At 42.4% G+C, this 72,089-nt stretch overlaps 1 protein-coding gene and 1 non-coding gene across 2 annotated transcripts; both read right to left on the reverse strand.

The window, feature by feature from the left end:
• Window positions 1-27,749: 27,749 nt before the first annotated feature.
• On the reverse strand, window positions 27,750-58,322 carry LOC141129166 (uncharacterized). Its single transcript, XM_073617004.1, has 6 exons — window positions 58,077-58,322; window positions 44,921-45,093; window positions 40,213-40,365; window positions 38,781-38,915; window positions 30,330-30,461; window positions 27,750-28,159 (listed from the first exon to the last, which is right to left on the reverse strand). The coding sequence occupies exons 1-6, from the start codon at window positions 58,198-58,200 to the stop codon at window positions 28,103-28,105; spliced, it is 774 nt and encodes a 257-aa protein (XP_073473105.1). The 5' UTR covers window positions 58,201-58,322; the 3' UTR covers window positions 27,750-28,102.
• Window positions 29,129-29,235, reverse strand: LOC141130715 (U6 spliceosomal RNA). The gene has a single exon (XR_012242480.1). It is a non-coding gene; the product is annotated as a U6 spliceosomal RNA (small nuclear RNA).
• Window positions 58,323-72,089: the final 13,767 nt, after the last annotated feature.

Genomic DNA, 72,089 nt, shown 5'->3' on the forward strand with positions numbered 1-72,089 from the left:
CCGGAACCTCCACCAATGAATGTATGTAATGGCAAGGAGTGCTGGGTTGTGCTACAGTGTCTATTGATGCTGCCTGCTGATGGATCTATTGTTGCTGGAGGGGATCTTTTTCTGCAGAAGTGTTGATTGCTGCTGGGGAGGTCTATTGTTGCTGGTGGGGGATCTATTGTTGCAGGGGTGGGTCTTTTGTTGCTGGGGGGTCAGTTGTCGCTGGGAGGGATCTACTGTTGAGGGAGCAGTCTATTATAGCTGGCTGCTAGAGGGTCTATTGTTGCTGGGTGGTATTTTGTTGTAGGTGGTCCATTGTTTCAAAAGGGGGATCTATTGTTGCTGGTGGGTCTATTGTTGTTGGCTGTGGGGGTCTATTTTACTGCTTTTATTGTTATCAATAACAAATTCCATACAAATTACTTAGTACCACAAATGTTACTTTGTTCTGTATTCTCTAAAAGGGGCAGTGCTGGGAGGTGGGTAGGGGGTGGAACCAAGGACTGGTGCTCAGAGGTAGGTAGGGGCAAAGACAAAGGGTAACTCCCAAAAGGGGGAGTTCCTGCTCCTATTTTCTGAGAAAAAAAGCCCTGATCAAGATCAAGTTTATAAATATATGATTTTAAACTGTAACACAATATTAAAGTATATATGTTGAGTGGATACAAAAATATGTTATCCTGACACAATATCCCATTGTCGGAAAAAAAGATTTCTGAATATTAGTATAGATTGTTTATTTGTAATCCCTATTGTTAAAAACATATGTGTGTTATAGGGTAGCTATAATCAATAAGTACAAGGAAAAAGCACAGGCGCCTTCTAAGTGTAGCTGTTAGGAATTTTTTTATTTTGCAAAGAGAAACAAAGAATTACTCACAAGTGTAGTCTTTAAACAGACATATAGCTCATGGCACTGCATGGAACAGTCCTCAGCAACGTAATTGGGGGGGTCCACATGGGACGTTGTCCTCTGTCAGGCCGCGGTAGATACCAGACTCCTGATCCATGTAATGCACTGGCAGGGCGGAGGTGACGTCACTTCCCGGATGGGGACGCAGGCAATGACGCGTTTGCAGAGAATTTACTCCTTCTTCAGGCCGTAATAGTGTCATGTTGGAAAAGGACTATATATGGGCACGGCTGCGGTGGTAGTTAGTGGCCCCCAGAAAACGTAAACCCATACCGACATCTGGACCCCACACACTGTGTTTTATTCCCTTAATTGGCATGTACCAATGCTGGAAAGCTTTCTGCTTCACCTGTAAACACGTTACCCATGGACAGAAAAATGTCACTGTCAAGGGTAAAACATACCCCATAAATCAATTCTACAACTGCACCGAATTTGTTGTTTACTCTTTTACCTGTCCTTGTGGTCTCTTCTATGATGGAAGAACAATCAGAACATTGTGTGACCCCCACAATAGGAATAAAACTTTTTCGCGGTAGGGAGTTTAATAAGACATGTGGCCACTCACTAAAATTAGAAGAAAAGATGTTTAACCTTAAACTGTGTAGAGGGTTCTTTACCATAAGAGCTGCAAGGATGTGGAATTCCCTTCCACAGGCGGTGGTTTCAGTGGGGAGCATCGATAGTTTCAAAAATCTATTAGATAAGCACCTGAACGACCGCAATGTACAGGGATATACAATGTAATACTAACATATAATCGCACACATACATACATGTAACATTGAGAAGAAGATTCGGGGAACACTGTCACTTTGTGGAGGGTGGTGACGACAAGCAACACTTTCTAGAGCATCATGGAAAATCCTCCGAGGGTTAGAGAGTGTGGGTCATTGAGTCCATACCAGGGTCTCTCTCAGAGGCCTGGAGGCCTGAATGAGGAGATACATTTGAACACCTTACTTTAGTTCTGGGTTTTATCTCCATCATACAATTGGTTACAATTGCCCTTACCCAGCTCCTGCCACACCGATTTATCTACCACTCAACCTAGGGGTGAACATTCCCCCACAACTCCAACATGTACACATAAGGATCAGGAAGGTTATCACATATAAATAGAAGTTCAGTGCCGTCTTGTTGTATTCAGATATCTCGTGACATAATAGTAACATGTATCATTTCTCATTCAGGGGTCATGGACCCTTAGCCCGGGTTCACACCACAACGGGCTGCGGATCGCACAGGAGCGCTGTGCGTCCCTGTTCACCGTTTCAGGGACGAATCAGGGCCGATTCTATGCCTGAATTCGGCCCTGAAACGCAGCCAAAGACGCACAGTGTGCAGTGCGCACCGCAGCCACCCCGGAGATATGTGAACCGGCTCCATAGGGAGCCAGTCACATTCTCCTGCTATGTGAATTAGAGGTGCGGAAACGCACCTCTAATTCGCATAGGTGTGAACCCGGGCTCAAGGTCTGTACAGACATTTATAGCAAGTACTACTAGAATGAATTGCCTCATGTTTAAAAGACCGCATGGAAGCTAATATCAATATTATCTTCCCTTTTTTGGGTTCTTTGGATTATCATTACCTCACAGCAACATGACAACATGGGGAGAAAAACCATAGCATCAACCCCCCCCCCCCAGTAGGACATGACCACATATTTTTTACATATATGGTCTGTACATAGGTTTTTCAACACTATTTCTCAGATGGCCCTCCATATATATGGATATATGTAATATACATTTTTTTTCACTACACTCTAATCATTCAAAGCATTGGGATGTTGGGATGCGTGTCCAACACCTTTGATGTGTGCATATACCACATATGCATGTGTGTGTGTGTATATATATATATATATATATATATATATATATATATATATATATATATATATATATATATATATATATATATATATATATATATATATATATATATATATATATATATACACATATATATATATATATATATACACACACACACAGTTGTGCTCATAAGTTTACATACCCTGGCAGAATTTATGATTTTGTGGCCATTGTTTAATTCCCTCTCGTCTAATGAATAAGTCGTTTACTATACAAATGATTTATTTTCTTCTTTGATCTGTATGTGTACAACTATTATTTTAATTGTTATGTATGAAATTCCACCCTTTTATAGTTACATTTTTTACTTTTTTATTGCTGTTATCATAAAATAAGAAACCACAAGACTCTCCAAGGCATTCTACATATTTTAGAGAAACTGACATAGTTGTAGCTGTGTATGAATTTATTATATCAAGGTTAATCACCAGGAAATGTCGAATAAACTCAGGCTAGACATTCCTTTTCCTAGGATGCCATCTGGTGGCCAAGTAAGCAAACACAGGTTTGATCATTTATAAACAAATCCACCAATAAGAATAAGGTTCTACCTTGTGGGCCACCCTCTGATGTGTTTTATAACTCTATTGTCTTTACAATATAAATACACAAGTCAAGTACACAGACAGGAACACCAATCATCTTGCACACGCCCATTATATAGAGATCGCATCATCTGGGAGACTTCATCATCTAGTGACGCCAAGAAACACAGCTTTGACCAAGCTAGACGCCATTTTGGGAAGGCAAACTTCACCCAGTAATCGCGGCCATCCTAGGAGAGTCTGGCAGTGACCATTTTAAAGCAAATGGCCATTTTAAAGGGTAACTATATTTTCCAAATTCATTATTGATTTTTCTGTATGCAAGTATTTTTATGATAATTGATTTGCTACCCCATTAGGTCTCCTAACACCCCTAAATTTGGTCATTGACATGTCAACCCGCCGGGAGAGCGCTTCTCCTAGGGGGTTATCTGATGTGGAGAGGAGCCGTGAGAGCCGCAGAGGGACCCCAGAAGAGCAGATTCGGGGCCACTCTGTGCAAAACGAGCTGCATAGTGGAGGTAAGTATGTTATGTTTGTTTTTTGTTTTGTTTTGTTAAAAACCTGAACCTTTGGTGTCACTTTAAGTCAGTTAATTTATTTTTATAAAATAGATTTTGTATTGGAGCATTGTGATTCGAACTAAATGAACCATTCAGGCATTTCCTGACAAGTCCTGCCCCGCCCCTTTTTTACTTCTCCAAGTTTCTTGCCCTTTTTCTTTTTCCTTTTTTTTTTAACCACTTACCCACTGGGCACTTAATCCCCCTTCCTAACCAGACCAATTTTCAGCTTTTTGGTGCTCTCACATTTTGAATTACTCAGTCATGCAATGCTGTACCTATATGAAATTTTTGTCCTTTTTTTCACACAAATAGAGTTTTCTTTTGGTGGTATTTAATAGAGGTCGACTGATATATCGGCTGATATTTGGCCTTATTAAGAAATCGGCATTGGCTGATTTTTGTGCAGAAACTTGACAGTTTCACACACTGAGCGGCTCTGTGCTCAGTGTGTGAAACTGATTTGCAACTGAATGCAGAGAGAGGAGCTGTCAGAATTCAGCGTGATGTCGGGGTGGGCGGGACCCAGATATCAAACACCAGCCAATGGGATGAAATCTGGACAGGCTGCTACGTGTATGCTGCCCCGCCCACTTTCTTAAGCAGCCCAATCATTGGCTGGTGTTTGATAGCTGCAGGGCCCCGCCCACCCCCAACATCACGCTGAATTCTGACAGCTGGTCTCTGCATTCAGTTACATATAGTGTACCTGAAACTGACAAATCGGCTCAGTGTGAAACCTGCCAGTTCCAACCAGTGCCACCTGTTAGTGCAAACCAGTGCCACCTATCAGTGCCACCTACCAGTGTCAATCATTGCCACCTGCCAGTGCCAACCAGTGCCAATCAATGCCAACAACCAGTGCCACCTGCCAGTGCCAATCAGTGCCAATCGCCAGTGCCAATCAGTAGCAACCAGTGCCACCTGCCAAAAAAAGAAAAATCGGCTTAAAATATCGGCCGCAAAAATCGGCATCATATATCGGCCATCGGCCGGCCTGATTTCCAAATATCGGCATCGGCCAGAGAAAAACCCATATCGGTTGACTTCTAGTATTTAATCACCACTGTTTTTTTAAATTTTTGCGCTATAAATGAAAAAAAAACGAAAATTCTGTAAAAAATTGCATTTTTCTTAGTTTCTGTTTAAAAAATTTTGCAAATTAGTAATTTTTCTTCATATATGTTGGCCAAAATTTATCCTGCTACATATCTTTGGTAAAAATAACCCAAATCGGTGTATATTATTTGGTCTTTGTGAAAGTTATAGAGTCCGCAAGCTATGGTGCCAATCTCTGAAAATTGATCACACCTGATGTACTGACCGATCTCATTTCTTGAGACCCCAAGAGCCAGTTCACACTGGGGCAACACAACTTGCAGGCCGACTCTGTGAGGCGACCTGCACACGACTTCAGCGGCGACTTTCAAAACGACTTCTGTATAGAAGTCAATGCAAGTCGCTTGAAGTCGCCCCAAAAGTAGTTAAGGAACCTTTTTCTAAGTCGGAGCGACTTGAGTAACTCCTATTAGAACGGTTCCATAGTACAGAACGGGACGCGACTTATCAGGCGCCTAAGTCGCCTGACATGTCGCCCCGTGTGAACCGGGTCTAACAAGCCAGGAAAGTACAAATACCCCCCAAATGACCCCTTTTAGGAAGGTAGACATTCCAAGGTATTTAGTAAGTGACATGATGAGCTTTTTGAAGTTGTAATTTTTTTCCCCACAATTCTTTGCAAAATCAAGATTTTTTTCTTTTTTTTTTTCACAGAGTTGTTATATTAGCAGGTTATTTCTCACACACAGCATATGCATACCACAAATTACACCCCAAAACACATTCTACTATTCCTCCTGAGTATGGCGATACCACATGTGTGAGACCTTTACACAGCATGGCCACATACAGAGGCCCAACATGCAGGGAGCGCCATCAGGCGTTCTTGGAGCATAAATGACACATATCATTTCTTGACTACCTCTTACACTTTTGAAGGCCCTGGAGCACCAGGACAATGGAAACGCCCCAAAAATGACCCCATTTTGGAGAGAAAACACCCCAACGTATAATCTATGAGGCATAATGAGTCTTTTGAACATGTCATTACTATACTTTTGTGAGGCACTGTAGTGGCATGGATGTGGCATGGATGAGCCGTGGATGGGTATGGCTGAGCATGAATAAGTATGGTTGAGTACGGCTGAGTATGGATGGGATGGCTGGGTCCCGCTGAGTATTGCTGGGTATGGCTGGGTATGGATGAGTATGGATGGATGAGTATTGCTGAGGATGGATGGATGGCTGAGCATAGATGGATGGATGAGTATGCTGAGCATGGATAGATGGATGAGTATGCTGAGTATGAATGGGTATGCTGAGTATGGATGGCTGAGCATGGATGGATGAGTATGGATGGATGGATGAGTATGCTGAGTATGGATGAGTATGCTGATGGATGGCTGAGCATGGATGGATGAATGGATGAGTATGCTGAGTATGGATGAGTATGCTGATGGATGGCTGAGCATGGATGGATGAATGGATGAGTATGCTGAGTATGGATGAGTATGCTGATGGATGGCTGAGCATGGATGGATGGATGAGTATGCTGAGTATGGATGGCTGAGTATGGGTGGATGAGTATGCTAAGCATGAAAGGATGGATGAGTATGCTGAGCATGGATGGATGGATGAGTATGCTGAGTATGGATGGGTATGCTGAGTATGGATGGCTGAGCATGGATGGATGAGTATGGATGGATGGATGAGTATGCTGAGTATGGATGAGTATGCTGATGGATGGCTGAGCATGGATGGATGAATGGATGAGTATGCTGAGTATGGATGAGTATGCTGATGGATGGCTGAGCATGGATAGATGGATGAGTATGCTGAGTATGAATGGGTATGCTGAGTATGGATGGCTGAGCATGGATGGATGAGTATGGATGGATGGATGAGTATGCTGAGTATGGATGAGTATGCTGATGGATGGCTGAGCATGGATGGATGAATGGATGAGTATGCTGAGTATGGATGAGTATGCTGATGGATGGCTGAGCATGGATGGATGGATGAGTATGCTGAGTATGGATGGCTGAGTATGGGTGGATGAGTATGCTAAGCATGAAAGGATGGATGAGTATGCTGAGCATGGATGGATGGATGAGTATGCTGAGTATGGATGGCTGAGCATGGATGGATGAGTGCTGCAGTGGGCACATATCAGCGCTGTGGGCACTACACATCCAGCCCACAGCGCTGCAGCAGCATCTGATCTCTCCCCTCTCCCCTCTCTGTACCGATTTGTACAGAGAGGGGAGAGAGGAACCGGACATGACGCTGGTTTATTTACAAGTGATCGCTCATCACCCTTCATTTGACAGAGCGATCACGTGGTAAACGTCGGCCATTTACCGCGATCCGGCGGTGATCCATTTACCGTGATCCAGCGGTCACGGATGTTTCCGGGTGCGCTCCCCAGGGGGCGCGCGGGAGCAAGATTCTGGGAGGACGTCAATGTACGTCCTCCCAGAGTTATTGAGCTGCGCTGTAGCCGTCATTCGGCTATGGCGCGGTCGGCAAGCGGTTAATCTTAAAGGGTACTTAAAGGGTAACTCCAGTTTTGTGGGGGAAAAATTGCAAATAAAATAAATTAATATATCATATAAAATAAAAATACTTCTGTGCTACTATATATGTATAAACCGTGTAAATGGTTGCTGCTTAACACAAAAATGTGTTCCCACAAAAATATAAAACAAAATGAATAGTGAAGCGCAACCACACCCAAAATGAAGGATAGAGTGAAATGGGTGACGTTAATCGAAATTGTGAACAATCCAAGAGCACCTAACAATGAGCAAAGAAATAGTCCATGAAGACCAATGTCTGTTGCTAGTAGGTTCAGAAGATGAATGATCAATAAAATACAAAGAGATACTCTTGATACAGTCACGAATATAGCATATACAATTGTTAGAAAAGCCATATTGTTATTCAGTGTTATTAAAAAATACTTTTCCTTGTAATTTTCTGTAAACTTCAATGCATAATGGAAACTAGACATGTGCAGGGCAAAAAAAAATGTGTTTTTGTTTTGATTCGTTATTTAACCACTTGAGCCCCGGACCATTATGCTGCCTAAGGACCAGAGGTCTTTTTCCAATTTGGCACTGCGTTGCTTTAACTGCTAATTGCGCGGTCATGCAATGCTGTACCCAAACGAAATTTGCGTCCTTTTCTTCCCACAAATAGAGCTTTCTTTTGATGGTATTTGATCACCTCTGCAGTTTTTATTTTTTGCGCTATAAACGGAAAAAGACCGAAAATTTTGAAAAAAAATGATATTTTCTACTTTTTGTTATAAAAAAAATCCAATAAACTAAATTTTAGTCATACATTTAGGCCAAAATGTATTCGGCCACATGTCTTTGGTAAAAAAATGTCAATAAGCATATATTTATTGGTTTGCGCAAAAGTTATAGCGTCTACAAACTAGGGTACATTTTCTGTAATTTACACAGCTTTTAGTTTATGACTGCCTATGTCATTTCTTGAGGTGCTAAAATGGCAGGGCGGTACAAAACCCCCCCAAATGACCCCATTTTGGAAAGTAGACACCCCAAAGAAATTGCTGAGAGGCATGTTGAACCCATTGAATATTTATTTTTTTTGTCCCAAGTGATTGAATAATGACAAAAAAAAAAAAAAATATTTACAAAAAGTTGTCACTAAATGATATATTGCTCACACAGGCCATGGGCCTATGTGGAATTGCACCCCAAAATACATTCAGCTGCTTCTCCTGAGTACGGGGATACCACATGTGTGGGACTTTTTGGGAGCTTAGCCGCGTACGGGGCCCCAAAAACCAATCACCGCCTTCAGGATTTCTAAGGGTGTAAATTTTTGATTTCACTCTTCACTGCCTATCACAGTTTCGGAGGCCATGGAATGCCCAGGTGGCACAAAACCCCCCCAAATGACCCCATTTTGGAAAGTAGATACCCCAAGCTATTTGCTGAGAGGCATATTGAGTCCATGGAATATTTTATATTTTGACACAAGTTGCGGGAAAGTGACACTTTTTTTTTTGCACAAAGTTGTCACTAAATGATACTGCCCTCGATCTGACCTTCGCGGCGATACCTCACATGCATGGTGCAATTGCTGTTTACGTTTGACGACAGACCGCCGCTTGCGTTCGCCTTAGCGCGAGAGCAGGGGGCGACAGGGGTGCTTTTTTTTTTTTTTTTTTTTTTTTTTTCTTTATTATTTTTTTGCTTTTTTATCTTATTTTTAAACTGTTCCTTTCATTTTTTTTTTTTTTTAATAATTTTTATTGTTATCTCGGGGAATGTAAATATCCCCTATGATAGCAATAGGTAGTGACAGGTACTCTTTTTTGAAAAAATTGGGGTCTATTAGACCCTAGATCTCTCCTCTGCCCTCAAAGCATCTGACGACACCAAGATCGGTGTGATAAAATGCTTCCCCAATTTCCCAATGGCGCTGTTTACATCCGGGGGGGGGGCATTCCCTCCCACGGCTTGTAAAAGCAGTCTAGAGGCTAATTAGCCCCTAGGATTGCTTTTACATGAAAGCCGACCGCTGGCTGAAAAGAATGATACCAAGATGATACCTAAACCTGCAGGCATCATTCTGGTATAACCATTCAAAGTCGTGAATGGCGTACCTGAAGACAAAAAAATGGTTAACAATAAAGCACAGTAAACGGTAAAGTATAAAAAATTGCATACCTGAAAAGCAAACATGATAAAACATAATAACAATAAAACATTGCAGAATAGAATACAGTAAAAAAGAGCAGAACAATAGAGAGAGAGAATAGAGAGAGAGAGAACAATGAAACGACAACTATTTTTTTTAATTTTATATATTTTTTTTTTTTTTACACTTTTTTTGTAACTAACTTTTATTACGGTAACCGGTTCCAGGTTCGGGTCTCTCAAAATGCGATGGCATCTTGGGAGACCCTGTGAAAGTGTGCCTAGTCTGTGCAATGCTGTACCCTACGCTAATACTCAACTAGTGAATGGTAGCGTTCAAAACATTCACCAATGCAAAGACCAGGATTGTCAGGACAGGAGGGACAATAATAGTGGGTGTCACGCCTATATCCGCGCTTGCTGCAGACACGACATCTTTTTTGGGGGGGTTCGTTGGGTAGGGGTACTCTGGAGGACATAAAGAAAATGCCTCTCATGCAGCCGACTGCATTTGGTTGGGGATGTGAATGGGGGAAGTACGGGCACTGCAGAAGCGGTGGGTTCCCAATTAGGATTGGCGAATGCAGCAGGAAGGGCATTATGGGCACGACGGGCCTGTGTTTGTCTTCTTGGTGGCAGCGAGACACTACTTGTGTTTGCCACCTCACCAGCTTGAACTGCACTTATGGGACTCGCCACGTCACCAAGTGTTACTGCAGTGCTGGTTTGACTACGACCGGGGTGTACTAGGCCGCTGGTGCTTGCCAGTTCAATAAAAAGCTACCAAAAAAACTGTTAGCGATCGCAGGGATCAGGCCTGACTCTGCGAACGCTGCAGTTATGCGTTAAGTGTTTTGTAAGTGACAGTGATCGATCGATACTGCACTTGGGTGGGCTGGGCTGGGCCGGGCGGAGGGGCAAAATGCAGGTGCTAGCAGGTATCTGGGCTGATCCCGCTAACACTGCGTTTTTGGGAACCTTAAACTGCTGGGGACGCTAGTATAGATCTGATCGGACCAGATATTGATCCGTTCAGATACTATACCACTAAGGGAGGTGTACGGTGCGTGCGTGGGTGTTAGCGCTCCTGGCGCTAACCTGACGCTGCCTGGGGCTGGTGCTTGCCAGTTCACCAAAATGCTACCAAAAAAAAACTGTTAGCGATCGCAGGGATCAGGCCTGACTCTGCGAACGCTGCAGTTATGCGTTTAGTGTTTTGTAAGTGACAGTGATCGATCGATACTGCACTTGGGTGGGCTGGGCGGAGGGGCAAAACGCAGGTGCTAGCAGGTATCTGGGCTGATCCAGCTAACACTGCGTTTTTGGGAACCCTAAACTGCTGGGGACGCTAGTATAGATCTGATCGGATCAGATATTGATCCGATCAGATACTATACCACTAAGGGAGGCGTATGCTGCGTGCGTGTTAGCGGTACTGGCGCTAATCTGACGCTGCCTGAGGCGACGCATATCACCGCCGGCGATCAGGGGGCTAAACCTTTATTCGGTAATAAACGGCGGGTGCCCTGACACTATAAAAAATAAACGAACTAACCAGCGTCACCCATAACAGTTATACGGTGATCAGTGGTGAAAGGGTTAACTAGGGGGCCATCAAGGGGTTAAACATTTATTCGGTAGTATATGGGGGTCCCTGTCGCTATAAAACGCTGACGGCGAACCTAAATATTTAGGTCCCTAACTAGCGTCACCAGCGACACTAATACAGCGATCAGAAAAATGATCGCTTAGCGACACTGGTGACAGGGGGTGATCAAGGGGTTAAAACTTTATTAGGGGGGGTTAGGGGGGTATCCTAGACCTACAGGGGGCTAATACTAACGGTCCCAACACTGTAACGGTCACAAACTGACACCAATGCAGTAATCAGAAAAAAAAAACAAAAAAAACTGCTGGTGTCAGTTTGTGACGGGGGGGGGGGGGTGATTGGGGGGGGATCGGGGGGCGGATCGGGGTGTTTTGTGTGCCTGGCATGTTCTACTGTGTGTGTGTAGTGTTGTGCACTCACATACCTGTCTTCTTTCCTCGGGCCGGAACGGAAATTACCGAGCCGAGGAGAGATGACATCATTTCCTTTGCTGCTGTTTAGCATACAGCAGCAAAGGAATGATTCGATTGGCCGGCGGCGATCGCGAGGGGGGTGCCACGAACGGATGGCCTCCCCCTCACCTCCGATCGCCGTGGGACAAAAGACGACCGCCTCGGGCACCGGGGGTGCGTGATTTTGCCTGTCCGTGCCACCTTGCCGACGTACATCGGCGTGAGGCGGTCGTCAAGTGGTTAAATAAATTAGTCTAGTTACTTTCATTACATTAGTTTCATTAGTTTTCGGAATTTGTTTAGTTAGTTTTGAATTAGAAAAATTCAACCAAATTTGAAAAAATCTGACCGCATACGAAAAAAAATTATCAAAATCGGTATTCTAATTCAAAAACGCATTTGAATTAGATTTTTTTTCCATTTAAATGCAGCTGTTACATTAGGCTATTGATACTGATTTTCTGACAATTGGAAAATTAGAACAAAATAGAGTAAAATAGAAAAAATATATAACCATCTTCCGAAATTTGAATTTCGATTTTGAATAGAAAAGATTACAATAGAATAAAAAATAATAGAATCGAATAGAAACTTAATAGTATAGAATACTATAAAAAGAATATTATGGTTATATTCTATTTTATTCTATTCTATATTAATTGTTTTTCAATTATTTTCTATTCTAGTCTCTTATTTTCTATTTTCTATTCTAATCCTATTCAAATTCATTCTATTCAAAATTCGAATTTCTGAGGATGGTTATATTCTTTATATTTTATTCTATTGTTTTTCTATTCTATTCTCTTATTTTCTATTATTTTGGATTCCATTGTTTTAAATTCTATTCTAATTGATTCTATTCAAATTCGAATGTGTTCTATTCAAATTTAGAAAGACGGTCATTCTATTTCATTCTATTCTATTAAATTCTATTCTTTACTATTCTTTCATTTTTATACTATTCTATTTTATTGTATTCTTTTTTCAGAAAATAGATTTCTAATATTTTCAAATTTGATTTGAATTTGTTTTCAAATTCGACTTAAATTTGTTTTATTTCTGATTCCTTTAAAATTTGTTACTATTGTAATTCTACTATTGTAATTCGGTAATTTCGGATACATCCGAATAACAAAAAATTAAACGAACCGCACATGTCTAATAAAGACTTGGAGGCATTCCATACACCATTGAATACATCAGAAATGTAATTTCCTGCTTCTGTGATTGGCTCACTGATTTTCCCAGAAGTCTGCATCAAGATACAAGTCAGATGTTTGGCATCTTCTGCAACAAAAATAACATTTTTGGTGAGATACTCCCAAGGGGTTAATGATGTAGACACTGCAGCTTTCTTCATTAGAACACAGAAAGTGCACAAGGAGATATTTAATGAACCTGCCCCTCCAATTCAGATTCACTCTGCTGACAACAAACTTTTTTCTTCAGAGCAGAAACAGGTGGGACTCTCCAAAAAAGACGAACTATAAAAAGCAAGAAAGGAATCCTACATTAATGGTTAATGAACCGTAAAGGTAAAAAAAACCCCACCGATTCGCCCTTAGGGCGGTATATCTCCCAGAACGCAAACAGCCTAGGACAGAAAAATTTGGAAGGATTAAGAGGTAACCCTGGGAAACAATCAAGGGAGATCAACCACGGTATATTTAATTAATTAATAGAAGCTTTATTGGTGAAGTACAAAATAATTTCCAATATTCTAATCCAGGCAGAACAACCCAACCCTGGTTAGATAGATGTTCATGTAATTTGCAAAAAAATCATGAATAGTTTAATAAAAAAACACACTGTAATAAGACAATATTGTCACAATATAAAAAGCGCTAATTCATGAGCCCCACTATATCAAGACGAAATACCAGAGGTGAAGAGGAATAAATGGACCTTAAAGAAAAGGGGGGGTTCCCCGGGGAATGACACCCTAAGTGAATGGAACAAAAGGTATCTCCAGCTGTCAGTTTGCTGCAAAGTTCTGCTAGTATATTTCCAATAGTTGACCGATATTTATCATGGAATTATATCTTGATTGAAGATGATTGACATCCAGTTAGCCGGTAAAAGGGTGGTCATTGGGATACGTATCCAGTTTTTTAATCATGATAAAAAAGATATTGATTTGAGTAATCTAAACAATATATATAAGTACATGAATCGGTCAAGTTGAAAGCTGGATCAAGGGGAACAATATAAACACCGAACAATAGAAGTAAGTCATTCCGGTTTGTATTGAATCAATACCAGTAGTATAGGTGTTTATCAAGATGTATGCGGTCTCATATAGCTGATATCACTACAGCAAGGAGATCATCAATGACAGAGTGTGTAGCACTTGGCTCATCTGTTAGCTCCAAGATAGGGATTATATCCACCAATAGACAAAGTCTCAACCTTGGCTGCATAAAACAAAAAGGGAATTAAATTAAGTGATATTGGCCCGTGTATGGGCGTCTTACCCCTATTGTATCGCAGCTTCGATTCTTTGTATGTCAGAGGTGGATTTCCAGTTTAAGTCTGCTGAGATATCCTTTAAATCAATTGATAATGCTGAGCTGTAACATTGATTCTGCTGATGTCCGCAGTTATAGCCATTATGCCAGTAGAAGATGGTGCGTAAACTGCTGATTTTTAGAAGAGAAATCCAGTCATCCCAGGCATACTGCAGGACACATACAGAGGTAGTGTCTGTGAGCTGCGGCTTAAATAGCCTCCAGGTGGATATCAGGTGAGCCGTTTATGCAGTCCAAACCTCCGGCGTGAATGGTAGGCAAATCTACCTTATCGCTTGGACTTGGGGATCATCAAGATATATATGGGGGCATATCTTGATGATCCCCAAGATCATAAGGACACAGGCAGCATGTAAAAAAACATTCTTTAGTATAGTCAGCTTATGCCTCGTACACACGATAGGACTTTCCAACAACAAAACTGTGGATTTTTGTTTGAAGGATGTTGGCTCCAACTTGTCTTACATACACACGGTCATACAAATGTTGGCCAACAATTACGAACGTTGTGACGTACAATACGTACAAAGAGCCGAGAAAAAGGAGGTTCAATAGCCAATGCAGCTCCCTCTCTGACTTTCAGCCAAAAGGCTCACATCCAACATTTGTTGTCGGAAAATCCGATCATGTGTATAGGGCATAAGAACCTTTTGTCAAGATTTTTTTTTTGCTGTCTTTTCTTCCTGTCTAGGAGAGTAGAACGGAAAGAAAGGAAAAATATTTTATATTATAAGTGGGGAGTTAGGTGATATGAACACCGCAGGGTTGCAAGGGAATTTGCACTATGCATGGAAATTTGCCCGGGTGCTTAAAGGATAAGTTCACCTTTGGGAACATATAACATGTTCCCAGTGCTGCAACCGCCACCAGCTGTCCCCCTCCCTGTGACAGCAGTATGGGGAGAAGTTCCCCGTACTAGCTGTCACTTTTTGAAAGCAGCACAGCTGTGCGAGGCTCCTCCCACGCGGCCATGTCATTCAGACACATACCTCCGTTTGTCTGAATGACTACAAGCCCCGACATCTTTAGCGGCTCTCGGCTTGTAGTTCTCAATGAACTACCACAGCACTGTGGAGCGTTGTGATAGTTCATTGAGTCTTCCTGTCAGGGAGTATCGGCTTACCCGTGCGGGATGTATGGCTGATCGCTGGTGCAATGCTTTCCAGGCTCCTGCAACAAAAAATAATTAATGCACATTTTTTTGTTTGCAAAAAAAGTGCCTTTATTGTTTTTTTTTTTTTAAAAGTGAACTTATCCTTTAATGAATGTAGTGTAGTTTCACTTTGCAAAGAATACCCAATCACATACCAAAACACGCCATAAAAGCCATAAAACTAGAAAGGATGACGTGGAATAAGACATATTAGTCCAACATAGCCTCCCAGCACACAGACATATACGGGATGGGATGTTGGCAGTTGATTTTGGTCACAGATGGCTGTGGTTGACCTATTTATGATGCATAATGTACCATGGCTTTCAAATGACAAATATCGGGGACTGAATGATTTTGGTAAAGTTTTTTTTTTCAGCGTAAGACAGTTTGATTACACGATGTACCTTATCTGTTGTACTGAATTCTCTAAAAAAGGACAACCCCCCCTTCCCCCCCGGTAGAGGGTCTATGTGGTGAACAAAGTTCAGGTCACTGGCCCAGCCTACAGACATAAAAGCCCATTCTGGTGATGGACTCCAGGTACTTTAACTATATCTAAACCCAAAAATTAAAAATGTAATATATTACACCCTACCGGTCCTTAGATGTGGTGGCTGCATTAGTTCTGTCATATAGTGCTTTCACTCTAGGACAGAAAGTGTTAGAGAAGTGGTATTGTATCTTTGGGACACCTTAAAGACTCGCCCATAGTTCATGCAGGGTGCAGCACGAAATTGGTGGATGGCACCACCATAGAAAAATAAGACTTTGCTTTTAAAAAAGTCATCCTGTGAGATCTGAATCTTTGGCCTCTGATGTCTGTTGCTTTATGTGAATAAAGGACTAGATGACCACTATACCAAGGTGTTCTGGTGAAGGGGCTAGCGCTTCTGCCTAGTAGCACTAGGGTCATTGGTTTGAATCCCAACCACAACACTATCTGCTTGGAGTTTGCATCTTCTCTCTGTGCCTGCATTGGTTTCCTCCCACACTCCAAAGACACGCTGTTAGGTGAACTGGCTTTTTTCTAAATTGGCCCTAGTATATGTACTGTATGTATAAATATAAGTTAGGGACCTTAGATTGTAAGCTCCTTGAGGGCAGGGACTGATGTGAATATACAATATATTTGTGTAAAGCACTGTGTAAATTTACAGCGCTTTATAAGTACCTGTATAAAGAATCCTGATTTTCTTATGAAGTGTGTTAAGACTACAGAACAACTCTAACATAGAAGTGAGGTGTACTTTAGTCCACAGGTGAGATCTGGGAAGAATTATAATACTGAGATTTCAGCCCAGTGTATAGGAAGTTACAAACACACTTGAGTTATGGCAGGATTAACAGGTAATTTTCTGTACTTGCAGAAAATGTACTGAAATGTAGAAAACTAGGCACTACATCTAAAGAATGGTAAACAGTTATAAAAAACACAGTGCGTCTGACAGCTTTCACTCCACAGAGACCCTACATCTTCCTGTAGCCAAACTGTTCCCAATAACATAGACCCATGATGGCTTTATTAAGACTAATGCCTCTGTCCGGAGATAAACAATGCACTGGGGCTGACCGTAAAGAGAAATGAAACTATAACAGCTTATAACTTCTATGAAACAGAAACTGGCAGATATCCAGTTCTTGAGAAAACTCTGCTTCTGTAACATCCTCTTCAGATTTCATTTTTGGATCTTTTTCCTGTTATGGATTTATTTTTTGTTTTAATTTTTCTTATATACCTGTAACTTTTTTTGGAAGCGGGGTCATGTGAGATTAGCCTCACCTTGCAGCAGTTGCATCCAATGCTACAACAAAGCAAGCATGTTTTGCACAGTTTTGTGCAATTCCACGCATCATGTTTAGGGCATTTATTTCAATGGGCAGCCCTACGTGCAAAAAATGCAAAAAAGAAGTGCTTGACCCTTTTTAAAAAATGCACAGCACCAGAATGCATGGTATTTTGTTGGGGTTAAATAGAACGTGTCCTTAGATGATGTTGTCAATCCTTTTGATGTTGTGGGTTGTTGAACGCCCAAGAAAATCCAAGGTGCTTTTTTGATACTGAATTTTGATTGTTGAATATTATAAATATTAATAAAGAATTTTTGTACACACCGTCTGGAACTATTAGCACTCTCTATTGTTGGAACTTTTATTCCTAGGTATTACTTTGTGGGGGTGCAATTCATATTTAATGACACCACTATGCACCTCCAAAAAGAACGCACGTTTTTATGCTTTGCAGAAATATGCACGATTTTGCATGAGTTCCTGTAATGCACAAATGTGAGCCTCCTCTTATGAAGATAAGAGAGACTCCTTCCTAAGGTCACCTTGTACATCACACTAAGGCCTGGTTCACACTGATGCGACAAGTGTTCCAACTCAGTGCAATGGAACCATTCTATTTCTATTTAGAAAAAGGTTCCAGCACTACTTTTGGTCCGACTTGTACTGACTTCTGTTAAAGAAGTCACGTGCAGGTCGCGGCAAAGCCATGGCAGCGTGAACCCGGGCTTACACTTTGTGTATTTTTTTACATTTTTGTTATTGAGCTTTGATATAATTTATTAGTTCTAAAGATAGTTCTGCAGATATAAGAAAAGGTGCTTGACATTCAAAATATGATGAGAAGGGTGGATAGCTCCACTAGTGAAGTGCAAAAGTATGAGTCAGTATGAGTCACAAGAAACTTATATATATCAACCTTGGTGGGAGGATTTTCAAGTAACTATGCTGTTGTAGATGTTGTTCTTTATACCTGTATGTGTATCACTGTGACCTGCTGAGAAGGTTGCTCAACTGTGCTACTGGTGCGCAGGCTTGTGCCAGACCTGTGTGTTGATTATATGTAAAGGAGTTCCTTCTTCCCATCTCCAGGTACATACAAGAGGTCCAGGATGTCCCTAGACTGTCCCTTTTCCACAGGAACCTCCCTCTAGGTTCAGCCTATCTCTTCCCCACAAGCAGGTCTCTATCCCTACCTATTTACCCCACATTTCTGCAGCAAGAACCATATGTAGCAATATGGACTACAATTGCAAAGTGTGGCAATTCCCCGTAATTTCTATGTACTGTATTGTCTCTCTAGTGCCCAGCGTCACTGACTCACATAATCTCTGTGAGCCAAACCAAAGGGATTGTGGGATTGGTAGTTCCTCAGAATAGCAATTGCCCCACATGTCTATACACCCGGACTACATATCCCAGGGATCTTTGCTACCATCGGAAAGATTGCTGGGAAGAACTATAAAAGAGGCCAGAGACCCTCTCCACGCTCTCTTTATCCTGGGCCTCTTGAGTAACGGACCTCTCTGTGCAGGGAGAGTGAGGTCACGGCCTACTACACGGTGTACAACATTCTAACCCGGCCGAGAAGGGCCTAGCACTGCTTGCTGTTCATCGGAAATCTATTCAGCACCACCTCGACAGTCTGACAACCCGCTCTTTTTGCTTCGCATCAGATGATTGTCGCAAAAGAATCCGCTGCAAGGACGCCTCTCCAGGAGTCGCTGTTTTGAAGGCATTGAATCGGCCTGGTCATTGGTGATAGGGCAATTGACCACTGTTGCAAACCTTTCTTTGTTGCTTCACTGAGACACTGTGTACAGACAGCTTTACCTTTGGAAGACACTTTACTACACTTCTGTTTGAACACTGTACATAGACACCTGTTGCATTAACCATTCCAAGAAATATCATTGCCTTGTTACTGCACCTTATTGGATATAGTTAATGAGCTCCAACTGCCGGCAAAGACCATCAGGCCTGCAACTTGGACTTTGCTGTCATTACTACTTAAAGGACCCTCACACAATTCTTGTTTGATTGATATCTCATTAGGATTAAAAGCTAAATAGGCCGGCCTGGGTTCCCCCCTAGAAGTCTTGCAAGAATTAATGCCCAACTCTTGCTTATCCTCTCAGGTCATGTTCAAGTGGTACTCCATTATACATACGTGTATATAATATACTGAGTATTGCCAAATTGTCTTAACTTGTATTATTGTAGGGGAATTCTTCTGCTGCATCAGGACTGTTATCCAGAGCTCAATGGATCTATTACCTCCTCTTTGCAACAAGATCTTCTTTGAGTTATTCCAGTAAACGTTAATAGGATACAAACTCACTGATTTGTTTGACTTATTGCTTTAAGGTGGTGCAAAGATGTCTGAACCCAGAGTGTCAGGTGGGTTGGAATGTTCACAGGGTCATGGTGGTGCAGATGAGCAGGTAAATCCAAGCAGTTTTCAAGGGTGTCCTGCTACATATATATAACCCCTCTGTCTGGGATGGCTGCCCAAATCTCCAGAGAACTCTATGTCCAGTCAGACACAGATTCCCCTCAAATGGAGTCCATACCTCCCAGCTTTCTGAAATGTTAAAGAGGGGCACCGTTTGGCACACAATAGCACACATGTAGGTAAAAGACACATCCCTGCCCCAGTTACACACACCACAAAGATCTAATACGCAGAAAATGACTGGTTAAACCACACAAGTCCTTTTTTTGACCTCCTATTTTGGCTTTTCAAAATAACAAATGCAATAATACAGAGGTTGGATATCTCCTCTTCTCTGGTCCCCTACTGGCCCTCCTGGCTCCCCCCCCTTCTGAGTGCCCCCATAGCAAGCCCCTTGCTATGGGGGCACTCATGTAGGCTTGCTCACTCTGTGTGTCTATTGTGTTCGTTCCAATCCATATTCACTGGCTGTGATTGATAACAGCAGGAGGTAATGTCTCCCACTGCTGCCTCTGAGCAAGTGAGGAGACAGAGAGCAGCACTGAATCAACATTGAAGTATAAGAAGGTTTTTTTTTTTTTTTTAACCTTAATGCATAGTATGCATAAGGCCCCTTTCACACGGGCTTTCCGATCAGCTCCACCTGTCAGTTTTTGAGGTAGACCTGATTGGACCCTCCATTCACTCCTATGGTGCGGCAGATGTCAGCGGTGATATGTCTGCTGACACCCGCTGCTATCCGATCTGATCCCGTCTGTGAAATCCAGATGCACACATAATAATCCTTTCAGAGTGTATATTGACTGGTACTGTTGCTACATAGATGACCTGGTCTTGGTGTGGATTGGCCTGGTCTCTATGATAGATTATTTTATTCAGTATCTTAATAACAACCATTTGAATTTGGAGTTCAGTCATCACTTTCACTCTGTCAGAATTGATTATTTGGATATAACACTTACTGCACACATCGACAGTGGCAGGGTAACTACAAAAACCTTCAGAAAGCAATGTACTTGCAATTCACTTTTACTTGCTACGAGTTGTCACCCCTTTCATACCATACATGCGCTACCAATGGGGGAGTTTGTGTGAGCAAAAAGGAACTGCTCTGATCATGAAGATTATGAAAAAGAGTGTACTGTAGTCTCAGAAAGACTAATGAGGCGAGGATACAAAAAACATTTGATTGATAATGGCAGGATCAAAAAAGGCGGAGAAAAAGGATAGAGGTAGCATACTAAAAATACAGAAAACCCTAGTATGAAAAGACAGTCCCATTGTAATAGAAATGAAATATATTGTGTTACTACTTACTCTAAACAATATAATCAAATTGTAGCAATTGTCAAAAAGTGCCTTCCCATTCTACATGTGGATAAGACATTGTATGACATTTTACAACAGGGATATCGTTTTCCCAGTAGAAGGGCTCCCATACTGGGATCTATCCTATCTCCTAGCCTTTTTCATCCTCATCATCCTCCACAGACATGGCTAAGTACCACTGGATCTTTTCCTTTTGGCACCAGCACATGTAGACAATGTAGAAGACACAGAAAAACCAAAACTGTCACCTCTTTCTCCACAGGCAAAACCTACACTCTTAAACATTTTATTAATTGCAGCTCTAAATCAGTGGTTTATGTAGTGCTTGTCAGATACAGTATGTGGGTTGCACCATTCGCCACCTACGAATCAGGGTCTCTGAACACTATAACGACACTGTCAATCCAAATGCCAAAAATATTTCTAATGTATCTAAACATTTCAAGACAGTGTATGGAGGTAACCTTGATACTTTTTCTTTCGTTGGTTTAGAACATGTTAAATAGTCTACAAGAGGGGGGGATACCCATCGCACCCTGCTCCAATGGGAGGTGTGGTGGATACACATGTTAAATACCAGAATGCCGTTGGGTATGAACAATAGGATGGATGTTAGCCTGTTTTTGAAATAATGCTCTGAAGTATAGCAATTAAATCTTCCACTGTTGTATCAGTGGGACTGTAATGGTTAACATTTCGTGCTCTTTGTTGAAACCCCCTGTTTTTGTGTGTGTTTGTTTTGGCCCAGGTCTGGTCATCTCCACCTGTAACCAATTAATGGGTTGATTTTTTAATTAAGTGATTTTTGCCCTTCATACCTCACAAGGGCTGCTTCCCTTATGATGAAGGCCTAAGGCCTAAACGCGTCAGCATTTTTGGATGATGTTATTGCTGTAATGCTTAAATAAATATTTTCTATGGAGAAGCTGTTGAGTTGCCGGCCTGACCCTATTTTCCATCCGTCTGGCAGATCGGTTTGGATGGTATTGGATGAAATCGCCTGTCTGTTTTAATAGACTCTGCACATAGAGGAGAGCAGGGCTCTGACAGGTCTGTCTCAGCACAGTAAGGGAAGACGGACCTGTCATCCGTCTGCTCAGTGGGAATCAGTGGATCGATCCCCCCTGCTGAGTAAAGCGGAGTCCGCCAGGCAAACCGCCCATGTGGAAGGACCCTTAAGGTAAAGAACCTTCTGCCTTTACAGCCATTTTAAGTTGGCCACACAGCCAAATTCTTAGAATGTTGATCTATCAGATCACCATCATTTACCAGAATTGTTTTCTGTGAGGTCCCAAATAATCCAGTAATATTATATCCAGTCATATCCCTTACGTTATGAAGCCATTGGTAAATCAGGTGACTGACAGATTAAATCTCAAACAAAAGTTTACAGCATGTGGCCAGTAAGCTAGTTAGTCATAGACCTTTCAGGTTAAGGAATACCTAAAATCACTTTTTTTTTACTGTAGCGCCACCTGCGAAGTAGCCGCTGGTTAAGTTTTGGGTCCTCTGTCTTCCGGCTTGACTCCAAGAACAAACTCAGCACCTCTAACACACCTGGTTAAATGGATAAAACCTTTGCAACCAGAGATATAGACACAATTGGAAAATACCCTGCACCTGTCTGTATGTTAGTAGAGTAAATGCACATACACCAATTTAGTGATAAGCAAGTTGGTATATTGAAACCACTTAAAATAAAGACAGTCTGAGGCAACAAAGGCTCACTCAAGTTAATTAAAACAGAGTCAACTATACAGAATGAAAACTATAGCTGAGTAAAGAATAATCAGTTCTTTGACTTTAACTACAATTGAATCTGTGGCAATAAGTAATGGGAATAAACCTTACAAACAGTATAACATATAATAATCTACACCAGTGGTTTTCAATCTCAGTCCTCAAGTACCCCCAACAGGCCATGTTTTGGGAATTTCTCTTAGATAAAATAGCTGTCCAAAATACCAAGCCATTTGGTAATAAGATACCAAGACTCTGATTTAAAGCACCTGTGCAAGATAAAGGAAAACCTGAAAACATGACCTGTTTTGGGTATTTGAGGACTGAGGTTGAGAACCACTGATCTACACAAAGTAAACAGGCAAAGGCTTAGGGGCAGCGAGAGTTAGGGACAGTCTTCGGTCCTGACTCTTCAGCCAGCTAAGACGTTGGAGCTCTTTGAGGCAGTCTCCTAGGCCTGCAGGCAGTGTTAAGTTAATATGTGTCTGACTGTGTAGATCCTGGTGGCTCAGTCTCTGATGGCAGCAGCAAGTAGTGACAGACACAGATAATGGCCTCAAGGGCCTCTCACCAATCCCAGTGACATCAGCAACTGACACTGCAGGGGCTATATGGCAGCTGGCAGCAGCTCTGTCCTCCTGCTCACAGGTCAAAGTGTGTTGCTCCGGTCTCTTTCCCTCACAGTAATGGCTTCTCTTAAGCTCAGTCTCTCTCTCTCCAAGATGGCACTCCCTTTAGCACCCGCCTTCTCACCACGATGTCCTCCGTAGCTCTGGCCAGCCTTAAGATGCTGGGACAGTGTGAATCTCTCCCCCCGCTTCAGGTGCCAAGGCTGGCTCAACTCCAGGGACTTTTATGGCTTGGGATTTCTCTCTCTCTCTTCCGAACCACCTCAGCCTCCTCTCCCTCTCTGTCACACACACTCCTCCTCCCCTTTTTTTCCTGGGCATGTTGGGGGCTGTAGTTTTCCCCCTGTATAAATTCCAATGGGCCCGCCTGTCTTCAGAACTACATGTCCCGTGATGCTCCTCTGGCCACCTCTGATTGGTACCCCTGCTTCAGCCAATGGGAGAGGAGGGGTATAAGAGCTTTGGCTTTGGTGGCCGGAATCTATAGAGCTGCCCTCTCTCCAGTGGCGGCCCATGCATTGTGGGTGCGCTGGTGCCGCCCCCCCCCCCATCCCTGCTGCCACCTCCCTATCCATGCGCCCAGCCCCTTTCAGGACGCCGGACGCATGGATTCCTATGGCGGGAGCGGGAGGGGGTGTATTTTTTTGAGCACCTGATTAGAGCCAGAGGCTCTAAAAGCCTGTGCTCGGGGCGCATAGAGTGCGCCCTGATCCCACCCAATCGTGTGACCATAGCGAATGAATATTCGCTATTTTCACACTGCATTGCCTTCCCATCAATCTGGAGGCAGGTCAGTGAGACCTGTTTCCTGATTGGCCAAAGCGCCAGGCATCCCTGTTGGATGCTCAGCGCTTTGGCGGATGTGGGACAGAGGAAGTGAGTGGAGAGGAGACGCTGGAGAAGAGGACAAGGTAAGTGCTGTAAGTGCGGAGGGGGTTGTTGTGTCAGCGTTGTGTCCCGCGATCCATCCACGTGGGGGGGTTGTTGTGTCAGCATTGTGTCCCGCGATCCATCCGTGGGGGGAGGGGGGGTGTCAGCGGTGTGTGCCGCGATCCATCCGTACAGGGGGGGTTTGTAAGCGGGGTCACTGGCAGCATTTGATGGGCACACTGGGAGCATACGATGGGCACACTGGCAGCGTTTGGGCACAGTGGCTGCGTTTGATGGCACAGTGACAGCGTTTGGGCACAATGGCAGCATCTGATGGGCACAATGGCTGCATTTGATGGGCACAGTGCGAAAATGCAATTGAGTGGGGGGGTGGTTTCAGTATTTTTCAGTTTGTTTGCGCCCCCCCCCAAATTTTTGAGCACCAGCCGCCACTGTCACAGACACTGCTCTATAATTTTCCTTGACCTCCCATATATGTATTTTGCAGGGCTGTGCACAGACAGATTTGTGTAAATGGAGTCTCCATGTGTCAGGTTGCTGTTTTCGTTCCTGAACAGATTGCTCAGCCCTTCACATTATGTACATCATGCAGTGTGGATGCTCATATTGATGAGGAATGTCTTCTATGCAAAGGCACAGTGGCTGTAATTGATGGCACAGTGGCAGCGTTTGATGGGCACAGTGGCAGCGTTTGGGCACAGTGCCAGTGTTTGATGGCACCAGCCGCCACTGCTGTTTTGATAGCGTTTGATGGCACAGTGGCAGCGTTTGATGGCACCAGCCACCACTGCCTCTCTCTCTCTTCTCCCGCGCTGTGACAGGAGGCAGGGGGCGAGCGGGGGAAGGAGACACTGACAGCCGCTCTGTCATCACTGCGGCACAGCCGCTCCTGTCTCTCGCTGTGGCAGCGTGTTCCTCTATGAGTGGGAGAGAGGAAGAGAAAGCCCACAGCTTCTATTCTCTCCTGTCACAGCCGATGTGTTCACTTCTCACTCCCGCAGCTACCTGACAGTGTTCGCCATACGGGGGGGGTTAGAGAGCGCAGGCAGTGGTAGCGGCTGGCACCCACTACATTATATTATGGATAGCGTAGGAGAGAGTTCAATCTACAGTCCATTTTGACAAATGACAGTCAGCACTCCCATTAGGACCTGTGTTTAACATTCTCAAACTGGCGCTTAAGTGTTCCTAATCAAGCATATCTATGTAGCGGGCACCTACTTTTAGGTAGGTGACCCTTTTTGCCTTCTATGTCAGGTAAATTTAGACAGGCTTATGCTATTACAGCAGGCCTGTTGTTGTCAATTTCCATTTGAGTGGCAGGTAGTTTATGTGATAGTCTGGGCCAATCATTGATTTGCTTGGTAATGCCCGGGACTCTCATATAAAAGCGGGGTCACATGGTGTCCGGGGGAGTTCGAGTCCAGTCCTGCTCTGAGGAGCGAGAGAGCCAGCCTGGTTCCCGGAGGGGGAGGTGGAGGTTTTTCCCCTCCGGGGAGCCAACGGAGCTTCATCTTTGTGGGAAGGGTGAAGAACCGGTCCTCATGGAGGAACAGACGACATCTTACAGCATGTAGTCGCTGATGTCGTTGGCTGGCCCTGCGGGGAGGGGAGCGGGCCATAAAGGAGAAGAGGAACTAAGAATCATTGCGGGAGAAGTAGAGACAAGCGGAAGGAAACTGGGTGATCGATCGCTTAGGAGCGACACACGGGCTATTGATCAAGTGAATGAAAAGCCCCAGGGAGGGGTACTGTCCAGAGGCTGAGGGATGTTGGTACACAAGTCAGCAAGACAGGTGGTTGTGGCCTGTGACTTTGGGTTCAGCATTACCCCGGGATTCCAATAAGTCAAGCGGGAAAGGTCATTCAGAGTGACTCTTTTTTTTTTAGCTCAACTTGGAAGTACCATGCAGATGGGAAGTAGTGGTAAAAAGGTAGCAGTGAAGCTGCGAGCACATATATAGAGATATAGACTGTTCTTAGAAGTTCTGCAGATAAAGACGTTATTCAGAGTGACTCTTTATCGTTTATTCTCTATCAAAAATCTACTTCCATCTTCCCTGATAAAGTAATCATCCTGTTTTGAATCATTGTCATCCGCAATGTTATGAGTCTTTGCAAGTGAAACAAAGGAAAAGATTAGAAATCAACCAAAGAGCATCTCAAAGAAAGTCCTTCCCCCATCCCAGTTTATGTTGATGAATAAAGCATTAAGAAAAAGCATTAAGGACTGTGACATTTAAATCTATGGGCTGCGAGGGTTGAGTGGTAAACGTGAATTACGGATATAAAAATATTTAGCCGCTCCTCCGGGAGTAAGCGCTTCACCTACCCCCTCAAAAAAGACAAGTTAGTAGTTAGTAGGATTTTTTTTGTTGGAGGGTCCAAAATATAGCATCTAAACAAAAGTAAACTTAATTTATTTTTTTAAATGATGTAATGTGAATGGGGACATTTAACAAATATAATATTGGTTTTATCCCAATATGGATGCAAACGTGGAAATACAGTTTGAGACCGGATTCACATATGTGCGGCCGCGGTTTCCAGCCAGGGGTTCGGTGCGTTTCTGTTCACCGGTTCAGGTGCGATTCTGGTCCGAATTTTTTCACCTGAACTGGACCCGCAAATGCACAGGACCCTTTTGGGACCTGCACTGTGGCCTCCCCGGATATGTGTGAACTGCTTCCTTTGAGAGCCTGTCACACTCGCATGTCATGCAAATTAGATGGCGAAATGGTGAAAACCACATCCAATTCACACATATGTGAACCTGGCCTAAGTCTTATACAAAGCTGCTCTTATACAAGATGAAACTCGGCCTCACAATGAACTCTCTTTTTGCTCCTGATTGGTCTGTTTAAAGTGACTTTTTCATGAAAGAAGAACGGGAGTTGCCATTTTTGGCTTCCTGAAGAAAATGACAGTTCCTGGTTGTGTCTAATTTAATTTCTTTTAAATCATAAACTCAGAACAAACACGCTCTAAAAGACAATAATGGGGTATATAAAAAATCCTTATACTCACCTAGGTGGATGCAGCATCAATCCAATGCTGCATTTGTACCCCACCACCTCTGCACTAAGAACTGAGCAATCAAACGCAGACGATCACTCAGTTCTCCCCCTCTGCTCTGAGCAGAGAGCTGGGACTGTCAGATGAGCAGATACCAAATAATACCGCACTGAGATATACCGCTTGGAGAGCAAAGCAAAGTCAAAGGGGATTAGATTTGGCTCTGAAATGTGTTGTTTCTATTCTGCAATGAGTCAGTTTTATCATTAATGATGATGTACTCTTGGATGTTTTTTTGGCATTCTCATTGGATTGTATGTGTCTGGATTCTCAACTCTGGGTCCTCTCCCTTTCCCCCTGAGGGGGTTCCCTGTCTTGTGGGGTGCTGCTGAACTGGAGCCAGTATTACCAGTGACTGTTTTTGTGACCTTTAGAAAATCTAAATCCAGCACTCTATTTGTTCTTGTGTTGGGAAGTGTGCAAATAAATGAAATTAAGTGTGAAAAGAAGAAAACGAATGCAGCCACCCCATCTAAAGCTGCAATAAATGACATTTTTATTCTTGGGTTTGGATACACTTTAAGAGATGACTTCTGATTGATGCGTGAGCTTGCTCCAATGGACTATAGCAGAGCAGGTGCAGGTACCACTTTCACCTTTTCTTTACAATGGGAAAAAAAGGAAAAAGGTGACATGTAGATTCTACAACAATCTGGAAAATTGCTTTAAAGGATGGTAGGCACCCTTCCAAGAGTAAACCAATTAACATAAGTAAAAAGAATGGCAAGAAATGACATGAACATTGTTCTTAGTGTTACAGACTAGGTGCCCAAGTTTAAGAAAGTTATATTATATTCTTCAATGATTGCAGACATAACGGCCTCCTTCATTGTTTTTTCTTCCAGGGCCCTTTTGTAGCCTGGGAAACTTTATTGCCGTTTTGCTGGAAAATAGAAAAAAATATAAAATTAGTTTCATTCTAAGGTTTAATTTTGTTCTTGTTAAGGCCAAGTTCACATCTGTGCATGTAGCCACCCAAAAAATGCGGTGTTGTAAAGAAAACACGCAGTTTTTGAGTTAATGGCAGTAGTGAAAAAGCTTCATGCGATTTCAGCGCAGACATTTTTTAAAAAGTAAACTTTCAAATAAATATACTGGCGCAACTGCAGCACGTAGATGTGAACGGGCATTAAACAAGCAAAAAAAAAGATGTGCCAAATCTGCAAAAACTAGGGGTAGAATGAGTCAATAAGAACTATTAGGCCTCGTGCACACTGGACGTTATAATAACATTATAAAAACGCCAGTAGCTGTGCAGTGTTTTTCAACTTTTTTCAACATTTTTGCAATAGCGTTTTTTAGCGCTTATTAGCGGTTTTTAGTGTTTTTCCGTATTTTCTTTTTTTTTTTTGAAGAAAAGTTTTTTTTTTCCACTTTTTTTCAACGGGTCAAAAACGTTAAAAATCGCTGTTTTTGAGCGTTTATCAATGTTTATTAGTGTTAGAGCGTTTTTACAGCTTAAAAACGTCTCTCAGAACCCACTATTTTTGTTTTTATTTTTTTACTGCTCAAAAACGTCACTGCCCAAAACTGCTGATAACAGCCTATGTGTGCAGGGACACATAGGATAACATGATGGAGAGTATAATGACTGTAGAAAAAAACATCTACAGCCAAAAACAGCTGCTGTAAAAACGTCAAAAAACGTCCAGTGTGCATGAGGCCTAATGGTTAACTAAGGGCTTAAACACAAAACATATTTATTTCAAAAACCCACAGGCAGAACACAATAGTGCTGCGGGACAGACTGTGTTGATGGGGGAATTGAGCAATTTTCTTTCCCTCTACCCATAATGTTGCATAGTCTATGGGCTGCTTTAGGCTAAGTTCACAATTAAGCTCAAGCTTCTTCAAGTCTTTAGGGGTGTTTTTATACATGTTTTTCAGGCTTGCCTAGGGGCCATGTTAAACTGCTCTGTATCCTTCTGATTTTAGTATATGTCCTGCCGAAGTGAGGACCATTTTCAGGCTTGATCATTTTCGGTTTAATAAATGGAAAGCTAGTTACTAAGAGGAAAAGCAAGAAATCACATGAAAAACATGCGTCATTCTTGTTTTTCAAGGAATTTTTCAGGTGCTCCCATTGAAGTCTATAGGGACCAAAAACACATAACTGTGCCGCAAAGAAGTTCATATACTTATTCGAGCTTTGAACAACAAGCTTCAAGCAACATGACATTTGGGTGTGAATGGGCACCATAGGATACAATAAGAACCCCAAAAGTGCTTCAACCTGCTCATGTGTGAACTGAGCCTAAAGAAGATACAAATATTATACAGTACAATCACACTGTAATGAGTGTAGCCTCTTAAGAAGTTTCTCAGAGCTATCAAGCTCTTCATAGTTTAGGCCTTGGAAGCCTGGAGGTAGTTGGTGATATAGGAAGCACAACGATACGTAGTTCCATAGCACAGGCTTCAGAAACAACACTCCCAGTAAACCTAGGAAGTGTTCTGTAGACTTTGCAAGGCATCAGAATGAACTTCCGATGAAGGTACAATAGAGTTAAATCCTGATTTTAGCACAGTTGAAGTGCAGGATAGCATTAGCAGCTTACTAATTGCTTATTTTGTTGCTCTGAATAGCTCTTGGTTGTAGTAAGTAAAATGAAGACTTCACCTGCGGTCAAACCAGGTATGACTTAAAGCCCGACTTCAGCACTACTTCTGTTAGATTTGTAACAATTTGATATGACTTCAGTGCTACTTCAGTAAGAGGGGCTGTCCATATCACAGGGAGGAACAGTGATGTTATTAACAAAAGTTTAACTAGCAAAGGATTAATATTTAACTTCTTTCAGCCGCAAGTAGTGCTGATAAGGACACAGGTACGATTTACAGCATAGTCCATGAAAGTGAAATCATTCTGAAGTCCTAAAAAAAAGTAATACATGAACTACTTCTCAAATCGCACTACTTGAAATCATACCTATTAAGCTATTGCCATAGAAACACATTAGATGTTACTTCAGGTACGATTTGTAAATTGCATGTCGTACCCGAAGTCGTACTGGTGTGACCGGGGGCTTCATCAGTTTTGGCCACAAACTTACTTGTGAGACTGAGGTGACTGACACTGTTACTGAAACTGTAGTAGACTGAGATTTGCTTGGTGCAGGTTTCACTTTCGGCTTGGCTCCAGAAGTAGAAGCATAAAGCACAGCAAATGCATTGCTGTCAGTAGTCTATGACATCAACAAAAATACACAAATGAGGAAAGAAGCACATTGACAATGTAGTTTAAATATACTGTGTGTGTGTGTGTGTGTGTGTGTGTGTGTGTGTGTGTGTGTGTGTGTGTATATATATATATATATATATATATATATATATATATATATATATATATATACACAGTATCTGACTGTTATGCCCTGTACACACGGTCGGGTTTTCCGACGGAAAATGTACGATAGGTCCTTGTTGTCGGAAATTCGGACCGCGTGTGGGCTCCATCACACATTTTCCATCGGAATTTCCGACACACAAAGTTTGAGAGCTTGCTATAAAATTTTACGACAACAAAATCCGTTGTCGGAAATTCCGATCGTGTGTACACAAATCCGACGGACAAAGTGCCACGCATGCTCAGAATAAATTTAGAGACGAAAGCTATTGGCTACTGCCTTGTTTATAGTCCCGACGTACGTGCTTTACGTCACCGCGTTCAGAAGGATCGGATTTTCCGATAACTTTGTGTGACCGTGTGTATGCAAAACAAGTTTGAGCCAACATCCATCGGAAAAAATCCATGGACTTTGTTGTCGGAATGTCCGATCAATGTCCGACCATGTGTACGGGGCATTAGAAGCCTTCCTTAATCTAATATTTACCAGTTAACATTACTAACATATGTATGAATGGGTTGGATCTTTATTAGTATAATTGAGTTATAGTATATATATATATATTTATCTCTTCTAGATTTGGAAAAGTAACAAATAGATTTTTCAGTCTGTGTGCATAGATATATAAAGGTTTCATTAGCCTAAGCATTTCTTTGGAGAACTTACATATGGTAATAATTAGCCTTTCCTTCTCCCCATCGCAAATGGGATAAGGTATCACATTTCTTAAAGATACATAGCGGTTTGAATATGTATGAGAATATAAGTTCTTTATAATGTAATATTTCTTGATTAGGATATTAATAAGAACAAGGGCTTTTAAATGAATGAATATATACATATATTGATGTAACATTATTTGATTTAGATGATGGATAAAGTTATATTGTATAAGGTATATGGTATCCAAGGCCATGCCCATTTCCCCAGGGATTCTTATGGAATGACACCGGGAAGGGAAAATGGCTAATTGGGCCCAATTTGGACATTTTCACTTGGGGGTGTACTCACTTTTTGTTGCCAGCGTTTTAGACAATAATTTCTGTGTGTTGAGTTATTTTGAGGGGACAGCAAATTTACACTGTTATACAAGCTGTACACTCAATACTTTACAAAAGATATAGTAAAATATTTATAAAAATGTGAGGGGTGTGCTCACTTTTGTGAGATACTGTGTGTGTGTGTGTGTGTGTACATATACACACACTTTTTTTTTTTTTTTTTACTTATTGCCATCCATGTCCCATTGAGAAGATTTCTTTTCACTTCCTGTTCTAAAGAAACAACCACAAAAAAAGGAAATCTCTCCAAAGTGAGGGATATTTTCATTTACGCATTTGTCATTGCAGGAAGTGCCCCCATTTCCCTCTATTCCTCCTCCGCGACTCGAAATGTAGGATTTTCCCTCACTTTATGTTCCGATGACAATGGTTACTAGCGCAAATCAATAGAGTAAATCTCAATAGGGGAAAAACAGACTAACACCTTACTAGCCAAAACTTTAAAAAGGTTTACTTTACACTTTAACCCTTACTAAATCTTGCCTGAGTTTGATGGAGGTGGTTTTATTTTTTTAGGTGTAAATGTTCTGAGTATAATAAAGAGGATTGATTTAATGCTTTGGCTATATATATATTTGAAATATATATATATATATGTAGATTTAGTACCCATTCCAGATCTTGTCACACTTTAACCCTTTCCTATTACTAGGGTCTGTATGCCTAGAGGGCGGGAAGGATCGGCCAAAGACATGACCACTTTAATTGGCTGTCACAGTGGTCACATGATTGGGAGCTAGTCCCACTGACTCCGGATCATTAAGGTTGAACGAGAGCTTTCATTGACAGCTCTGTCACTTTTCTGGGATGCAATGAATGTGCTCTCAGCACAAAAAGCTCTGCTACCCATGGATAGATATGTGCAGTGTGTGGGTGTTAAAGACCACACACTTTGCTGTAGCACATATGCGTTACATGGACAGCCAGAGGTTAAAGCAGAACTTCGATTGTGCTTTAAATATAACTCTTGTGTGCCTCCTCCCCGCATACTAGGGTTAAATGCTTTTTTTAACCCAGGGGTGAAAGGCAGAGGACTTGCTCCTGCAAGCTTTTAAGCTTTTTCCCCTTCAGATCCGAGACTGACAACTGGTCTCATGAAGCTGCTCCTTTTTTGCGGTTGCACAGCCATTCCCTCAACAACAGCATCATGTACAATCCAGTACCATCAGTCCTGCGTTTTATGTACAGACATCAGGACTTTAAATTGACAATTTTCATGTTCGTCCTTTTCTACATCAATAAGGTTTGGCATTTTTAATAGGTTATATGCAATAATCTTTGTAGATCACATACTTTGACTTAACAACAAAACTAGCAGAGATGAGTAAAAAAACAAACCTACCAACCTGACGGACAGAGATCTCGCTGTCTGGGACCAATCTGATGCAAATATTCTTGTTCCACACATGATTAAACAATTGAAAATTGCACTCTGATGCTACCCAAAATCTTTCTCAATTTTGAGTGGAGGGGAGCTGCGTTTGATCACTTCCCAGAAACTCTCCCACACCCTGCAAGGCTGTTATGGATCAAGCTTGATTTTTAAGCCAAGCTACCATTTTCTTCAAATACTAAAATAAGTAATCCAGACAGGCAGTGCTACACCTAATGTGAACTGAATCCAAAAAATAGAAGAAAAGAATTTATCACAGCTGCTAGCCTTTAACACATGAATACCACAATGTATAAAATTGTGAAACAAGGCAATGCTGTTAAACTAAATTATACAAACATATTAAATATGAAGTGCAATATATAATAAACAGTGCCAGTTAAACATATGCACACATTTGAAATGTAATTAATTAAACTATAGTGTCCATTCCACCATCAATAAAAAGTGCCCCACACATAAATAGAAATATTAATCCAAATAGTGAGAATGTCCAATATTCCACACATGGTGCTCCACACAAAACAGGCATTTCACTGGTGTTCCATCCACTGTTAATAAAGTGGTACGAATCCTTTGGACAGCATAAACTCACCAGAAGACAGGTCAAACACATTCATAGATAATGGAGTATGATCCTTTGTTCCCCTATACCTCCAGAACTCCACTCACAGGAAGGGAAGAAGACAGGAAAATACTCATCTATGAAACTGTAAAATATTTTATTAAAATATATAAAAACAAACAATGCACTAAAATTTGTTGGTGTCTACAAGGTAGTCGGCACAAGCAAGCTTAGCTAGGTTAATAGATCGCAGCTGCTCCACCCGTTACAGGAGACGGAATGCGTTCCACAATGGTTCCTTTAGCTGTTGGCAAACTAGAAGTGACATCAGAGCCGTTCAGATCTAAGGAGTTTATGCTGTCCAAAGGGTGCACATAGGATTTTTGACACCTCGCTGAAATTGTGCAGACTACCTCATGTGGAATATTGCACACTGTCACTGTCTGGAGTAACATTTCCATTTATGTGTGGAGCATTAATTATCAATGGTGGAATAGACACTATACATTTTGCACTGGACTATATTCTGGAAAATATTGTTTCACATTTGTGCATATGTTTAAGTGGCACTGTTTAATATATATTGAACTTCATATTTAAAGCGGAGTTCCACACAAAAATGGAACTTCCGCTTTTTGGAACCCTCCCCCCCTCCGGTGTCACATTTGGCACCTTTCAGGGGGGAGGGGGGTGCAGATACCTGTCTAAGACAGGTATTTGCACCCACTTCCGGCATAGACTCCCATGGGAGTCTATGCCTCCTCCTGTCCCTCCGCGCTGTCTCCTGGGAAACACACAGCTCCCAGGAGATAGCGGGGACCAGTTACGATGCGCAGCGCGACTCGTGCATGCGCAGTAGGGAACCGGGAAGTGAAGTCGCAACGCTTCACTTCCTGATTCCCTCACCTAGGATGGCGGCGGCAGCTGCCGAGAACCGAGCGGGTTCTCGGCGTCGCCTGCCGACATCGCTGGACCCTGGGACAGGTAAGTGGCCATTTATTATGCAGTATTTGTAGCTGCTGGCTTTTAATATTTTTTTTTGGCGGTTTAGGTGGACCCCCGCTTTAATATGTTTGCATAATTTAGTTGATCAGCTTTTCCTTGTTTCACAGTTTTAATTTTACCATTTTCTTCACCACGCATGCTATTGTGCAGAGTATTGCAATAAGCGCTGGAAGCTTCTTGGATACAGTAATACGGCTTTACTTTCATGGAGAAATATATTTCATGTCTTACAGCATGGAGAAACATGAACAGGAAGCAGGAATATACAAGTGCATGCACTGAGATAGAAAATACATCCTGTTATATCATAGAAAACATGAACTATACACTATAATACTACAGTGCCATCTGCTGCATAGATAGGTATAAGGCATACAGTATTGTCAGTTTATAACAACTTTACATTACATGCTGTTGTTCTTTTCCAACACCCCTTCTCAACAGCATGAGCTTTGTCAAATTATATTCAGCTTCTTCTGGAAATAACTATGACATTCCTTCAATAAATGAGTTTTCACTTCCTTTGCATCTTGCATATGGAATTGTTCCAGGATTTCAGAGATTTTCTGGGATTGTTTGAGAAGATAACTTCCATCTTCTTCTCTCTCTATTTGGATTCCCGGATAGTAGCTAATGTTCCAAAGCTCTTTGATTTCAAAATTTTCTTTTAGCTTGTGAACTATCTGATTGTAATCCCCTTCTTGTTCGAAACAAGTTATAGGAGTTGATTTACTAAAGGCAAATCCACTCTGCACCACAAGTACACTTGAAAGTGCACTCGTAAGTGCAGTCGCTGTAGATCTCTGTAGATCTGAGTAGAAGCTCTGAAATGAGGAGAAGGTCTGCTGATTTTATCATCCAATCATATGCAAGCTAAAATACTGTTTTTAATTTTCCTTGTATGTCCCCCTCAGATCTACAGCGACTGCACTTTCAAGTGCACTTTCAGTGCACTTTCAAGTGCACTTGCAGTGCACTTATAGTGCAAAGTGGATTTGCGTTTAGTAAATAACCCCCATAATGTCATCGACATAGATAAGGATGTATATCCATCTGTCTTGTTGATTCTTGGAGTAGAGACAGGGGTCTGCTTTACTTCTTGAGAATCCCTCTCTGGTAAGTACTTTGTTCACTTTCTCATTCCACATCCTTGCAGATTGCTTAAGACCGTAGATGCTCTTCTGAAGTTTACACACAAGTTTGTCTCCTTGTTCAAACCCTGGTGGTTGCTCCATGTAGAGATCTTCCTTAATGTCTCCATATAAGAAAGCAGTTTTAACGTCTAGGTGTTTCACTTGCATGCCCTTCCCGACTGCAACGTTAATAAGCGCTCTGATGGTGGAGTGTTTTACAACGGGAGTGAATGTTTCATCGTAATCTTCACCGAATTTCTGGGAGTAACCCTTGGCAACTAGTCTGGCTTTGTATTTGTGGATATTCCATTCTGCGTCTGACCTTACTTTGAAAGTCCATTTACTTCCTATAGTTTTGCGGTTAGGAGGGAGCTCTGTGAGTGTCTAGGTTTTATTTTCTTGAAGTGACTTTAACTTCTTCTGCTGAATTTCTCCATTTATTGGCTTCACATTTTCACAGTTTTTCTACATCTTAACCTGCTGCATAGATAGGTATGATGCATAAAGTATTGTCAGTTTATTAACAACTTTACATTACATGCTGTTCTTTTCCAACAGATACCACATAGGCAGGTGTAATTAGTAATTTTGCCACTAGGTGACTCTGTACCAGAATAGTGTCTGGTACAGCAGGTAGTGACACTAGGTGTTAGGCTCCTTTTAAGGTAGAGCCCTCCCACAGGTGATGTCAGGGGTGAATCAGCAACAATACAGTATATAATCTAGATGGGGAGGGACACACACAGTCTTGGGGCATAGGAGCCAAACACTCCACACTCATGAGCATGTAACCAACACAAGTAGGCCCTGCACAGGGCAAGATGCTGGGTTTAGTGGACCTGTATGCAGGAGGAGCTGGCTGTAGTCATTCTGTCCCTTATGAAGGTGGAGGCTAGGGTGGATTGCAAAAGCCCTTTTAGACCAGGCTGGAGATCCCTGTATGAGGTTTCTTCCCTGGAAGGTTCCCGGGAGAGGTGTACCCAACTAGAAGGTGTTTACAGAGAGCAAAGTCCTTTAAGTACTGATGACCCTGGGCAGAAGAGAGACTGTAGGGAGATGGCTGTGAGGTGCTGCATGTGCTTTCACCTGTGTCTGCTGTGGATCATCCACTTTATGTGATTGACTATGTATGTCAAGTGACTCAGGAATGTATGTCCTTGTGATGCGACTGTCTTGCCAATCCCTGAACAACCAGTAAAGTGCAGTGAAGTTATTTATTGTGTGTGTAGCACTGACCCCCGAAGGAGCTGCTGATATTTAATTGGGCCTGTACTCTGCTATCCTTACCCCCTATGAATTTGCTCAACCCACTTGACACAGCTGTGGTGCAATGTTGGTGTGAAGCTTAACACTCAATGACACTCCCACAATATGCAATACACAATAATGTACCTTTTGCCTTTACCTGGATATCCGTAGGTTCACCTGCAGAATAATTAACAACACATCTACACATTGAAATTGACCAGAATGTAATTTTACTGGGACTGGTATGAACAGTAAATACAATAACAGCACTGCCACACAAACGTAATGTGACAATGCACTGAACTTTCACAACTGGTTAAGGGATAAAGATTTCTGGGATAATCGTCTACAGGTGCGTCTCCAAGTGGGACTAGTGCTCAGAGTGAACAATGCCTTACGCTGGGCATCTTCCCACTTCCAGCACGCTGTACCAACACAGTAATGTAAAGTTATACATACAGCGCAATACAATTGTTAATACACTCCTCCTGTTTTAAGATGCAGTCCTTTGTCACTGTGCTTGAACACAAGGCCCTACAGTGAAAGATGTAGTCTTTGATCTTCTGTCTTCTGCTAGCTATAATACTGCAGTGATTGTAATCCAAGAGTTTGACAAGCAAAGCAATAATGTAGAATAATAATTGACACCGTTATTGCTGTGTAACACAATTATAACTGCCTCCAGTACAGTTGTTTGTGAAACGCACAGGATCAGTTCTCATCAAAGTATAGGCTTGAGGCCGGCTTAAACTCAGTCTGCTTGTATGAGATCCCCTATGCGGAACTACAGGTCTCAGCAAATACTGTGGTATGAGTCTGAGTGTGTAAAGTGCGTTAAAGAACTATGGGCGTCTGCCCTCTCACCACACCAGGCCTGGATGAATGGATGCCTCCGTTTCGCTGGTCTGAGTCCTGCCGTCAGTCAGCTCTACCACGCTGCACCACTCCGCAAGACTTTCAATTGGCTCCGTCAGACGTCTCTGGATCCTTCCCGATCTGGTCATACTGTCCCTCCAGCACACAGGTGTAAGGCAGAGTCACTGGTTGTTCTGCTCCGCAGATGTAGGCCGTGGCTCTCTGGACCACCTCCTCTCTGATCCTCACAGGCATGCCACGCGTCCAGAAGAGAAAGAAAATGGCTGCACAGAGCTTTTTATATCCTACCCAGCATGCAGTTCAGCCACTCGGTGTTCATGGGTAGGTGAGTGGGCATTCTGGGTAGGTAGATCCTTTCACAAGGTAAACATTAAGTCACTTCCTGTGAGGGCTTATGTGAAAGATTAACAAGTCTATTCCTGAGTATACCAGTAGAGGGAGCCAAATACTAATTTATAACATTGTCACTGTTTAGCATTACATGGCATTAAAAGGCAAAAATACCAGGGCTACATGTGGATATTCTTTCTTTGGAATATAAAAGGTCCATGGCCGGGAATGCCGTGAGGAGGCCTATAGCAAGAAACAGGGCACAAGATGGTGGAGAGTTCGGCCTTAGCAGGCGAGATTGGGTTCTAGCAGGGCTGGAGTGGGGGTAGGGCCTTGTGCTTGGGCACCAAAACTAGTCAACCACAAGGTCCCTCTTATAACCAGACATTGGTGTAGGCCTGCAGGGAAAATCAAATTCTGCCTAATGCTAACCATATGGCTTTGTCCATTTTGGGTGGAACTTATGTAATTTTTGTTCATACCATGTATGGGCATCCTAACAAAAGCTTAATGACCTTTTAAAGTTGAACAGGACCATTATCTCACCTGAGTAGTATAGGTTGCCATAGAAGGTACATTTGCTGCAGCACGGGGGACAGCTTTACTTTTTTGTGGAGTTCTTCTTGGAGCAGCTTTGTTCATGTTTGGAAGTGACATACCAGCTGCATCTTTCTGGTAAGCCTTAAATGATGTAACAATAAAATTATGGTAAAGATATTTACTTTGAAACAAATTGCAAAGACATTAACACTTTGGGGGTTATTTACTAAAGGCAACTCCACTTTGCACTACAAGTGCACTTGGAAGTGCAGTTGCTGTAGATCTGAGGGGGACATGCAAGGAAAATAAAAAACAGCATTTTTGCTTGCACATGATTGAATAAAAAAATCAGCAGAGCTTCTTCTTATTTCAGAGCTTCCCCTCAGATCTACAGCGATCTACATCATCGACTGCACTTCCAAGTGCACTTGTAGTGCACTTGTAGTACAGAGTGCATTTGCCTTTAGTAAATCAACCCCTTTGAGTTTTTCTGTTAAAAGAATATTATAGTTATGGCTGCGTTTTATTTACAGTAGGTCCTTGAAAGATGGCAAAAAAATTGTGCTAGGGAGATTTCTTTTCACTTCCTGTCTTGAAGACACCACAGCACAGCTAGTGAAAAGTAATCTCTCAAAAGTCAGGAGAAATCCCATCTTAGACAATGGTCTAATTAAATGGTCTATACAGGGATCAAAAAAAGGGGAATCACAAATAATATAGGTCCACCGACTCAACCACACATATAGGAGAGGACCACGCACCCAGAGAGCAGCATAAACAAAAAAAAGAAACGGATTTCATACAGTTATTAATATATATTACTATATATAAAAATAAAAAACACAAAATTACCTCCAACCCAATACATTAAAAGAATTTCACAACGTTGTCAATTGCTAAAAACAAGCCCTAATAGCACATGAAATTAGGTACTTGATAAAGTGGCACATCGTGCAGATCGGTGATAGCTAGTCAGGTACTGTAATATCTACACTGGGTAAGGCCACAATATACAACCAAATAGAATCCTTAAGGCCCCTTTCACATGGGCGCCTCCATGTAGCGGATTCCGCTTGCTCAAAGGGGATCGCTCCGCTGATCCCCACTGAGCAGGCTGATAACAGGTCCGTGTCTGCTCCGCTATGCAGAGCGGAAACAGGCACAGTCCCACTCTCCTCCATGAGGAAATCGGATGGAAATGGACCGACTGTCCATTTCCATCTGATCTGATCCGCTGGACAGATGGAAAATAGGACCACCATCCAACTGTTTTTTGCAGGCAGGATCGGATGGCGGCAGGTGTCAGCGGAATGTGTCTGCTGACATCTGCCGCTCTATAGGGGAGACTGGAGGGTCAGGTCAGGTCCACTTGAAAAACCGACAGCTCAATTAATTGCAAAATGTCGCTCATGAAATCACATAAATATTGTAAACCTACCTGAGCATCCCCTGTCGCAAGCAACCCTGCTTTGTCTACTTGTTTGCTATCTTCCTGACTGTTTTGTATGGATAAACCATTGATTTTGAAGGACAGCTGGGCTATAGAAGTAACAGAGGCTTCAGCCTTACATTCCACGTTCACGTAAGTGTCCTGTAAAGGGAAATAACAGTTTTTTGGTTTTCTTTTGCCTTTTCTTATATTTGTCTAATTGAATAAATTAAATAAAAATTTAAATGAATTAAAGATGGAATGTGATAGAATGTTTCAGTAGAATGGGGTAGTTTCTTGCTAGTCATTATGCACTAACCTCTTAAAGTAAAGGTAGATCATAAGTAGGAAGGCTGGCCACAGGCCAGCCTGAATTTGTAGGAGGAGGCTCGTCCTATAAATATCTGTCCCATTCCTCCCCATTCCGTCGGCGTTTCTCTTCATGTTATCACGTGTACAGCGTCATTTCCATCAACACCGTTTACATTGTTACCTGTCACGTTTATGGGTATCAACGGATTGAGATGAACGTTTTTAATTTGCTTGTGTGGTGTCAAGTCCCCTCATCCGTTACACATACGTTTCGACATTTCACAACACTCATATCTTTGTCTGACACGTTTTCAGGTATCCAAGGCCTGAGTTTACGTTTTTAATTTGCCTGCTATGCCTCAGGTACTAATTCACTTCCACCATATGGAATACACTCATAGCACCTCACCTTTTTTCTAAGGGGGAAAAAAAAAAAAAAAGTGGGGAAATTTATAATAAATAAATTATTTGCTTTGTTCTCAGTCAAATAGGTCATGTCACAGGCGGCGGATATAGAATATTTTGCTTCCATCCCTCCTTCTCCGGCCAGGGGTTCAGTACATGGCAGTATGCCCTACCTAAGATCCTGGAGCATCCCCAGACTCATGGCTGAACTACAGCGCAGGGGTATCTCATACTCGGCTTCGGCTCGCAAAGCTGAATTTATATTCCCAGTGCATCAGGCTCCATTCATGAGCAAGTCACCTTTCCTTCGGTCGGGTTATCCCTCTCACAATTCACTTCACCCTGAGCTCATTGGCAACCTCCTGTCAGGAGCTACGAGCCAGGGTTGAGGTGTTGGAAAGCCATTCATGCCTGGCCCCAGAGGACTCACCATTCCCGGCACATCAGCGTTTTCCAGGTCCCCCTTGGTTGGACCTTTAGCCTCAGGTAATGACGCCAGTTCTCTTTCTGTTACTCCGGCTCATTTCATTCCAGCAATATCAAGAAAATATTCTAGATGGTAAAGACGTGAATTTAGCTTCCCTTTTGTTAGCGGCCCACGATATAGCTGACTACAATCAGATTGGTGGTGAGGTCTCCGTAGTGGCAAGACCAGGGACCACAGGCTTAACCATAAGCTCTCCTTTTCAGATTTAGCCCTTGCCTTCATGTCTTTAGGGACGATATTAGCTCTGTAAGTGAATGCTAGAGAATTCCCCGCTTATCTGCAGAAGCTTATGGCAGTTTTTCTGCACTTAACATCCCACTGGCAAATAAGGAAATTGAAGGCCTGGTTACTACACTCACTTTCCTAGGGATCATGTTAGATAATCAGTCTATGCAGGCTAGTCTGCCTGCGAATAATGTTGCAAGAATCAGACCGTGTCCATGGGTTACGATCTCCCAAGTCTGTTCCAGGAAGGATTTGCAATCACTGCTAGGCATGCAAACTTTGCCATGAGAATCATCTCCCAAGGCAGGCTTTTTATTTCTTGGGTGTTGGCACTGTTACCTTCAGCCCCCGACTCGGATTCTCAGGTCAAACTAGATTCCGTGTTTTTTTTTTTCCAATTTACATTTTTGGGACGGGTTCTTTCAGCACTGGAATGGCATCACCATGTTCATCCCTGCAGTTGCGGTGTGTCTCCTCAGGTCATTACTGATGCTGCAGCTACCAAAGGCTATGCAGCAATTTTTGGCACTCACTGGTTAGCAGGACCATGGTCGGATGATTGTCTGGCTATTCCCAGGTTTGCAGACGTCAGCTTTGGTTGAGATTACCCCATAGGGTCTGCAGCGCAGGTGTAGGTTCACTTATGGACAGGTAACACTGTAAAGTTGGCCTCAGACAATCAGGCTACCTCCTAGATCTTCAGCAAGGTAGGTCCAGTTCATTACTGATCATGGCTTTCGTACGCAGGCTCATTTGGCAGTCTCTCCAGTTCAAATTGCAGTTGCGCTATAGGTTCATTAATTGGTATACAGAATACAGCTGCGGACGCTCTATATCTCATTTTTAATTATCCAATGTTTTCCAGCAGGTCCCAGATGCCTGTGTCATCCCATCCCACACTTCTCACTTCTAACGATGGATTAGATACCCACCAGGCTATCACGGTAGTGTTGGTCGACTGCCAACACGGGGAAGGCTTATAACACGGCCTGGAATACTTTCCAGACTTATCAAGCATGATACCCTAGGCCTGATTGTTACAACATTTGATGCCTTCTGACTTTGTGGCCTACTGCCTCTCACAGCTTGAACTGTCCCACAACACCATTAAGACATACTTGGCAGGAATCCTACATTTGCATCGTTACGGCATTCCGATAGGCCATCTATATTCTCGGCACATTCCATTGAGGCCATTCTTAAGGGTATCCAGATGGGTAACCCCTCTACCACGGCCTTATCACAGCGCTCTTGGTCAAACATTATTGCACCCTCCTGATGAACTTGGGTTGGACCCTAAGTCGTACTCAGGTCTTTCTTTCAGGATAGGGGCTGCTTCAGCGGCCTCTCGCCAGGGGGTTCCTGGTCATATTATCAAGAGGTTAAGTAGGTGGAAGTCATCATGCTATTCCAGGTAGATTCCAGATCCACACATTGAGATGTCCCATGCATTTGCACACTTGATTAATATGTGGTGCAGTTGTTTCAAATAAACCTCCTCTTCATGATCATCCTACTGTCTTTATTTTTGCCCCCTTTTAGGCATACTGACCACGTGACCATGGCACACCCAGGTCACTTTCCCGCTTTCCTCCATTACCTTTCCTTGATTATCTTCAAGAGACTCTGAGTACAAGTAGGAAGGCTGGCCGCAGGCCACTCTGTATTTGTAGGAGGAGGCTCGCCCTATAAATATCTTCCCCTTTCCTGTCTGCGTTTCTCTTCACGTTATCCCACCCACCCATTCCCTTTGTTTTACTTCTTCTTTATTTCCAATTACTTATTGGGTATGCCCCCTTTTAGGCATACTAACTACGTGACCACGGCACACCCCAGGTCACTTTCCCGCTTTCCTCTATTACCTTTCCTTAATTATCTTCTGACTCCGAGTACAACTGTAAATAGTTTCTTTCTGAATGACTAGGGTTAAACGTGAGTAGAAATAGTCATTCCCAGGACCTACATAATTACAGTAGATGTACATGCACGTTAGTCTGTGCACATTAAGGGCATACACATTAAATGGTCAATTCCCACTAATATAGACTTATATAAGGATGTTTCTGGATGGTGACATCAGTAGGTCATGCGTTCATAACATGTGTTCCATTGGAAGCCGATTTGACAATTAGAGACAGAGGGAGGAGCACTGTCACCTAATAATATGAAGTGCCTGAGCAAAAATGAAATTGAAAAATGCCGATAATTAATTGGGCTGCCAATACAAAGCTTTTTTTTTTTTGGACAAAGTAGTGTCAGCCCTGCCCAGTGTTTTTTTTTTTTTTTGCTAAACTGCTCAGCCATTCCCACTCCCATCTCGTGGAGATAACATAGGAAGTGTGCAGAGGACACAGGAGAATTCTGAACTTCTTGACAAGATCAACATTTTATTTGCGCTTAAACTGATATAACAAAATGCTCACAATGGTATACAGAACAGATCAAAAGGGAGCATGGTCCAGTGTTAAAGTTCAAATATACATTAACCCTTCTTTAGTTTTCATGCTGAAAAGAGGGAAGGTCAAGTTAGAAAATCCGTTTTATAACCAGATGTTCCTATGTCAGAAGTGCTCTCAATAGCATCCGAGGTGTTCCCCTAATGGCTTATTAGCATGGACGTGTCCAATATACATCTGTATAATACACAATAATTTGCTGGCAAAAAGATCCTGCATAGTTGCTGTATGCATGAACATCTGTTCAACATTTATATACGTACAACAAACTCCCACACTGCTGATTACACGCTGTCGGTCTTAATAAGTCAATGATGTGCTAGTAGCGCATGTGCAGAAAGTCCTTGGGGAGTCATTCATGAATGACTACTTAAGGTCATTCTGTGCATAAACTGGTGCATTAAAGACTCGATCAGATTGATAGTATGTAATCAGAGATGCAGAAGCTGCTGATTACACATGGTTAATTATGACAGGTTGGTCACGAGCAGCAGTGGTGGCTAATAGGGTCCCCCTTCTCTACCCACCCTATGTTAGCACAAACGTTTACACCCACATAGCACCAAATATGGCCAAAATTACAGCCCTAGATGCAACTGTGTCCTATTTTTTTGTTTTTTGCTGCTAGACACAGCTGTGTAAAGCCCATAGACTAGTGTACGCTTATGTACAAAACTTGCCCTAAATGGATGAGTGTAGTATAGGACCTTTTGCATTAGGCAGTCTATTCACTTCTGACCAGTTTTAGCTGCAGCAAGAGAACAACTGTAAACATTTTCAGACAAAACTTTCAGGAGAATATTGAGGAATTTATCAAGTCTGTAATACTTACTGATTTTCTCCAGTGTTGTAGCACTGTTTCTATGGCCTGTTCCTTTGTGCTGTTAGCAAGAATAAAAATATTCTGGTTATTCAGGTACTGAAAAATAAAGCATCGGTAAACCTTTTTCCGGCGCAAGAGCTCTTCAGCCTTATTACTCTCTTGTATGATTTTCTCAATAAGTTCTGAAAATAAAATAAAAATATAGCTGTGAGTAAGTTCACTCAAAACTGATATTTCCCATATGGGTAGATGGCAGTGATTGAATCACCCCACTTCTTCATTTTACGTCATTGTCTAAGCCAGAGCTTCCAGCTACGCCTAGATTCTGTGGCATTTACAGGCAGGTCTCCCTTGAGTTTTAGCTTCTGGACATTCATACTTTTATTTAGGCCAATTAAGGTAAAGCATGTATTGCGGTTGCACTCCTGTTAAATGGCACTCCAGTGCACTAGAGGAAAACACCTTCAACACACCTATGTTAAAACATCAGGCCTAAAAAAGTACTATTTTAGTTAACCCCTTTCCACCGCCGCCTCGCAGCCCTTTAAGGGGTTCTACATGCCAGGAGGAGGAGGTGAGTATTCCGATCATGTAACCACTGTGATTGGCAGTAACAGCAGTCACATGATCGGAAAGCTCCCGATCGCAAGTATGCATCGGGAGCTTTCTGGTACCTGTCGGTTACTGCACTGGGAGCGTGTTCTCAGCACAGTAAATTGTTTACATAGGGACGCATATATGCAGCCACTCCGCGTTAAAGCCCACCCACCAAAAGGCAGTATATACCAGTGATGGCGAACCTTGGCACCCCAGATGTTTTGGAACTACAATTCCCATGATGCTCATCCACTCTGCAGTGTAGTTAAGCATCATGGAAAATGTAGTACCAAAACATCTGGGGTGCCAAGGTTTGCCATCACTGGTATGTACTGTATGCATACAGCCACCAGGAAGAGGTTAGAGTGAAATTCCACTCAAATTCTAGCTAAGCCTAAACCTGATCCCACCCCCGTTCTAAGCCTATTCTAACTACCCTGTGAAAGACAGGATAATTATACTTACCTATTCTGAAGCCGCTCTGGTCCAGTCAGATGATTGGGTCCCAGCACCGACTTCAGCGTAGAAGAGAGGGAGCGACAACGGAAGGTGTGTGATCTGATCATGTGACTGGACCTGACCCACCTCTGAATAGGTAGAGTATAGAGTAAATATACTGGTATAGACCTCTTTCTAGCTAAGAATATGGGTGGGAGTAGATTTAGCCTTAGCTAAAATTTGACAGGACTTCAACTTTAAAGTAATACTACAGGCTCATGTTTTTTTTTTTCTTAAACAAGAAACATGTCATACTTACATGCTCTGTGCGGTGGTTTTGCACAGAGCAGCCCCAATCCTCCTCCTCTATTTTGGTTTTCGGTTTAACCATTTGCCGACCATGCAGTAGCAAAATTACAGCTACAGCACTGTCGGCCAGTTCTGAGAGGGCGTTATATGACGCACTCCCGTGATCGCACCACCCATGCCCTGTGATCGCTGTGTCCTTCGTATACAGCTGACCACAGATCAGGGTAAAAAGTCGATCACAGCTGATCATGATGTAAACACACTTGCCGGTTATTGGCTTTCCTTTCCTCACGCTGTCACAGCATGAGGAGAGGAGAGAGACTGTAACCGGCTAGTGTGAAAGGGGACATCTGCACTGATAATCAGGGCACTGATCTTCAGTGTCCTAATGATCAGTACAGCCCCAACAGTGCCTATCAGTGCCCATCAGTGCTGCCTATCAGTGCCCTTTAGTTCTACCTATCAGTGCCCTTCAGTGTCGCATATCAGTGTTGCATATCAGTGTAGCCTCATCAGTGCCTCCTTATCAGTGCCCATCAGTGCCACCTATCAGTGCCCTTCGATGCTGCCTATTAGTGCCGCCTTGTCAGTGCCCATCAGTGCAACCTATAAGTGCCCATCCATGCAGCCTCATTAGCACACATCCGTGAAGGAGAAAAATTGCCTGTTTGCAAAATTTTATAACCAACACTAAAAAAAAACTGTTTTTTTCTTTTTTTTTTAATATGGTCTTTTTTCGTATGTTTAGCAAAAAAAAAATAAATAAATAAAAACACAGTGGTGATTAAATACAACCAAAAGAAAGCTCTGATTGTGTGAAAAAAAATTATAAAAATTTTATATGGGTACAGTGCTGCATGACCACGCAATTGTCATTCAAAGTGTGACTGCGGTGAAAGCTGAAAATTGGCCTGGGCAGGAAGGGAGTGCCCAGTAGGCAAGTGGTTAACACAGCTTTAACAATGTTGGCAACCCTGCCCAGTTCTCCTTTGTGGACTGCAGAATACTTCCTTCCATAAATAAATTACACTAAGTATGGCCTTTAGATTTACCAAAACCATATAATATGAGGTCAAACCGAAACACTTTAAATTTTTATGCAATCCTGCAGGCCCTTGTACTACATAGTTGAAGGTAAATCTAAAGGAAATCAAACAATAAAATTGTATAATATACAGTGTGGCCAGCTTAAGCAATCATTGTGACTCCAGGGCAGGAAGTGTGTTATTGGCAGGATGCCTAGGATACAACTATTTGTAGTTTCCATTGGATGTAACAACATTGTCACCCTATGATAGGAAGTGCCCGAGAAATGACCTTCACAGCAGAATTTTCAGATAATACTTTAATTAAAGATGCAGATAAACACTGCCAGACTCTCTGGGAACTTAAATCTGAATTCCAGATATGGGTATTTTTGTATAGTTTGAGCCATTGTACCTATGAATGTTCCATACCTGGCCCATCACCCTCAAAGCTGGAAATCATAGTAGTAGGCACCATTACCACTGTGCTCTCCACTAGCTTCTGGGTCCTGTGTTGCAAATCATTCTCTGAATGGATAAAGTGGAGAGGAGGGATGGTGATGTCACAACCTCCACTTCATCCAATCAGATAATGCTTTGTATTCATTGAGAAGATGCAAACGGTTCTCTGAATGGTGCCCGTGCCAAGGGAGGCAGTGAACTCCTCTAATCCCAACTCAGGGCAGCCCCACAGCATGGGACTTAGAAATTAGTGAAGATTGGTGTAGCGGTGCCTACAGTGATTTTCAGCTTCCAGAGGGATTGGCCAGGTATGGAACATGCATAGTTATATCGGTTCAAGCTGGACCAATGTAACTATGCACTAATAGCCATACCTGGAAATCAGCTTTCAATTCAGAAATATATCTTAACAAGCAAATAATGAGATATTTACTGGTACAGGATATTTCCTGGAACAAATATTTCAATAGACAAATCTTGAACAAATGTGGACAAGTTTATGGCACCCTTCTGCGAAAAAAGAAGAACCCACAAGAAACTTGCAACTTACCAAAGCAATTGCCACCATAATTGTTTTTTCCATATTCAGTAAAAATCAAACTTTGCTTTTGATTTTAGTTGTAGATTCAGCAGAATATTCTAAACAATACAACAAATATAATGGCATGGACAAACATGAGGGTTCTCTTAACCCAATATTTCATTGCACAGCCCCTTAGAGCAGGGGTAGGCAACCTCGACCCTCCAGCTGTTTTGAAACTACAAGTCCCATGAGACATTGCAAGACCCTAACAATCACAAGCATGACTCCTAGAGGCAGAGACATGATGGGTCGAGGTTGCCTACCCCTGCCTTAGAGCAGTGGTTCTCAACTCCTGTCCTGACCCACCAACAGGCAAGGTTTGCAAGATAACTGAAATACATCACAGGTGATATCATTTGCTGCTCAGTGATTGCAGTATCCTAGTATCCTAGTCTGTATCTCCCCAAGGAAACACTTAAAGAGTTGAGAACCACTGACTTAGAGGAAAGTGATTTCTTTAGCTTTCAGTGAAACCTCTGCACCTGCCAGCAGGTAGTTGGCATAGTTGTCCACTGTAACGACACCCCGAGTATGAAAGGGGTTAAAGCCGTTTAGGACATTCCATACCCAAACACAAAGGCAGCTATCGAACACTTCAATCAGCCAAACAAGGAACCCATACAAATAATTCTCCCCCAAGTACGAGACAAGGCTCTGTCTTGAGGTTCAAGCAGCAGTTAAACTTTATTCAAACACATGTTATACAGATCCCACTTCAAAACACTTCCCCCCACCCTTGGAAAACAGGGCGGGTTAAACTGTCCACTGACAATGGACACACAGGTCAGGTGTGTTTAACTTCTCATCAGTAAACAGTCTTAACAGGGGGGCTACTGGAGGATTCCCCCCTCCCTCTTTCCTCACAGCAAGACACTCAGGCATTCCATAATAGTTGAGGCAGACAACCACAATAGACAATAGAATACAGTCACACCCCAACTATCACAGCAAATAGTACACAACATAATGAGACAGCACACATTATATATACAGCATTGAGTCTGACTAGCACAGATCATAGTGGGGTTCTCATTCACCCTGTGCCCCTATTAGTGACTCCCGTCACATCCACTCTTGACCAAACTACTCCAGCTGCCTCAGTTTGAAGGATCCTTTTTCCAGATGGCACGTTTTCAGCCCTTTCCATAGAGTTCCAAAGTTCAATAGGATTCAGATCAGGGCTCATAGATGACCACTTCAGAATAGTCCAATGTTTTTTACTTATTAATATGATTATACAGGATTTATATAGCGCCAACAGTTTACGCAGCACTTTGTTAGTTATCCTTGGGTGCTTTTCGCAGATCATTGTCCTGTTGGAAGATCCATGATCTATGACTGGGTCAGAGTTTCTGACACTGGGCAGTAGGTTTTATTACAGATTTTCTTGATAGTCCAGAAATTTGAGATGAGATGTGCCTAGCACAGATTTAGGCCAACCCCCTGCCAAACGCAGCAAAGCAGCCCTAAAACATAACTGGGCCTCCTCTATGTTTCACAGTAGTTGCAATGTTCTTTGCTTTGAAAGCCTCCTATGTCCAACACATGGCTGAAAGCTCAACTTTTGCCCAAAAGCTCAATTTTTGACATATCTGTCCAAAGGACATCTTTCCAGAATCAGTGTGGCTTGTCAATATCCAGTTTAGCAAATTTCAGTCTGTTTTTTTTATGTTTTTCCTTCAACAGTGGAGTCCTCCTGAGTCTTCTTCCTTTGAGCCCACTGTCACTTAAAGTGACGCTAAACTCAATTGTTCTAAAATATCAAGTATATTATGGCTCAGTTTTTTTTCTGTTTAAAAGGTCTCTTATACTGTAATTGTTTTCAGGCTTCATTTTTGTCCTTTGCATGCTCTCTATCCTCTACTGATGTATCTTACCTCAAGTAGTATAGAGCGTGCATTATTTCTGGCCACATGATACGTTCTATGCGTACTGCAACTCCTATAGAGTTGAATGTATCTGAATGACGTAGTCCATCTCAGGGGTGAGCAGGAAAGGGTGGCTAAGTTCACATACACAAGGGAACATGGAGAACAAATATAGCCACCTGAGAAGAGGAAGTCTGAGAAGAACAGAAAAAAGCATGTATTTGAGAGTGATGAAGCAAAGGAAGAAAGAAATAGAAGGTATGTTCTACTTATATTTAAACATACTGATTTTATTTTATTTTATAAAAAATGTGAGTTTAGAGTCATGGACACTGATCTATCTTGACCTTGGAGTTCAGCTTATTTGAAGGTTTTGCTTGGCTCTTTGTCTACCTACACTAACCTTCTGTGCAATCTAGGACTGATTTCCTCTTCAGGGCTACACTCCCATGGACCTTAAACATTAAACTAATAATAATATCTGAAAATATAGTCACAGGAACATCCTGCTACTTGGAGAAGATTTTATAGCCTTTAATCTAGGTTCACATCTGATGCGGTTGTGGTTGATGCGTTTTTCAGGCACATTTTGCGGTGCGTTTGCATTTTTAAACCTGCATTTTTGATGCATTTTGCATGTGGTTTTTGTGCATTTTGCCTTTTGTTTTCTTTAAAAAATCTGTGTATAGCTGCTTGCTAAGGAGCGGACCGGGAAGCCGGCTGCTGCATTCCTCACAACCAATGAGTCATCAGCTGTCAGCTGAATGTAAAAAAAAGAAATGCTGGCAAAAATATATGTGAACAAAATGGCGTGGGGCCCCCCCAAATCCAAACCAGGCCCTTATCTGAGCATGCAGCCTGGCAGGTCAGGAAAGGGAGGGGAGGAGCGAGTGCCCCCCTGAACCATACCAGACCGCATGCCCTCAACATGGGGAGGTGCTTTGGGGGAGGAGGGCTCTGCTCTGCCCCGCCTTATTGTGAGGTCACCGGCCCAGCTTGTACCTATTTAAGAACTGGTATGGTTCAGGAGGGGGCGCTCGCTTTTCCCCTCCCTTTCCTGACCTGCCGGGCTGCTTGCTCAGATAAAGATCAGATACAGATTTGGGGAAGCAGCTGGGAAGCCACCGAGGAGGAGAAGTAACTGGGAAGCAGCCGAAGCCACCCCAAAAGCCGCCAAGGAGGAGAAGCAGTGGGGAAGCCGGCGAAGCCGCCTGTGACCTGGATGGGGTAAGTAGTGCGGGACGATCGACCAACTGCACGCAATAATATCAAACAGCACAATGGCTACCTTTCTCCAATTAAAAAGGCTTACTGATTGATTACAAGATTGAATATGTGTGATACTAATTACAGAAAACAGTTATATATCACTATGATCCGATTTAAAATAATTTCTAGGGGTGCCAACAACTATCCATTTTAGAATATATTTGCATGGTTAGCAATCTCTTTTCCCACTCTCTTTGCTGTACAAAATGGCATGCAGGTATATATGCAACAATTGCTTTTGATTTCACCATTTTTCAGGAGCAATGAAACATTGATTCAATCAGCTCTAAGGCCCCATACACACCTTAGCGCTTTGGAGCTTGAAGCTCCAAAACGCTGGAGGAGAACAAATCAATTATTCTCTATGGTTATGGTTCACATCTCCACTCCAAGTGGCCTGAAGCCATTTATTCTCATAAAAATGAATAGAAACGCGCCATTCACGCGGTTTTGTGTGCATATTGAAATAATATATGACCAAATAAATGTAAAATAAATACACACATAACTAAAAATCATCATAAATAAATAGAATAAATTAATAATATGTAATAATACATAAATAATAATTAACCCTTAACCTTAAAAAATATTAAATAACTTATGATTATTATTATCATTATTGATAATAATAATAATAATAACTAATAGTAATAATAATAGTAAAATAATAATAAACACCAAAAAAACGAACAAAACGGAATAAGTTAATAATAATTTATATACTTTGTGTTAGGGTTAGGATTAGAGGTGCGCATCTTCACTGGCCTCACGATTCGATTCGATTACGATTATCATGTCAACGATTCGATTCGATTCCGCGATGCATCACGATGCATCACGATTACAGCCGAGGTGCGCATGGTTTTCATCAAAAAAAATTCAAGCTGTCAGGAGAACTCCATTTTTTTTTATTCGATCTTTTCTTTAAAAAAAAGACAACACTCCCTGCATGTAGCAAAGTCTAAACACAGCAGACAACAACTTAAAGGAGTTCCAGGCTCTCCCCAAAATACTAGGGGAGATGGTCAGAGACTGCAGACATGGTACAAGAGATGGTCAGAGACTGCAGACCTACTGCAAGAGATGGTCAGAGACTGCAGACATTGTCTGCAGTCTCTGATCATCTCCTGTACAATGTCTGCAGTCTCTGACCATCTCCTGTATCATGTATGCAGTCTCTGACCAGCTGGAGATAGTCAGAGACTGTGGATATGCTAGAGATGATCAGAGACTGCAGACATAGTACACGAGATGATCAGAGACTGCAGACATGGTACAGGAGATGATCAGAGACTGCAGACATGGTACAGGAGATGATCAGAGACTGCAGACATGGTACAGGAGATGATCAGAGACTGCAGACATGGTACAGGAGATGATCAGAGACTGCAGACATAGTACAGGAGATGATCAGAGACTGCAGACATAGTACAGGAGATGATCAGAGACTGCAGACATGATACAAGAGATGGTCAGAGACTGCAGACATGATACAAGAGATGGTCAGAGACTGCAGACATAGTACAGGAGATGATCAGAGACTGCAGACATGATACAAGAGATGGTCAGAGACTGCAGACATGATACAAGAGATGGTCAGAGACTGCAGACATAGTACAGGAGATGGTCAGAGACTGCAGACATAATACAGGAGATGATCCGAGACTGCAGACATGATACAAGAGATGATCAGAGACTGCAGACATAGTACAGGAAATGGTCAGAGACTGCAGACATAGTACAGGAGATGGTCAGAGACTGCAGACATGATACAAGAGATGGTCAGAGACTGCAGACATAGTACAGGAGATGGTCAGAGACTGCAGACATAGTACAGGAGATGGTCAGAGACTGCAGACATGATACAAGAGATGGTCAGAGACTGCAGACATAGTACAGGAGATGATCAGAGACTGCAGACATAGTACAGGAGATGGTCACAGACATAGTACAGGAGATCAGCAGGTAAGTATGATATCTTTTATTTTAAAGAAAAAAATAATACCCTTTTAGTATCACTTTAACAAATCCATTGAGTCTTTTGGCAGCAACTTGGATAGTAAACAGTTCAACATTACTGCAAAAATAAAAAAGAAAGACATTCCAATCAGCAAGAAATATACTGCTTGCAGATCAGTAGATGGTTCCAGAGGGGAGAGATGATAGGGAAATCACAGTAAGAAATTTGACAATAAAAGTTTGTGCAGCCCCCAATGTGTTACAGTACACATACAGTACACACACACTGGATAGTTGCAGCAGGTGGGGGGGATTGTGCCACTTCTATGCACTCACCCCTCACATATATCAAGCATGACAGGCTCTCACCTCCGGAGCACTCCTACCATCCCCCCTCCTCTCCTCACAGCTCGTTTCCTGAAGCCTACCCTATGTCTCATCCGACGACTGTTAACACAGCTGCAGTGATCTCTGTGTGTCTCAGCTCCGTGCAGTCTCAGCGCCCGCCCATCAGGGAGATGATCGGTGTCACTGTCCAGAGACACAGATCCCAGAGGAGGGGGAGAGCATGGGTGGGGGCAGCACTCTGACATTACATTGTCCGTTCAGGAGGGAGAAGCACCAGCCAGCCGATCGGCGGCTTGTCATTCCAGCGAAGACACTGCTGTGCGAGGGGGGGCGGAGCCAGAATGACGTCATGCATAATCGATTATGCCAGGTTACCGCATCGATGCCGAATCGGGAAGGGTATAATCCCGATGCATCGATGCGCCGATCATTTTCAACACCCCTAGTTAGGATGTTTAGTTATTTATTATTATTTTATTTTTTTAAGGGTGAGGGGTTAAGTTTAGTGGTTAATTATTTATTTATTATTATGTAGTAGTAGTAGTAGCCTTTGTCTTGCAGGGTTTTTTTTCTGAGTTTACAACCACTTTAATACCCTAAAAAAAAAAATAATAGGTAACCCTAACCCTTAATCCTAACCCCTTACCCTAATGAAAAAAAAATAAAAATAAATAACTAATAATAAAAAATAGAAGTAAAAGCTGATGGAAAAGCTAAAATAACTGAAATACCTAGAAACAAATGATGCAACATATAATAGTTTTCTCTATGGGCTAATAAAAAACCACCAAAGCTTAAAAATGATGTATAAAAGAGTGCAAGTCGCGCATAAAAACACGCCAAAATCGCACATAAAAACATGACAAAAAACGCTCAAAGACGCTACCCTCAGGTGTGAATGCAGCCTAAGGGTATCAACAAATTTGCCTAGGACTCTAATCTTTCTCTGAATATTAGGGATGGTCTTTGATATATTATTACCTGAAGAAACCCAGATTTGTTCTGAGCCAAGTCACTAAGTTACATAATTGTTCATTGGTCTTTTTCTAACCTATGTTATATACCTCTCTATATATGTTATAATGAACAGTGTGTGTTCAGCAGGTCGCTATAAAATACACATGTCCCAGTTATTGATTTGTGTGCAGTTTAACCAGTTAAGTACTGCGGCTGGTTGGCTCTCCTGCAGGAATCGCTGTCATTGTACATCAACAGGACTGTTTTTAAGGCAGGGCAAAAGGGACAGCTTCCCTGGGCCCCATCATTGTTGTGGGGCCCAAAGCAGCTGCCTCATACTTGCCAACTATCCCAGTTTAAATTCCCTTATCCCTTGAAGTTTTAGTCCCGTGCTGTTTCCCGATATCTCAGTGTAAAGTTCTGTTGCCCCCTTTAAATTGATGGTGAGTGTAAATCCCCCTTACATTGGTGGCCAGTGTAGAAACCCCACTTTATTGGCTGTTGATGTAAAATCCTCCATTACATTGGTTACATAGTTACATAGTTACATAGTTAGTCAGGTTGAAAAAAGACACAAGTCCATCCAGTTCAACCTTAAAAACAATAAATAAATAAAATAAAAAATATCGTACAATCTAATATACCCAATTTTATACCCTCAGTTGATCCAGAGGAAGGCAAAAAATCCCCAGCAGAGCATGCTCCAATTTGCTACAGCAGGGGAAAAAATTCCTTCCTGATCCCCCAAGAGGCAATCGGATTTTCCCTGGATCAACTTTACCTATAAATGTTAGTACCCAGTTATATTATGTACATTTAGGAAAGTATCCAGGCCTTTCTTAAAGCAATCTACTGAGCTGGCCAGAACCACCACTGGCGGGAGTCTATTCCACATTTTCACAGCTCTTACTGTGAAGAAACCTCTGCGTATTTTGAGATGAAATCTCTTTTCCTCTAGACGTAAAGATGCCCCCGTGTCCTCTGGATTGACCATAAAGAGAATAACACAACACCAAGTTCACTATATGGACCCCTTATATATTTGAACATGTTTATCATATCCCCCCTTATTCTCCTCTTCTCAAGAGTGAATAAATTCAGTTCCTCTAATCTTTCCTCATAGCTGAGCTCCTCCATGCCTCTTATCAGTTTGGTTGCCCTTCTCTGCACTTTCTCCAGTTCCCCGATATCCTTTTTAAGAACTGGTGCCCAAAACTGAACTGCATATTCCAGGTGAGGTCTTACTAGTGATTTGAACAGGGGCAAAATTATATCTCTCTCTCTCTAGAGTCCATACCTCTCTTAATACAAGAAAGGACTTTGCTCGCTTTGGAAACCGCAGCTTGGCATTGCATGCTATTATTGAGCTTATGATCTACCAAAACCCCCCAGATCCTTCTCCACCACGGATTCCCCTAGTTGTACTCCCCCTAGCATGTATGATGCATGCATATTCCTAGCCCCCAAGTGCATAACTTTACATTTCTCAACATTAAACCTCATCTGCCACATAGTCGCCCAATTAGACAGTGCATTGAGGTCGGCTTGTAAATTGGTTGTCAGTGTAAATCCCCCCTTACACTGGTGGTTGGTGTAAATGCTCTTATTACATTGGTGTCAGTGTAGAAATCCCTCTTTTCTATTGGTGGGTGGCGTAAAATCCCCCATTACATGGTGGTCAGTGCAAATTCCCCCTCACATTGATGGTCAGTGTAAATCCCCCCTCGCATTGGTGGTCAATTCCCCATTACATTGGTAGAATCCCCTACTATATACTTGCCAAAGATTTCCAGCTTTGTCTACATGATTCAGAATTTGCCACAGTGTACACCTAGCTAATCCCATCCCCCCCACCACTGCCACTGATCACCCCCCAGCATTGCCACTGATCCCAGGAGTTCTAGGATTCCTAGGAGTTTTCTGTCTATTGATGGGTCCCCTCACCTCCCCAGTCCATGGTGTGCAGGCAGTGAGGAGATGATGTGCTGTAACCTTTAGCAACCAATCAGTGAGCAGTTAAGCTGTGCACTAACCTCTTGCAACCAATCCTTGAGCAGTAAGGATATGCAGTAACCTCTAGGAACCAATCAGTGAGCACTAATAATGTGCAGTAATAATTTGCAGTAACCTCTAACAACCAATTAGTGAGTGGTATAGATGTCCAGTAACCTCTAGCAGTATTGATGTACAGTAATCTCTAGCAACCAAACCACAAGCAGAAGTCATGTGCTGTAACCTCTAGAAAATAAACACTGAGCCATAATGTGTGCTGTAACCTCTAGCAGCCAGTCAGTGAGCGGTAATGATACACTGTAACCTCTGGCAACCAATCACAATCGCTGCCTGATCTGATTAAGTAAACTGATTTTGAATCTAGCTGCTATTTATTGTATGTCCCAAGCATGTGGAGAGTGAAATTGCATGGAAGAGGGGACCCAAGAAAATGTTTGCCCAGGGTCCAGTCAATATTAAAGACGGCCCTGTACGTTGGCTCGCACAGGCGCAGCTGCGGGGCGTGCCCGTGGGTCGGGTGGACTTGATGTCCGCAGGTGACCCGCAATCACCTAGTACAGAGGCAGAACAGAGATCTGCCTTTGTAAACAAGGTGGATCCCCATTCCCAGTAATTGGGAACAGTGATCTCTGTCATGCCCCAGGCAGCGCATCCCCCCCATAGTTAGAACACACCTAGGGGGACACAGTTAACCCCTTGATCGCCCCCTAGTGTTAACTCCTTCTCTGCCAGTGTCATTTTTACATTGATCAGTGAATTATTATAGCACTGATCAATGTAATAATGTCACTGGTTCCCAAAAAGTGTCATTTCGGATCAGATTTGTCCACCGCAATTTCGCAGTCCCACTAAAAATCGCAGATTGACGTTATTACCAGTAGAAACAATAAAAAAAATTAAAGTCCCTAAATCTATCCCATTGTTTTGCGCAAACCAATCAACATAAGCCTATTGTGATTTTTTTTTTTTTACCAAACATATGTAGAAGAATATATATCGGCCTAAACTGATGAATACATTTGTTTTTTTATATATATTTTTTTGGATATGTATCATAGCAAAAAGTAAAAATATATATTTTTTTTAATTGTCGCTCTTTGTTTATAGTGCAAAAAATAAAAACCGCAGAGGTGATCAAATACCACCAAAAGAAAGCTCTATTTGTGGGGAAAAAAGGACATCAACTTTGTTTGGGTACAGCGTCGCATGACCGCGCAATTCTCAGTTAAAGCGACGCAGTGTCGTATTGCAAAAAATGGCCTGGTCATTAATGGGGCAAATCCTTTCTGGTCCTTAAGTGGTTAAATTCTCACTTGGCTAAAAGAATGTCTTACCTGCTTTGACACGGACCGGTGTTTCGATTTTGCTGACAGTCTTGTACAGGGACAATAAATCAGACACATCCATCTGGAACAGTAATTGTCGGCAGCCCTCCTTCTCAGAACTACTGAGACCCATGATGAACGAAGAGACGTGTGAGAGAACCAGACCGATGTTCTACACTTCATGTAAATGACAAAGCAAACATAAATGAAAGCGAAACTAGTCATTGCTGTTAAATGCCAGAGCAGGGCGGATTATTGTTTCCTTCCAGATGTGCTTATAGTATCTCACATTTCTCCTGATGTGCACTTATTTACAAATTCACTTGCTGTGATCAAGGTCTGGCAATTCTGCTAGTGTGCACTTACCTATTGACCCACTTACCTATTGACCCAGTAAACTATTTGTTACAATTCTTACTCAGACACTTGCAGTTTACAAATTTAAATATGGCTGACTCCTGCCCTCTTAGTGCTGCTTCCCTGAAAGAGATAACAGTGGACAGTGCAGCCTCAACCCAGTCTGTTGGAAAAGGGAGGGGGGAGTAAGAGGAAAGAACAGTGGAGTTTCTTGCCATCTTAGGCTACAAAAATGTGTGTTTCTATTGAAGCAGGCAGGGAGAGATTTAATAAAACTGGTGCACTCAGAATGTGATGCAGCTGTGCATCTCCGTTGCCCCAGTGACGACATCTTCTAGGACAAAACGTACGTCGAGTGGAGGACATATCGATGACATCAGTATGCCCGCCGGAGGGCAGGTGCCAGGTGCTCATCACAAAAATGGCTCTGGGGGAAGAGGCTAGTCCTCGAAACACGTTAGCCTATTGGACCTTCATTTGTCCTGTCACATATTATGATGTACTGTGGACTGGATGATGCTGTTTTTTGTGATGAGCTTTGATGCAATTGTCACTTTGGGGTTTATTTACTAAAGCTAGAGAGGGAAAAATTAGTCACAATTCTGCAGAGAAACCAATCGGCTTCCAAGTTTTATTGCTAAAGCTTAATTAAACAAGCTGATTGGTTTCCCTGCAGAATTGTGACTAATTTTGCCCTCTCTAGCTTTAGTAAATGAACCCCTTTGGGAGTACAATGCTTACCACTTTTTACATTAACCACTTCACGACAAATCATGTACCTGTACGTCATTAGGTTAACCACTTGACGACCGCCTCACGCCGATTTACGTCGGCAAGGTGGCACGGACAGGCAAAATCACGTACATATACGTGATTTGCCTTCCGCGGGTGGGGGGTCCGATCGGACCCCCCCCCGGTGCCCGAGGCGGTCGTCTTTTCTCCCACGGCGATCGGAGATGAGGGGGAGGCCATCCGTTCGTGGCCCCCCCCTCGCGATCGCCGCCGGCCAATGAGAACATTCCTTTGCTGCTGTATGCTAAACAGCAGCAAAGGAAATGATGTCATCTCTCCTCGGCTCGGTAATTTCCGTTCCGGCCCGAGGAGAGAAGACAGGTATGTGAGTGCACAAACACTACACACACAGTAGAACATGCCAGGCACACAAAACACCCCGATCCCCCCCCCAATCACCCCCCCCCCCCTGTCACAAACTGACACCAGCAGTTTTTTTTTTTTTTCTGATTACTGCATTGGTGTCAGTTTGTGACAGTTACAGTGTTGGGACAGTTAGTATTACCCCCCTTTAGGTCTAGGATACCCCCCTAACCCCCCCTAATAAAGTTTTAACCCCTTGATCACCCCCTGTCACCAGTGTCACTAAGCGATCATTTTTCTGATCGCTGTATTAGTGTCGCTGGTGACGCTAGTTAGTGAGGTAAATATTTAGGTTCGCCGTCAGCGTTTTATAGCGATAGGGACCCCCATATACTATCTAATAAATGTTTTAACCCCTTGATTGCCCCCTAGTTAACCCTTTCACCACTGATCACCGTATAACTGTTACGGGTGACGCTGCTTAGTTCGTTTATTTTTTATAGTGTCAGGGCACCCGCCGTTTATTACCGAATAAAGGTTTAGCCCCCTGATCGCCCGGCGGTGATATGCGTCGCCCCAGGCAGCGTCAGATTAGTGCCAGTACCGCTAACACCCACGCACGCAGCATACGCCTCTCTTAGTGGTATAGTATCTGATCGGATCAATATCTGATCCGATCAGATCTATACTAGCGTCCCCAGCAGTTTAGGGTTCCCAAAAACACAGTGTTAGCGGGATCAGCCCAGATACCTGCTAGCACCTGCGTTTTGCCCCTCCGCCCGGCCCAGCCCAAGTGCAGTATCGATCGATCACTGTCACTTACAAAACACTAAACGCATAACTGCAGCGTTCGCAGAGTCAGGCCTGATCCCTGCGATCGCTAACAGTTTTTTTGGTAGCATTTTGGTGAACTGGCAAGCACCAGCCCCAGGCAGCGTCAGGTTAGCGCCAGTAGCGCTAACACCCATGCACGCACCGTACAGCTCCCTTAGTGGTATAGTATCTGATCGGATCAATATCTGATCCGATCAGATCTATACTAGCGTCCCCAGCAGTTTAGGGTTCCCAAAAACGCAGTGTTAGCGGGATCAGCCCAGATACCTGCTAGCACCTGCGTTTTGCCCCTCCGCCTGGCCCGGCCCAGCCCACCCAAGTGCAGTATCGATCGATCACTGACACTTACAAAACACTAAACGCATAACTGCAGCGTTCGCAGAGTCAGGCCTGATCCCTGCGATCGCTAACAGTTTTTTTGGTAGTATTTTGGTGAACTGGGAAGCACCAGCCCCAAGCAGCGTCAGATTAGCGCCAGTACCGCTAACACCCACGCACGCACCGTACACCTCCCTTAGTGGTATAGTATCTGAACGGATCAATATCTGATCCGATCAGATCTATACTGGCGTCCCCAGCAGTTTAGGGTTCCCAAAAACGCAGTGTTAGTGGGATCAGCCCAGATACCTGCTAGCACCTGCATTTTGCCCCTCCGCCCAGCCCAGCCCACCCAAGTGCAGTATCGATCGATCACTGTCACTTACAAAACACTAAACGCATAACTGCAGCGTTCGCAGAGTCAGGCCTGATCCCTGCGATCGCTAACAGTTTTTTTGGTAGCTTTTTATTGAACTGGCAAGCGCCAGCGGCCTAGTACACCCCGGTCGTAGTCAAACCAGCACTGCAGTAACACTTGGTGACGTGGCGAGTCCCATAAGTGCAGTTCAAGCTGGTGAGGTGGCAAGCACAAGTAGTGTCCCGCTGCCACCAAGAAGACAAACACAGGCCCGTCGTGCCCATAGTGCCCTTCCTGCTGCATTCGCCAATCCTAATTGGGAACCCACCACTTCTGCAGCACCCGTACTTCCCCCATTCACATCCCCAACCAAATGCAGTCAGCTGCATGAGAGGCATTTTCTTTATGTCCTCCCGAGTACCCCTACCCAACGAACCCCCCAAAAAAGATGTCATGTCTGCAGCAAGCACTGATATAGGCGTGACACCCGCTATTATTGTCTCTCCTGTCCTGGCAATCCTGGTCTTTGCATTGGTGAATGTTTTGAACGCTACCATACACTAGTTGAGTATTAGCGTAGGGTACAGCATTGCACAGACTAGGCACACTTTCACAGGGTCTCCCAAGATGCCATCGCATTTTGAGAGACCCGAACCTGGAACCGGTTACCGTTATAAAAGTTACAGTTACAAAAAAAGTGTAAAAAAAAAAAATATATATATAAAATAAAAAAAAATAGTTGTCGTTTTATTGTTCTCTCTCTCTCTATTCTCTCTCTCTTGTTCTGCTCTTTTTTACTGTATTCTATTCTGCAATGTTTTATTGTTATTATGTTTTATCATGTTTGCTTTTCAGGTATGCAATTTTTTATACTTTACCGTTTACTGTGCTTTATTGTTAACCATTTTTTTGTCTTCAGGTACACCATTCACGACTTTGAATGGTTATACCAGAATGATGCCTGCAGGTTTAGGTATCATCTTGGTATCATTCTTTTCAGCCAGCGGTCGGCTTTCATGTAAAAGCAATCCTAGTGGCTAATTAGCCTCTAGACTGCTTTTACAAGCCATGGGAGGGAATGCCCCCCCCCCACCGTCTTCCGTGTTTTTCTCTGGCTCTCCTGTCTCAACAGGGAACCTGAGAATGCAGCCGGTGATTCAGCCAGCTGACCATAGAGCTGATCAGAGACCAGAGTGGCTCCAAACATCTCTATGGCCAAAGAAATCGGAAGCTATGATCATTTTATGACTTAGATTTCGCCGGATGTAAATAGCGCCATTGGGAAATTGGGGAAGCATTTTATCACACCGATCTTGGTGTCATCAGATGCTTTGAGGGCAGAGGAGAGATCTAGGGTCTAATAGACCCCAATTTTTTCAAAAAAGAGTACCTGTCACTACCTATTGTTATCATAGGGGATATTTGCATTCCCCGAGATAACAATAAAAATGATTAAAAAAAAAAAAAAAAAAAAATGAAAGGAACAGTTTAAAAATAAGATAAAAAAGCAAAAAAAAATAAAGAAAAAAAAAAAAAGCACCCCTGTCGCCCCCTGCTCTCGCGCTAAGGCGAACGCAAACGGTGGTCTGTCGTCAAACGTAAACAGCAATTCCACCATGCATGTGAGGTATCGCCGCGAAGGTCAGATCGAGGGCAGTAATTTTTGCAGTAGACCTCCTCTGTAAATCTAAAGTGGTAACCTGTAAAGGCTTTTAAAGGCTTTTAAAAATGCATTTATTTTGTTGCCACTGCACGTTTGTGCGCAATTTTAAAGCATGTCATGTTTGGTATCCATGTACTCGGCCTAAGATCATCTTTTTTATTTCATCAAACATTTGGGCAATATAGTGTGTTTTAGTGCATTAAAATTTAAAAAAGTGTGTTTTTTCCCCAAAAAATGCGTTTGAAAAATCGCTGCGCAAATACTGTGTGAAAAAAAATAAATGAAACACCCACCATTTTAATCTGTAGGGCATTTGCTTTAAAAAAATATATAATGTTTGGGGGTTCAAAGTAATTTTTTTGCAAAAAAAAATAACTTTTTCATGTAAACAATGAGTGTCAGAAAGGGCTTTGTCTTCAAGTGGTTAGAAGAGTTGGTGATGTGTGACATAAGCTTCTAAATGTTGTGCATAAAATGCCAGGACAGTTCAAAACCCCCCCAAATGACCCCATTTTGGAAAGTAGACACCCCAAGCTATTTGCTGAGAGGCATGTCGAGTCCATGGAATATTTTATATTGCGACACAAGTTGCGGGAAAGAGACAAATTTTTTTTTTTTTTTTTTTTGCACAAAGTTGTCACTAAATGATATATTGCTCAAACATGCCATGGGAATATGTGAAATTACACCCCAAAATACATTCTGCTGCTTCTCCTGAGTACGGGGATACCACATGTGTGAGACTTTTTGGGAGCCTAGCCGCGTACGGGACCCCGAAAACTAAGCACCGCCTTCAGGCTTTCTAAGGGCGTGAATTTTTGATTTCACTCTTCACTGCCTATCACAGTTTCGGAGGCCATGGAAAGCCCAGGTGGCACAAAACCCCCCCAAATGACCCCATTTTGGAAAGTAGACACCCAAAGCTATTTGCTGAGAGGTATAGTGAGTATTTTGCAGACCTCACTTTTTGTCACAAAGTTTTGAAAATTGAAAAAAGAAAAAAAAAAAAAGTTTTTTCTTGTCTTTCTTCATTTTCAAAAACAAATGAGAGCTGCAAAATACTCACCATGCCTCTCAGCAAATAGCTTGGGGTGTCTACTTTCCAAAATGGGGTCATTTGGGGGGGTTTTGTGCCACCTGGGCATTCCATGGCCTCAGAAACTGTGATAGGCAGTGAAGAGTGAAATCAAAAATTTTCACCCTTGGAAATCCTGAAGGCGGTGCTTGGTTTTCGGGGCCCCGTACGCGGCTAGGCTCCCAAAAAGTCCCACACATGTGGTATCCCCATACTCAGGAGAAGCAGCTAAATGTATTTTGGGGTGCAATTCCACATATGCCCATGCCCTGTGTGAGCAATATATCATTTAGTGACAACTTTGTGCAAAAAAAAAAAAAAAAGTGTCACTTTCCCACAACTTGTGTCAAAATATAAAATATTCCATGGACTCAATATGCCTCTCAGCAAATAGCTTGGGGTGTCTACTTTCCAAAATGGGGTCATTTGGGGGGGGTTTGTGCCACCTGGGCATTCCATGGCCTCTGAAACTGTGATAGGCAGTGAAGAGTGAAATCAAAAATTTACACCCTTAGAAATCCTGAAGGCGGTGCTTGGTTTTCGGGGCCCCGTACGCGGCTAAGCTCCCAAAAAGTCCCACACATGTGGTATCCCCATACTCAGGAGAAGCAGCTGAATGTATTTTGGGGTGCAATTCCACATAGGCCCATGGCCTGTGTGAGCAATATATCATTTAGTGACAACTTTTTGTAAATATTTTTTTTTTTTTTGTCATTATTCAATCACTTGGGACAAAAAAATAAATATTCAATGGGTTCAACATGCCTCTCAGCAATTTCCTTGGGGTGTCTACTTTCCAAAATGGGGTCATTTGGGGGGGGGTTGTAATGCCCTGCCATTTTAGCACCTCAAGAAATGACATAGGCAGTCATAAACTAAAAGCTGTGTAAATTACAGAAAATGTACCCTAGTTTGTAGACGCTATAACTTTTGCGCAAACCAATAAATATATGCTTATTGACATTTTTTTTACCAAAGACATGTGGCCGAATACATTTTGGCCTAAATGTATGACTAAAATTTAGTTTATTGGATTTTTTTTATAACAAAAAGTAGAAAATATCATTTTTTTTTCAAAATTTTCGGTCTTTTTCCGTTTATAGCGCAAAAAATAAAAACTGCAGAGGTGATCAAATACCATCAAAAGAAAGCTCTATTTGTGGGAAGAAAAGGACGCAAATTTCGTTTGGGTACAGCATTGCATGACCGCGCAATTAGCAGTTAAAGCGACGCAGTGCCAAATTGGAAAAAGACCTCTGGTCCTTAGGCAGCATAATGGTCCGGGGCTCAAGTGGTTAAAGTGGTTGTACCGGGGTGATGCTTGCAGCTAGCAGTCGGCTCTCTCATGATAACAACCGATGCGGCTAATAAGCGTCCATCCAACACGTCTACCGGCTGCGTGAGCAACCATCCGCCATGTCCGCCAGCTGTGTGGAGTCCAGAACGAAGCGGGAATCGCCTTCGATCGGGTCTCCAATGTAAAAACCCGGAAGCGACGTCACTTCCAGTTTACTCGGGTGCCAATGGCGTTGATTTAAAAAAAGTGTCAGTATTCCAAAACGCTGATTTTGGCGTTTTGAATACATTGAAGTGCAAAGGAGGGATTTGGGGTCTTTTAGACCCCCGATCCTTCCCTGAAGAGTACCTGTCACTGCCTATTACTGTCACAAGGGATGTTTACATTCCTTGTTGTGACAGCAATAAAAGTGATCAGATTTTTTTTCTAAAGGGACAGTGTTAAAATAAATAAGAAAACATTTTTTTTTTCAAAGCGCCCCTGCCCCGCGAGCTCACGCACCAAAGAAAATGCATGTGTAAATCACGCCCGCAAATGTAAACTGTGTTCAAATCACATATGTGAGGTATCAGCACGAGAGCAATGATTCTAGCACTAGACCTAATCTGTAACTCTAAACAGGTAACCGTTAAAAAATTTTAAACGTCGTAGTTTGTCTCCATTCCATGAGTGCATGCAAATTTAAAGTGTAACATGTTAGGTATCTATTTACTCAGCATAACATCATCTTTCACATTATGAAAAAAAATGGGCTAACTTAACTGTTTTCTTATTTTTAAATTCAAAAAAGTGTATTTTGTTCCCCAAAAATTGCGTTTGAAAGACCGCTGCGCAAATGTTATTCTCTAGGGTCTTTTGCTAAATATATAGATATAAAATGTTTGGGGGTTTTAAGTAATTTTCTAGCAAAAAATACTGATTTTAACTTGTAAGCATCAAGTGTCAAAAATAGCCTTGGTCCAGAAGTGGTTAATAGAGCTGTTCTTAGGATAATGCACTAGGTTGGTGTGCCCTCTGTTTTTTTTTTTTTTTTGTGGTTTCAGTGGTTCCAGACCCCCCCAGTCTTAAGAGGGCAGCAAGACAAGGCTTATCCATGAAAGCCAAGATGGAAGTATAGTCTACTAGATTTCTCTGGGCCCACTCAAGCGCAGGAGATTTCGTTTTCACTCCAAAGCCGATCTAAAGCAGCACCGGTTTTGCATGTTCCACAGAATGGCTAAGCAATTTGCAGAAAATATTTCTCGTCACACTGAGTTAAGAGCTTTCATAAGAAATTATGTTCAGGCATAGGGTTTTTTTATATGATAAAAAAGCATACAGGACAGTTTAGAGATCTGAGAAAATGAAATAGCAGCAGAGAGTTAACATTACAATGGAATTTGGTGTTACAAGACTGAAAAATGGTGTAAAAACATTTTTCAACTTCCCACTCACCACTGTGGTTGTCCTGATCTTCTGAAACTCAGTGCTCGTGGAGGCTTTAAATGTGAAGAGCAAGTGTTAACACATATGGACCCTCTACCAGCTTCATAAAAATAAATTTTGGTTTTAGGATCTACAATATTCAGATCCTGTATCTAAACTTTTTTTCCCCTGGTGCCCACATAGTATATATATACAGTTGGTAGCCAGGTTTGAACTGGGACTCTCGCAACCTTTATGAGAATGAAAGGTCATAGCAATATTCTGGGCCCTCATGGGATAGCTCAAAGGGGTCTGCAGATCTCTTTTGCCTGTTCTCTATTTACAGGTTGCCATTGGTTGCAGCGGAGGTATCCCTGGACAGCAGCAGCCATGGGATTGATCGGCGGTAACAAGCAGGCGATTGGACACAATTGGCGGGTGTAAAGCCCACACGGGGGGGACCAGATAAAAGGGAGCAGATAAAAGGGAGCTGAGGACCGTTACTCACTGACCGTTTGGACCGAACCGCGACTACAGTGCCCTGCAGGATGAAGCGCCGTTCGCCGGGCAGATGGGAAAGCCTCCTATGCTGCCTGCTAGAGAAAGCCGAAGGGGAGGGAGGTGAAGAGTGGCTGCTACCTTGTCTAGAGGAGGGGGACAGCTCAGCTCCACCTGTCAGGGTCGGCCATCACACCCCCTAATGAAGAGGAGGAGACAGCCGCGGCCAGGAGTGGGACGCGCCAACAGCCAGGTAGGAAGAAGATATGGTAAAGAACTAATGCTTCTCCACAGCTGAGTGGCAGGGAGGGAGCTGCCAGTTGCTGGACTGAAGAGTGCACCTCGGATGAGGCAGAGCAGCGCTACTCCGCTTGCCCATGTGGCAAGCCAGCGGTGGGCATTCAGCATCTAATACTGCTGGTGAGACCTGTTCTATTACTAATGTTTCTGAACTGTCAATGTTAGTTGCATCTTTGTCTAATGTATGGCAGCAATTTAAAGGGACACAGTCAATTGGTGCTAGTATTAATGAAGTTGATGGAGCACAGGTCCCTGGTGCATTGAGAATGTCTAATAATGACACTGATGTTACAGGGGCACATTCTCATGGTGCAAAGGGGAATTTTAATTCTGCTGATTCTATGGCAGATATTGGTGCAGTGTGGCAAGGTTTAAATGAGTCTGCTATGCAGGAAGAAATTGTGGCTAATGGAGTTTTACTCCAGTCTAGAGTACCCCTTAACTTCTCAATGTCAGGTAACCCTTCCTTGCCTTTGAGGCCCTCTTCGGCTATGATTGGCGAATCCTCTTTTAAAGAGGCCATGCCAGGTGAAATATCGCCTTTGGGCTTTCACTTAGCTAAAATGGACAAGGAAAAAATTTGGAGGGGCGAATTCATAGACATGTTGTCATTATTACCTGCTTCAAAGGAATTTCTGTCTAAATCTGACATTCTCAAAACTTTCCACAACTGGTTACAGGCTTTTTGCATTTACGCGGCTGTCATGGGAGAACGCTTCCCTGGGAAATGCTCAGGTTTATTCCTGCATTTAGATATAATTTCTGAAGCTATTAATACATTATCTTCAAAATCTGAACCAGTTATTAAACTGCTGCATTTTCTAGTATTACACTGCATTAATATTTGGCTGAAAGCAAAGCACATAGCAGGGATTCATAATAACATAGCTGACGCCTTATCTCGTTTGCAGTTCGAGAAGTTTCGGGACTTGGCTCTGTCGGCGGATCAGTGTGGCACCCCTTGCCCAGATTTCCTCTGGGGCTTAATTTGGAGCTGATACTTTCTAACCTCAAAAACTCCCGTATCAAGGAAGACTTGGCTGGTCTATCATCTTTCCTGGTCCAGATGGTGTTCATTTTGTCATGAGTTGAGCTTTGATGCCTTAGATGTGACCGCTTATGTCTCCCTGGCATTCGTGTCTAAGTTGATTCAGTCGAAACTCAGTCCTGCTTCAGTAAACAAGATAATAGCGGGTGTGTCATTTTTTCTAAAATTTGCAGGTTTGCCAGCTTTAACTTATTTCTTTCAGGTCAGTCAAGTGCTCAAGTTTTTTCGGAGGTCCAGACCTACTCGCGATAATAGGCGCCCCATTTCGGTTACCTTGTTGGTAGACCTTTTCGAGGTATTGGAGACACTTTGTTTTATAGAGTTCGAGCTCTTGCTTTTCAGAGCTGCCTTTTCAATTGCCTTTTTTGGAGCCCTGACGGTTGGGGAATTTACAGCAGTGAATAAAAGGTCTAGCTCTTTTCTTCATTTTTCTCATGTTTCTTTAGGTGAGGGGTTCCTGAACCTTTTCCTTTACTGGTCAAAAACCCTGCTTATAGGTAAAGGCCATTGGGTCTCTCTCGCCAACTCCACTAATCCTGTAATATGCCCGGTCTCACATGTTTCCAGGTATCTTTCAAGTAGACCTACTTCTAATGATTCTTTCTTTATTCATCAGGACCTGTCTTCCTTAACTAGGTACCAGTTTTCAGCTGTCTTAGCTTCCTGTTTGAAACGCCTGAAGCTTCCGGGCTTTTGCTTCTCATCCCATTCGTTTAGGATTGGAGTGGCTACTACAGCTTATTCACTGGGTTTTTCTGCAGATGTTTTGAAAAAGCTAGGCCGTTGGGACAGTGATAGGTACAAAATATATGTCCGCCCCGATCTACTAACGTTGTTATTTTATTATTTAGATTCTCCCAAATCCAATATCTGGATTGTAGGACATTCCTACGTTTTCTGGGCTGCTAAACATGCCAGAACTAGAACCTACTCCTCTAATCTAGGTCTGAATGCTAATGAATTCTCAGTTTTTTTGGTCAGGCATTAGGGGTTTAAGATGGCGGAACCTGAAAGACCACTTGATTCACTATTCTAGCATCTGGCTCTTTCCCCAAGTTTCAGTTATCCATGCAGGGGCTAATGATCTAGGGAAGGTCAAGACTTGGGATCTGGTCTGAGAAATAAAAAGAGACCTTATTCTATTAGGCTTATGTTTCCATCTGCCATATTGGCATTCTCTGAGATGATCCCTAGGCCTATCTGGTCTCCCTCTGGTAGCTTATTCTATTTGGATAGGATTAGGAGATGCCTCAATAGGACCATTCATAACTTTCTACTTTCGTCTGGTGGAGTATTATTTTGCCACGCAGAATTGGAAGGTTTTGTTCCGGGTTTATTTTGCACTGATATGGTGCATTTATCCACAATAGGCCTGTACATATTTAATATGGGCCTGCAAAATTTAATCAAAACAGCCACGGTGGGGAGTAGTCGTCCAGCATTGTTTAATAATTTTGATTAGTGTATTTTAGCCAGGATGGCTTTATATTTCATTTAAATTTTGAGTTATTATCAGGTTACCCCTTGGATAACACCATGGCCATTAATTAAATTGCCAAAATAAATAATTATTTGTGGAAATTATCTGATGTCTGTGTCTCTTTTTTCTGATATCCCTTTGTGCTAGCCCATGAAAGGTCATAGCAATATGCTGGGCCCTCATGGGATAGCTCAAAATCGTCTGCAGATCTCTTCTTCTTGTTCTCTATTTACAGGTTGCCATTGGTTGCAGCAGAGGTATCCCTGGGCAGCAACAGCCATGGGATTGGTTGGCGGTAACAAGCAGGCGATTGGACACAATTGGCGGGTGTAAAGCCTGCGCGGAGGGAGCAGATAAAAGGGAGCTGAGGACCGTTACTGACTGTTTGGACTGGACCGCGACTCTCACCCACCCTCCCTATTTCTGAGAAGTCATGGTGTTGTTTAGTGGGGGAGTAGTCGTCCAGCATTGTCTGGATGGACACCGTGTAATTTTGATTAATGTACTTTAGCCAGGATGGCTTCATATTTCATTAAAATTTTGAGTTATCATGTTACCCCTTAGATAACCCCGTAGCCATTAATTAAATTGCCAAAATAAATAATTATTTGTGGAAATTATCTGATGTCTGTGTCTCTTTTTTCTGATATCCCTTTGTTCTGTTACAACAAAGCTTTTATTTCCTATGTAATACAGCTTAGCTGTAAATGTACATTATGTATATAAGATCCCAAACATAGAGAGAGATTGCAGAGTTTTGTGGGGAGGGAGAATATCTTCATCACCTGACATCCCCTGAACATGCCACCTAGTTCAGCTTTGTGTTACCTGCTTTCCACTGTACAATGAATGAACAACTGGATAAGAGGAGTGGAGATGGAGATGTAGGTGGGCCCCAAAACATTAAGCCAATACATTTTCCTGACTATCTAGAATTAAATTAAAAGCAGGCTGCTTTGTGGGAATCACAAATAAATCAACGCAAGAGCTGTGCCTTAATCTCTCTCTGCACAGTACACAGCCCTAAAACATAACTTTTCTTCACACACAGCTAAAAATAACATATGTTGGCAAATTATAATTTTTTTTAAAAAAATCATGAACCTGCAGGTGGAAGTAGGGGGTTAAAAAATCTATTAAGAGTATTCAAAATTTGTTTTCCAAGAAGAGAAGCATTCTTCCCTTATGTCCAAAAACTGATCATACTACTGTACTGAGTGCTTCCCACACCAAACCATTTTTCAGTTTTACCCTGTGTCTCTTGATAAAATAAAGCACATCATAATGTGAGCAATCCAACCTCAAAACTCAACATGTTTCACCCATAGAAAGGGCTTCATCAGGAGTGAAAAAAGTGTAATTTTAAATTTAAAAATGTGCTCAAACACAAAACAACATGTGCAATGAAGGCTGTCGTCATCTATAACTCTTATTTATATATTTTAATCACCAATAAAGGGCAAGCAGGAATCCAGTTTCCATCATGCTAAGAGAGTTCCCCCCAGTGGTCAGTTGGCAAGCTTCTATTGATTGTATCAACTGTACCAAACATAACTTTAGCACGCATAATTAAATAGTGATTGCACCACACATCGTTGCAAATGTCAAAGCGGAGCAATAATTTTAGCACCAGACATCCTGTGAAACTCTAAATTGGTAACCTGTAAAGGCTTCTATGGCACTGTTCTACAGGCATACGTGGTTTTGAAGTGTGACATGTTAGGTGCAGTATCTATTTACTTGGCGTAAGATCATCTTTAATATTTTATCAAGAAATTGGGTATTATATTGTGATTGTATTCACTAAAATTCAACAAAGTGTATTTTCTCAAAAAAACTTGCATTTGAAAAACCATAGCACAAACACCATTGCAACACTCACCATTTTATTCTCTAGAGCCTCTGCTTAAAAATATATATAATGTTTGGGGGTTCTAAGTAATTTTCTTGCAAATAAATGTTGGTTTTTACATGTATGTGAGAAGTGTCAGAGTTGGCCTGATATTGAAGTAAAAAAAGGGGTACAATCTGACTTCACAGCAGCAAGGGTATTAAGGATGCACTTCAGACACATGAAGCAGCCACAAGCTCAGTCCAACTAATTTCTTTTGTAACAGTTCTTAGAACAAGTCCCAGGAATCAAAAACTTCTCAGTTTGTCAATCAACATTTCCATTTTGAGTGGCAGTGTGCCTTTTTGTGCCCCCTAGGAGGAATGCTCTTGTAATTCCCAGAGGTGGTAAGCGGTTGGTGCACTGGCTTGTGGTGCCCTCCTAGCACCCAAGCAAACATATGA

Source organism: Aquarana catesbeiana, linkage group LG02, assembly GCF_042186555.1.
Source record: "Aquarana catesbeiana isolate 2022-GZ linkage group LG02, ASM4218655v1, whole genome shotgun sequence".
NCBI classification, from domain to species: Eukaryota; Metazoa; Chordata; class Amphibia; order Anura; family Ranidae; genus Aquarana; species Aquarana catesbeiana.

Excerpts from the sequence above, each read along its gene's own strand:
- LOC141129166 (XM_073617004.1), bottom strand. The coding sequence starts at position 58,200 with ATGGGTCTCAGTAGTTCTGAGAAGGAGGGCTGCCGACAATTACTGTTC. Across the intron at positions 40,366-44,920 it reads TACAACACTGGAGAAAATCA|GACACTTACGTGAACGTGGA; the intron begins GTAAGTATTACA and ends TTCCCTTTACAG. Across the intron at positions 30,462-38,780 it reads TGGCAACCTATACTACTCAG|ACTACTGACAGCAATGCATT; the intron begins GTGAGATAATGG and ends TTGATGTCATAG.